We start from the raw sequence: 67,846 nt of genomic DNA, 5'->3' as shown, positions 1-67,846 counted from the left end.
AGGGGCCGTAATGGTTGCACAGAGAACCAAATCTCCCATAAAATACCAAACCTATCCGATGCCTCCACTCACATATCAGCCTATACCAAATTACCAAGCACCCTCACCCTCTTACCAAACTCAATCACCCATTTATCAATCACCTCCGCCTCCCACATATCAACCTACTTCACCCAGATATTCCCACCCCGCACCTGTTTACCAAGCCTACAATTCTCAACCATCCCACTATCAATCACCCCTTATACGCCAAAACTTCCCTAGACCTCGACCAAATTTCGATCATAGATCTCCTTAACAATACACAACCATTGCTGAACCTATTGACTAGTTATATGAAATACTCAAAGTTGCTGGTTACGTCACCCATATCCCTGCTGCAACCCCTGAGAACCCTTCTCAGTGGGTTAATCCAAACAAATCTTATGCATACCATTCCGGCATGAAGGGACACACCATCGACGAATGTCGTTCTTTGAAAGACAAGATCAAGGATCTGATTGACAACAAAATTATTGTGGCAAAGAAACCTGCTCCAAATGTCCACAATAACCCTCTGCCAGACCATAAGGGTGAAGGTGTTCACATGATCGAAATAGAGGATAATTGGGATCCCGAGGGGTCGATTGGGTTGATCACAGAAGGTGATGATCCAAAGAAACCAATAGTTACTCTTAATCCAATCATAGTCCAGATTCAGCCACCTGGGGACGCTAAGGTAAATATGTCTGTGCCACTTGAGTTCGAAGCAACTACAAAGACACCAACACCAATTGAGGTCGAATTCGTGACTCCAGCAAATGCACCTCCATCATTTGAAGTTGCAGTTTTACCTCCCAAAGCACATGTTCTGTTCGGAGTGAAGATGTCCACGCCGATCCCAGTGGCGATGTCCACCATGACGCCATTCCATACCAAGGCTATACCATGGGACTATATAGCCGAGGCAAGAAGAAAAGGCAAGGGTAGGACCGAGGAAACTGTTGCCGCACAGGGTATGACAAGAACTGGTAGAGTTTATACCCCTGAACATCTAGTCGAGTCAAGCAAGCAGGCCTCCAATCGGTCGCCCATCATTGAAACGGGTCCAGATGATCTTTGGAGAAAGATACAGGCCAAGGAATACTCGATCATCGACCAGTTGAACAAAACACCGGCGCAAATCTCCATACTTGCTTTGCTACAAAATTCTGAGGCACACAAGAATGCTCTATTGAAGGTGCTGAGCGAAGCATATGTGCCAATTAACATTACTAGCGGGGAAATGGCCAACATGGTCGAACAGGTATTGGAAAGTCACAAAATTACTTTTCATGAGGATGAGCTACCGTCGGAAGGGTTAGGTCACAACAAAGTGTTGCACATCACTGTGCAATGCGAAGACTACTTTATCACCAGGATCTTGATTGATGGGGGTTCCAGCCTCAACATTTGTCCACTAGTAACACTCAAGAAATTGGGCAAAGGATTGCACGAGATAAAGGACAGAGCTATCAATGTGAAAGCCTTCGACGGCTCCCAAAGATCCACCATTGGGGAGATTAGTCTGTGTTTGCAAATGGGGCCAACTTGGTTCGATGTTGACTTCCAAGTTATAGACGTACCAGCATCTTACAATCTGCTGCTGGGACGACCATGGATTTATGTTGCTGGGGCTGTGGCATCGACACTACATCATGCGGTGAAATTCGAATGGAACCATCAAGAGGTAATCATTCACGGCGACAGAAGCAATCCTATATACAGTCGCCAGACCATCCCGTCTATCGAAGGAAGAAGGAAGCTAGGAGGAGAAACTTACCATCACATCAAAAGGTGAATGCTGTTGACAAGGACAAATGGTGGGATAACAAAATCGAGAGTATACTGAATTGGTGTGGGTACGAACCTGGCAAAGGGCTCGGTAAAAACCTCCAAAGAATTGCTAAGCCCATAAAACTCAAAAAACATGGCACCACCTTCAGTCTAGGATATGAGGATAGCTGGGAGGAATTCAACAGCTGGTCGCCACCATGGCGCGGTCTTTATTATCCGTTGGAGCAGCGAACACCGCATTTGTAGCAGACTTTCCAATCAGCCGATGTTATCTACGGATCAGAAGAAGATGAAGCATTGGCAGCTGTAAGGTACTTGTTCTTAGAGGACAATGACATAGATTGTTGTGTTGTTGTCGAGGAGGAGAGGGAGGAAGGCCTTCCATACATGCCGTAAGTAGAGGGCCCCGCCTCAATAAGTGGACCATCAGGACAACTAGAGCCCGACGAGCCTCGGGGTAGCAAGGCTAAAACAAGCACTATTTTAATTTACGGAAAGATTTTATTTTTCCCATGTTTTCAATTCCTGCAATAAGATCTCCAATGTTTAAAACAATTATGCAATTTATCAAAGCATTTTTCTTATGAATCAACACTTATTACTATTGTTTTCTCTCATTACTTTACTTATACAGCATTACTATTACTTATCTTGATGAACCGATGACTGTGACATGCAACGAGACAACGCAACAAACAGACATAGATTCAGAGGAAGATGATATACCAGAAGATATTGTTAAAGAAATCGAAAATTTTGAGAACAAACCTAAGTCCAACTTGGACGAGACTGAGATCGTTAACTTTGGAGATGCAGAGAATGTCAAAGAAACACGAATCAGCGTCCATTTGTCACCGTCAGAAAAGGAAGAGTACACAGAATTTATAAGGGAATATGAGGACATATTCTCCTGGTCATATGATGACATGGCTGGTCTGAGTACATCTATTGTGGCTCACAAACTGTCAACCGATCCAACATGTCCACCAGTAAAGTAATAGCTCAGAAAGTTCAAGCCTGATATGAGTCTGAAAACCAAGGAAGAAGTCACTAAGCAGGTTAAAACTAAAGTTCTCAGGGTAGTAGAATATCCAACATGGTTAGCCAACATCGTGCTAGTACCATAGAGGGACGAGAAGATCAGAGTCTATGTCGACTACCAGGATCTCAATTGGGCTAGTCCGAAAGACAACTTCCCTTTGCCGAATATACACATCCTGATCGACAATTGCACCAAGCATGAGCTGCAGTCATTTGTAGATTGTTTTGTTGGGTATCATCAAATCTGGATGGATAAAGAAGATGCTGAGAAAACGGTTTTCATTACACCATGGGGATGTATTGTTACAAGATGATACCGTTTGGATTAAAGAATGTTGGGGCCACCTACATGAGGGCCATGACTACCATTTTCCATGATATGATACACAAGTAGATAGAGGTATACGTAGACGATGTTATCATCAAGTCCAAAAAATCCACTGATCACATGGAAGATTTGAGGAAGTTCTTCAATAGATTGAGAAGGTAAAACCTGAAACTAAATCCCGCAAAGTGTGCATTCGGGTTCCTACCGGGAAACTACTTGGGTTCATTGTGAGTCACCGAGGAATAGAACTGGATCCATCAAAGGTCAAAGCTATTCAAGAATTTCCACCGCCAAAGAACAAGAAGGACATGATGAGTTTCTTGGGGAGACTTAACTACATCAACCGGTTCATAGCACAATCTACAGTTATTTGTGAGCCAATCTTTAAGATGTTGAAGAAGGACGCCGCTACCAAATGGACTGATGACTGCCAAAAAGCTTTCAACAGAATCAAGGAGTACCTGTCAACACCACCTGTTTTGGTCCCGCCAGAGCCAGGTAGACCTCTATTACTCTACCTTGCAGTATTGGATGGAGCTTTCAGTTGCGTTCTGGGGTAGCATGACGAAACAGGGAGGAAAGAGTAGGTCATCTATTACCTCAGTAAGAAGTTCACCCCATATAAGGCCAGGTATTCTCTGTTAGAGCGCACTTGTTGTGCTTTGACTTGGGTAGCTCAAAAGCTGAGGCACTACTTCTGTGCCTATACTACGTATCTCATATCAAGGATGGATCTTTTAAAGTACATCTTCCAGAAGCCCATGCCCACTAGCAAGCTAGCCAAGTGGAAAATCCTGTTGAGCAAATTTGACATTGTTTACGTCACTCAGAAGGTAATCAAAGGACAGGCACTAGCAGATCACCTTGCTGAAAACCCCGTGGATGGAGAATACGAACTCTTAAAAACATATTTTCCTGATGAAGAGGTGTCGTTCATAGGAGAAGACATTGCAGAATCCTATGATATATGGTTGGAGAATGTTTTTCGATAGAGCAACAAATTTCAAGGGAGTTGGCATAAGAGCAGTCCTAGTATCAGAAATCGGTCAGCATTATCCGATGTCTGCCAAACTCAGGTTCCCGTGTACCAACAACATGGCCGAGTACGAAGCCTGCATCTTAGGGCTCAAGATGGCTATTGACATAAACATTCAAGAGTTGCTGTGATTGGAGATTCAGACTTGCTTATACATCAGGTCCGAGAAGAATGGGCAACCAAGAACTCTAAGATACTTCCATATCTGCATTATGTATAGGAATTGAGAAAGAGGTTCGTAAAGACAAAATTCCAACATGTTCCCAGGGTCCAGAATGAGTATGCCGATGCATTGGCTACCCTATCATCCATGATACAACATCCAAATAAGAACTTCATTGATCCCATTCCATTAAAGATCCATGATAAACCTACTTATTGTGCTCATCTTGAAGAAGAGGCAGATGGAAAACCTTGGTCTCATGATATCAAGGAATACTTGGCGAAAGGAGAAAACCAAGAACTTGCAAATCCTACTCAGAAACGTACACTTCGAAGGTTGTCCAACAATTTCTTTCACAACGGAGGAATCCTGTATAGGAGGACTCCTGATTTGGGACTACTAAGGTGTGTCGACGCGAAAGAAATATCTAGGCTATTAGAGGAGATTCATACAGGGACATGCGGTCCACATATCAATAGTTTCGTCTTAGCAAAAAAGATACTCCACGCTGGTTACTTTTGGATGACTATGGAAACGAACTGCATCCAGTATGTCCGAAAATGCCACCACTTTTAGATACATGCAGACATGATAAAGGTACCTCCAAATGAGCTCAATGCAACAAGCTCACTATGACCGTTCGTCGCCTGAGGAATGGATGTTATTGGACTAATCGAACCTGCCGCATCAAACGGGCACAGGTTTATCTTGGTAGAAATTGACTATTTTACCAAATGGATTGAAGCAGCATCTTACAGAGCAGTAACCAAGAAGGTCGTGGTAGACTTTGTCCGCGACCGCATTGTTTGTCGATTCGGGATTCCAGAGTCAATCATTACCGACAATGGCTCCAACCTCAATAGTGACTTGATTAAAGCTATGTGTGACACTTTCAGAATCAGACATAAGAATTCTACAGCCTACAAACCCCAGATGAATGGAGCAGTAGAAGCCGCCAATAAGAATATCAAGAAGATATTGAGGAAAATGATAGAGAAGCATAAACAGTGGCACGAGAAGTTATCATTTGCTCTTTTGGGGTACCGCACCACAGTTCGCACATCAACTGGGGCAACCCCCTATATGTTGGTTTATAGTACAGAAGCAGTCATTCCCGCCGAGGTAGAAATTCCCTCCCTAAGGATCATACAGGAAATTGAGCTCGACGACGCAAAATGGGTGAAAAAATCGTTATGAGCAGCTAGCCCTCATAGACGGAAAGAGGATGAATGCTGTTTTTCATGGTCAACTTTATCCGAACAGAATGTCCAAAGCCTTCAACAAAAGAGTCAAGTTGAGACAGATCACCCTGGGGCAGCTTGTGTTAAAGAAAAATTTTCCGCATCAAGATGAAGCCAAGGGGAAATTCTCTCCCAACTGGCAAGGTCCGTACATGGTTCACCGGGTTCTAACGGGAGGAGCCCTCATACTTGTAGAAATGGACGGAGAAGTCTGGCCGAAGCCGATCAATTCAGATGCAATCCAGCATTACTATGTGTAATCTTTATGCTTTCCTATATGATGTAATTTGAACTACGCCTGACCTGATTCCCGTTTAAGAGGGGATACGTAGGCAGCCCTATGGGTTCGGTCACAATGCAATAAAAATTTCATTTCCCCCCGCAATTGGAAACTTGGGTAGAATTTTGAGGAGGACCCTCAAAATTCCGAAGTAATTTCAGCCAATCATCGCAAACAATAGTCAAAAGCATCAACCCAGTAAATTGGGATAGAATTTTGAGGAGGACCCAATAAGTATGTATTTATTGTTACATTTTCTTCACTAAATCATGCATGTTTATTTCTGAAATTGCTCTATTTAGCAACGCTACCCCCAACGATACATACAACGTCACTAGATCAAAGCCGAGCAGGTCAAGTAGAGCCAGCGGGGATACCAACTAACCTCCCCCTTTTACAAAACTCATGATTTTTCTTTGGATGCAGGCACTTGAGTTGCAAAATCATCAAATGTACTATACACTCATGAGACTCACGTTGCTCAAAAATACAACTCTCAGAACTGTTACACTTACTCACAGCTGCTATCCGCACGTAGTGTCCCTAGCGGACACAGTATCCCCAGTGGACACAGTATCCCCAGCAGTCGCAATATCGCAATCCGCTATCAACTAAGAAAATTCTATTATCATTTTGCCCTTTTACTTCTTGCATAAGGCTACCATTTTGTCTTCTGAGACTAAGCTCTGTCTCCTTCTATATTCTTGCATTGCATAAGGCTACCATTCTGCCTTCCGAGGTTAAGCTTTACCTCTATCTGCATTTTTCTGCATTGCATAAGGCTACTATTCTGCCTTCCGAGACTAAGCTCTGTCTCTATATGCATTCTTGCATTGCATAAGGTTATAATTCTGCCTTCCGAGACTAAGCTCTGTCTCCATCTGCATTCTTGCATTGCATAAGGCTACCTTTCTGCCTTCCGAGGTTAAGCTTTACCTCCATCTGCATTCTTGCATTGCATAAGGCTACCATTCTGCCTTCCAAGACTAAGCTCTATCTCCATCTGCATTTTTCTGCATTGCATAAGGCTATTATTCTGCCTTCCGAGGTTAAACTCTACCTCCATCTGCATTTTTCTGCATTGCATAATGCTACTATTCTGCCTTCCGAGGGTTGCTCTACCTCCATCTGCATTTTTCTGCATTGCATAAGGTTACTATTTTGCCTTCTGAGATTAAACTCTACCTCCATCTGCATTTTTCTACATTGCATAAAGTTACTACCTTCCGAGGTTAAGCTCTACCTCCACTTGCATGGCTGAAAGATCGCCACCTCATTTACACTTGCATGGCCGAAATATCGCCGCTTTATTGACACTGGCATGGCTTAAAGATCGCCGGTTTATTTCCACTTGCATGGCTGAAAGATCGCCGCTTTATTGACACTTGCATGGCTGAAAGATCACCGCTTTATTTCCACTTGTATGGCTGAAAGACCACCGCTTTATTTACATTTGCATGGTTGAAAGATCGCCACCTTATTTACATTAGCACGGCTGAAAGATCGCCACCTCCTGCATTTGAATAGGTTGAAAGATCGCCAAACACTGCATCTCATGGGCTGAAAGATCGCAAAATTATCCAAAGGCGTCATTGTTCGAAGGCACCATCTTCATAGCCCGAGAACGCCATGTCATGGCCTGAGGACCCCTTTTATCTTTTGCATATCATTATTCAAAGGCATCATAGTTAGGAGGCATCATTCTCATAGCCCGAGAGCATCATTTCATGGCCTGCGAATCCTTTATTATGCGCTTTATGGCCCAGGACGTCATGGTCAATGGACGTCATCCTAACCGTCCAAAGACAGCATTCATGGTCCGACGGAAACTTGCATCATGTTTAATTTTTACGCAGAATATATGCCTGTATTGCTTATTTGCAGGTAGACCAGCGAGCAACGACCATCTCAACAGGAGCGATCCCGCTCCAGTTCCCGCAGCCCTATCAGATTTCAACCATCCATCCCAACCTGAAAATTGCGTCCGTTCTTCAGAAATCTCCATCGACATATTCCGTCGACGGATCCCGAACTACATACAGCCTAATTCCTATAGAACCAGAGATATGTAGGCAGATCAGAAGCCATTTTACAGCCTAAGTCTCCTCGAACCATTTCGTTCGGTCGAAATTGGCCATCATATCTTTACCCGACAACTCTTTCATCATTCCCGGGTAAAGAGGGGTAGCTGTTGATACCCAATTTTTTCCTGTATATTTTTTATATGCAAAATACTTTCAAAATAGCATGTATATGCATATGTAAGTATGTCCCAAGATTTTAATATTTTTCTCTTATTTTTTTAAGGATTTTTAAATCAATTTATTGCCCTATTTTAGCAATAAAACCCAATTATTATTCTTAAAATTATTATTTTTGTGATTCATTTATTGGATTCTCATATTTATACTACAATACAGCTAACATAATTTTTTTTCATATGTTTACAAATTTATTTGGCATTTTTAAAGCTAAATTGCATATAATTGCAATATTGGCCTCTTTTAAGATTTAATTGTATTTATATTTATAAAATTAACTTCAGTATTTTTAATTTGATAATTATGTATTACTTATCATTTTAGTGCTTTCAATTTATTTCTGGAAATCATTTTACTATTTTTTATAAAATAAATAAGGGAAAATGGCTATTTAAATGATAGCCCATTTGTATTTCAATTTTGGCAAGATTTGAACCCCTAATTAAACCCTATCTCAAACCCAATTACCCATCCCAAATCCTAAATCTACCCAACCCACAACCCGTTTGAATAACCCGCCCGGATCCCCATTCAATTCAGGCCGTTGATCAAAATGATCAACTACCACCATTTAACCTTTCCTAAATTAATCCCGACCTACCCCCCAAACCCTAGTCATTTGCACATGTAGCCGCCTTCAATCTCCCTCCTCTCTTAGTTCTCTCTCAACTCCCCTCTCAAACCCTAGCCGCCTCCCTACACTTCCACCCTAAAATCACTGGAATCCATGGCTTCCAAGGCCATTGGAGCCCTATACCGGCCTTCTATAACTCCTACACTCCTAGTCACTATAGTTTCAAGGCCTGACCATGAAGAAGCTTGGTCCAGACCTCGAATGTTTTTCAGTGCTATGGCTATCTCCGGCCATTTTCGACCTTGTTTCGGCCAGCTATGGTTATTCGAGCTTGATCTCGACCTCTCCTGCTTATGATTTCCAAGCCTTTCTCACCCTCTAGGTTTCTTCTGAAACCCTAACCTTTGAGGTTTTTCTGATTTTTTTAGATCCGTTGTAGATCTGTGCTTACCCTAAGCTTTCAAACATTTTCTCAAAGTTTCTTTCAAAACTCTGCTTTTAAAACTTTTATCTTTTCCGATCTAGGGTTTTGTTGAGTTATTTAAAAAGTTTCTCTGATCTTTAGCATGTTCTACTGTGTTTCTTATGTTGGTTTTTCCACTGTGTTTCTTATGTTCTTCTGTGTTTCTTATACTGTGTTTCTTATGTTGATTCTTCTACTATGTTTCTTATGTTGCTTCTCTACTGTGTTTCTTATGTTCTTCTACTGGAATACGCATACTAAGAGTCTTAGTTCCCTTTTTGGGATTTCTGAACTTATTTCATTAGTATTGCTGCCTGATTTACTCGTCCTTTCATCTCTATGCTCGATTGTGGTAAAACCCTACAATTTAGGGATTCATTCGAGTTTTGAGACCATTTGCTGTATGATTTGCTTGTTCTTCATCTCTGAACTTGTTCGATTTCAAAACCCTAAATTCTTTGGACCTAGTCGAGTTTCTAAAGTTGTTTCATCTACTGCTCGATTGAGCTTCAAAATCTTTGTTTCGACCTTTGTTTCTTTATATGATTCTGGTTCCCTGCTAAACTCTTCTAAGGTCTTTCTACTGGACCCTCTGCATGTTATTTGATACTTTCTCTCTTGCTGAGTTACTATGTGACTGCCATGCTCCTATAGTTCACTAATTTTGCAATTGCATGACACCTTTGTTTGTCCTAAATCCAGCCTCACATGCCTAATATTTGTGTACTCTTTATATGTGTTGAACTTCCCTCTAAAATTACTTTCAATTTTTTGATTGATTTCAGACTTCCTTTTGTGTAAGTTTGATTGATTTCTTTCCTTGTTTTGCTAATTTCCCTGTTACTTGGTTTGAGTCGAAAACTTTCCTTAGCCTTTCTAACTTGGTTTATTCATGAACCAGTAATTTCAAATCTCTCACTCCTTGATTTACTTCTACTGATTGATTCTTACCTTATCTGTGTAACCGTGTATTTCAAAATTTCTTCCCTTAATTGAACTCTTATGTATTTACCTTTAATTGCCTACTTTACACAAGATGCTTACTTGACTTCTTTCCTTAAATAATTTTTTGCTCATTACCCTTTAAGTTTGAACTCCTTAATTAAAGGAAGTCTTCTACTGATTGATCTTAATTGGTACATGATTATTTTCTTACCTCATTTTATGACCGTTTTCATACTATAAATATCTGCTCTTTCATTGCCCCAAAGACACGGACACTCATAGTCTTTCTGAACCTATACCCATACTCAAAAATATTTTCTCTTGTTACTTGTATTGTGGCATGTTTTCTTTCAAGTCCTGCTGCCTGCTTTTATTCTATCCGCTTCTTTGAAACTGGTATGTCCTATTTAAGGTTTTCAGCACCACAACAATGTGTTTATTTACTACATTTGTATGCATGTCTGCCTACTACTTATGTATAGTTCAACACTTACTCTAGCATGCTGAAATTTCTTTCTGCATGTTCTATTAGAATCCCAAACCCCTACCCTTATGTGTTCATGCTATGGTTGGTTTGAGGCATGAAAATACTATAAATTATTGTCCATAACGCAAACTTGATCCCCCTGGGATCCTAGCCTCTAATAGTGTGTGTTTCTGGCAAGCTTATAGGTATGCCAGCATCCTCCATTGCTGGTCATGCCTAAAGCTTGCCCTTGCCTAAGCAATAGGCTCTTTACAATTTCCCTATTCCCTTGAACCTCTTTTGTGCACCTGTTTGTAGCTGTTTCTCTCTCCTTTATTCCCCAGAACTCTACTCTTCGCTTGAACTCTCTCTTAGACTTTAAGTTCCGCCCCCTCTTGTGATCCTCGCCTTGGGACCCATTGAGTTCCTTCTAAACTTGGACACTTGAGGGCTTGTACTTCCACACTACACTTGCCCCTATCTTGATAATGCAATTTGGGTGTAATTATTGCCCGGAGTCCCATTAAGGCTCTTAGGGAACCTTGACACACTCAAATTGGAGAAAGGCTTTGGATCGATGGTCCTGAAGTTGGGTTTATCATGTAACTCAGAGAGAAAGTCAGAATCAGGCTTCCTCTAATTGTATTTTTGCTTTTTCTAATCGATGGTCCCGACCTTTATGGTATTTATCTACTCTCAGAGGCTTGTAGACATATGTCATGTACGTAAAGTATTGTATGACCTTGTCAGCCTATGTTCAGTATACGAGTGGTCATTTGGTCTTTTAGGCCTGTATGTCTTATGTATAAGTTAGTATTACATATTTTATTTTAGTTATCCTATGACAGCCTTTCCGTCTCATTTACCTATGATAGCATGATACGAAAAGATACGTTATGTTGGTACTCAGTTAAGTAAGGTACCGGGTGCCCATCGCGGCCCATCGGGTTGGGTCGTGACAATATCCGTATTATCATCCATATTTCTGCAACACTCATGATATGAATAATGGACTTTAGCAGCCCAATATTCATTATTATATAACATAGCAAATTTTTTAACTATTCTATAAAGCTTACCTTACACTTTGGTAGACATCCTTTTATCATATATATCCCAGTAGTACTTTTCCGTTTCAACTATGTAATTTTAATCATATGAGTAACATCTTCATCTATTATTATATTCTCTTGAAACGGTGAGCCTATATATCTAAATTGTTTGCATTTTGGCACCATAAACTCATTTAGTTTCACATCAACTTTGTTCTTCTCATGCTGACTAAACTTGTAATGCATGTACTCAGTTTTACTTCTACTTCATAAAACCCTTTAGGTCATTTGGTTGGTAGGACAAGGGATAATAGTCCCGGGATAAGATGCGAAATTATTATATCATGTGTTTGATTGAATTTGTAATCTAAAATTAGCAATATCAGAATTAATTTATTCCATAGTTATGAATTATTTAATTTCACATTGATGGTGGGATAATAGTTTAAAGATTATTTAATTCGGGATAAAATACTACAATGACAAATATGCCCTTTTCAAACGCACTCCCCCCAAATTCCTTTAAAAAAATCAAGTTTAAAATTAGAAATAAAATTTTATCCCAACTTATCTAATATACACCAAACATATATTTTATATTATACTTTATCGAATATTTAGTCCAACGAACCAAACATCCCCAATAAAAAATATATCCACTAAATAATCTCGTTACTATTTAATTTCTATATTATAATCACGTCATTAAAATCCGAAACAACTTATTCCTCAATCAAACGACCCTTATTCTCTAATGTGCTTTTCCATAGGTCAAACTTTTGGATGACACTCTCGGTAGTTTAATCAATTAGCACAATATTATGGCCTAATAACATACAAATTATCAATACATAGATTAAAATAATTATTATAAAAAATAAAAAAAATAAATTTAAGCATAGTATCGTTTAATGTTGTACCTTGGGCCGGGCCCGGGCCTAAATGGGCCAAACGAGCTGGGCTTAACGGGCCTGGGTCTAGTGGTCCCGGTCTCTGGCGGTCTCGGGCCTCACGGTCCCGGGCTTCGTAGGCTCAACGGGTGGAACCAGCCCGTGACGGGCCTAAGCCCATATGGTCCTAGGCTAAACGGGTCGGGCTCGTGGGCTTAGCGGGCCCAACGGGCTTTTTAATTTTCGTTTTTTTAAAAGGCAATTTCTTGTAAACCATATCATGGCTATATAAATAATATATATGTAGAAATCAAATTATTAAAGTGCTTCAATACATAGAAATCAAATCATTTTTGTAAATTGAAAAAAATGGCTATTTGTGCAATATGGCCGTTGGTGGTCATTGGAGGTGGGGCCCTCATTTTGAATTTTGAAAAATCTTGTTTTGAAGACTTCTATAGTATACTAGTATAGTATATATATATATATATATATATATATATATATATATATATATATATATATATAGATTTTCTTGTAGTATATATTGTATGTTATGTATATATATTACCTTATATATTTTCTTGTAGTATATATTGTATGTTATGTGTATATATTACCTTATATATTTTCTTGTAGTATATATAGTATGTTATGTATATATATATAGATTTTCTTGTAGTATATATTGTATGTTATGTGTATATACTACCTTATATATTTTCTTGTAGTATATATTGTATGTTATGTGTATATATTATAGCTTATAAATAATTGCAAGTTAAAGACCAAAAAAATATTGCAAAAAGATATTCAAGGTTATGTCTTATAACTTTTATTACCAAAAATGGCATATCTTTCTTAGTCTTCCCCCCCCCCAATGGAATGAGCACAACAAGGTACTAATACCACCATTAAAAGGGAAAAAAACTAAAAGAAGATATGTCAAAGTACAAGGTACACCATAATCTACATTGTATCTCTAACAAATTTCATAAATCCTTCAAGGTTCAGAGGAGGTTGCGTTGGTGGTGGTGGAAAAGAAGCTTGTTCATCACCACTTCCGGGCGAAGCAACATCCTCCGCAATTTCCGCCATCATTTCTTCATAAGCTTCATCTATCGCCGGTTGTGATTCCGCAATTCCAAAGTTCCTTATTTCCGAGCGGATCCAATCTCTAAACAGTACAGATTTTTCCAAGCTCTCCCTCATTGACGCTCTATGATCACCTATTTGAAGTCTTGCTTGACTGAAAGCGCTCTCTAATGCAACAGTTGAAGCTTGAATAGATAAAATATCCTGAGCCATCCTTGCAAGAACCGGGAAATGTTTTTCCTTGCCTTCCACCATTCCAAAAGATCAAAAGTGCCGTCTGAATTTTCCTTTTCAAGTCCCTGCGACAAATAAACTTGAAGCTCATTTAGATGTGAAGTTTCATCATAATTATCACCTTGAGAACCCCTGAACTCCGTCCAAGATTTAAGTACTTTTAAGCCCGCAACTCTTTTAGACGATTGTGAACTAGACGAAGTAGGGGTTGGAACATTTGGCCTAGCATGTTCTAAGGCAAGTTGATAATCATTATAAATTGTTTCAGCATTAATTTTAATTGATGCTTTTGCATCTGCAAGTGTAGCAAATTCCTCATTTGAAAGATCTAAAGCCTTATAAATATTTGAGTACCAAAAATGAGGACCTCCTAATTTCATTGTAGGATTTAACATTGCAGCAACACCATAAATAGGAGGGATAGGGAAAAAATATTTTTTAAACTTTTCTTTCATTGCATTTATAGCAAGTTGATAAATTTCCCCACCCTCCGAAAATTCAACAAACAAATCACATAGTGCTGCAATATAAACTAAACAGTTTGAAATAGTAGGATAATATTGCCCAGAAAATGCATTTGTAGCAATTTGAAAATGTTCTAAAAAATCTATAAGAATTTTAACATTCGTCCAATCTTGAGTAGTAAGCATTTCATCATCATCCTCACCACCTACCCGAGCATTAAACGTTGCATTAATTGGGTTTCTATATTCATATGCAACTACTAAACTTTCGTACATATAATTCCATCTAGTCGGTCAAGGTTTAGGAACCTTTCTTTCTCTAAGGCCATATTCATCACATTTTTTAAAATATTCTCTTAGTCTACTTCTACGGTTTGAATAAAAAAGCCAATTAAGAGTCATTTTAACCTTTTCAATTTCTAAATTTAAAATTCGCATACCATCACCGACAATTAAATGATAAATATGACAAATACATCTAACATGGAATATATTTCTAAATGCGGGATTTAGTGTTGTTGTAAGTATGCCTATAGCACTAGTGTTACTAGAAGCATTATCCATAGAAGTTGATATTATTTTATCTCTAAAGCAAAAATATCTACAAATATCTGCAAAAGTGTTAGCTATAAACTTACCTGTGTGACATGAATTAATTATTCAATACGCAATAATGCGTTTTTGCATTGTCCACTCCTCATCTATCCAATGACTTGTAACAGTTACATAATCACAATCATTACCACTTCTACCAATATCAGTAGTAATAGAAATCTGATTACTTATATGAGTAAATAAATACCGCAAATATTGTTCATATTCATGTTTATATTTATAAATATCACTCTTAACTGTTGCGCGAGGCCAACCTTTATAAGTAGGATTAAAAACTCTTCTAATATAATGAATCCAATTAAGATTAGAAGCAAAAGTATAAGGTAAGCACATAACGGTAATCATCTTTGCTAACTCTTCACGGTCTCTATTAGGATCGTAATATAAAATACCTCCGGTCACAGTGTTAATTCCGGGTTGAACTAGATTTGAACCTGTACTAGGGTTAACCGTAGAATCTACACTTGTCCCCTCTAGCTGCGCTTTCATTTGTAAAAATCTAGCTTTATCTCTAGGGTGTGTTTTTATGTGCCTAGTCAAATTACCCGTGCCGCTACGGTCTCCAGTATATTTATGCGCCATTAATTTCCCACAAGTTTTACACTTAGCCTTATTTTGTTCTCTTACTTGAGTAAAAAAATTCCAAACTAATGATGTTTCTAGGCGTTTAGCAGGTTCTCTATTAAAAGTAGGAGTTTCTACAGGTGGGTCGGCCGGTGCATCAGTTGGGTTATTAACAGGACTAGTAGGTGTATCATCTAAATCTGGTGCTTGGTTTCATCATCATCCTCATTTTCCTCATTATTTTATGAGATAGTTTCATTAGGATAAAGAGCATTCATAATTTCATCATCTAATCTTTCACTTGGTGCAACATTATGGCAAAATTCACTATCGGTAAATTGAAAACAAGGGTGATCACTATCAAGAATTACGGGAGGAGGAAGACGTCTAGGTTGGCGACTACTTTCAACTTGCTTATCTTTTGTAGGTCGGGGAGCCGGGGGAAGGGTAGTTGGTTGACCACTACTTTCACCGGTTTTATCTTTTCCCTTACCAAATATTTTTTTCAAAGAAAATGCCATATTAATTACAATTATGCAAACTAAAACACACAAAAATATATTCTTAAAACTTAAGAGTTGAAACGAGTTTACCGGATTGCCGAACAACTTCTTGAAAATTGAAAATCGTTGAAGACTTGATGACTTCAATTCATTAACTTCACAATTTTTCACGAAGTTTCAACAATAAAATAAGCAATTCTAGTAGAGAGATTGATGAATTGGTGAGTAAAAATGAAAGAATTAGGGGGTATTGATAGTTGAAAAATGGAAAAAAGTGTAATTATATAAAGTTTGGGGGCCAAATGACTATTTTATAAACTACCAAACAATCAGAAAAAAGCCCCAAACGGCTGCTTTTTAAATATGGACGTAGGGCTGTTTTTTTTATTTTTATTTTTTTTAAATTATAGTCGTTAGGCCCGCTGGTCCCGGACCAGGCCCGCCAGCCGGTCCGGGGCTAACCAGTCCCGGGCTCGTGGGCTTAACATGGAAGACCAGCCCGCCTCGGGCTTTAAGGCACCGTTAGGACCGGCCCACCAGGCCCACCAGGCCCGCAGGCCCGGTCCGATCCGGTTCAGGACCGGCCCACAGTGCAGCATTAGTATCGTTTAATAAATAACAAATATGATAGTGTTACGAAGCCAAATTTGAAGGAAGGTCTTTGAAATTAGAGTATCATTTATGTTATTTATCATTAATCAAGTTAGGCCCACACCGATTGAATTTTGGCGGTTCCCTCCATTTGTTTTCCACCAGTCTTCGTTACAAATTTGAAAGCACCACTCACACAACACCTACTGCCTCTTTCTCCAGAAGCTTCTCCTTCCTCACATCAATGGCCGGTGCTTCCAACCCCAAAACCCTAAACAAAACCCTTCTTCTTTCACAATCCCAATCCTTACACTCAGCTCTCGTGGACGATGACGATTTTCAAGATCCATCTCCTTCTCAGCTCCGATTGCCAAAACCCACCTCAACAATTCACTCCCGTAAGCCTCTTGCACCTTATAATAAGAATAATAATAATACTGCCAGTGCTCGCCCTTCCAAGAAGCCAAAACAGCATCCACTACACGGCGGCAAGGAGAACTTAATTGTTGTTGGAAAGTGTGCTGAGGATTCGGATTCGGGTCATAGATTGGATAATTCTCGTCCTACCAAGAAGCCAAAACAACAACCACTAATTTCCGAGAAATCGGAGTCCGAGTTTGAGGATTTGGATCTGTGTCATGGATTGGATAGCATAGAATCGACTATAGATTGTTGTTCTAGGGCCCAAAGAACGGAGAATGAGAAAGAATTAAAGAAGGGTTACTTGTTTAAGTCGATAGAGGCGAGGTTGCTCAATTCAGATGGCGGATTTGAAGAGAGAAAGGAGGAATCGGAGGAGTGCTCTGAGCTTGATTTGCTGCTCAAATTATGCGGCGAGGAGGAGGATGAAGGAGATGGTGTAGAGTCTTTTGGCTTAGAGGATGAATATGGTCTCCTTTGTTGCCCCCTTTGTGGAGCTGATATTTCAGATTTGAGTGGTGACATGCGAGAGGTTCACACTAATGAGTGCCTTGACAATGAGGAGACTCCAGCTCATGTAAGATGCTCTTTGTCTAATCCTCATTTACCACTGTATGATCTTTGTTACTTAAAGGTATAAAATTTTCATAAAATTTGGGCCTAATTCAACACCTAAAAATATAAATGTATTTCCACATCGTTGTTTCAGTTGCATTTCCCATTTTTTTGTCTCTAGTTCAAGTGTCACTGCTGCCGTTATAGTTCATCAGTGACGTTACCAGTGTTTCCTGATTTTTAATGAAGATATGGGAAGTTAAACTTAGTTTACCTAAGTTGGAATTTGTTGATCATCTTGCAGGTGGTTACTGCCAATAATGATGTATCTTTTCAGTGTCCTGGGCAAGTGCTTAATGATTCCCCATGTCAATCTCCTAAAGAGGTTATCCGTGTATCACCTGTTGTGGAATGGTTACGAAATCTTGGACTTGCTAAATATGAAGAAATCTTTGTTCGGGAGGAGATTGATTGGGACGCTTTAAAATCCCTGACAGAAGAGGTTTACTTATTGTTCTTCATTTTTAATATACTTGTGCTCACTATAAAATGAACGATATCTCTAAAGTCACGGCAACACAAAAGGAAGTATAAGTTTTATGTTTTTGTTGGCTGTTACTGGCGGAGTTCTTTGCTTTGGAAAGTGCGCTTGTGCCGTGAGGGTGGTTGCGTCCAGCTTTTTGTACCAAAAAAGAAAAAAAAGATTACGTCCAGCTTTTATGCACAAATGCACCTGTAATCTTTACGTGGCTATTATTCATGGTTATCTTTAAAGACTCTGTTGTAAGCATAAAATTTTAAACACGGATTGGGCTGATTAAAATGCTTTAGAGCATACTAAAGTTTGAAACAATTTGATGTGTTTATGTCCCTAGGTAATATGTGAAGGGCAATTATTTCTCTAATTGGCTATATGGCACCAAAGGTGGGATATTCAAGGGCAGGGTGAGGGCATGGCTTCAAGGATTCTCCTTCATATGTTTTCCCTTCTAGAAAATGGTGCAGCCTTTGCCTCCTTTAAATGCACCCCCCAGACACATGAAAGAAAAATGTATATGACAACCATCGATCTCATTGTCTGTTTCTCATTACCAGTTTTGAACTACAAATTCTTATTTGGAGTTGGCCGTTGGAGGTTCAGAACAAGGCTGGAACAGTGAGAACTGAAACCAAAAGTAGTCTTGAAGAATCATTTACAAGATAACTGAAGTGACAACTCCCTGGTTATTATTGTTTGAGTACTGCCGGAGCTTCTCTTTAAATTCTTGTGCCCAAAAGAATTTGTTTTAGGTTCAAGCCAAAAAAGATAATGGTAAAAGTAAGACTTGAATTTTCTTCCCTAGAGGGAAAATACCTGGCAAATTCACATACCTTATAAATCAAGACTTGTTTCTCTGCCATGTATTCATGGAACATACTTCTCATGGTGATTTATGTGCAAAAGCAATTAGTACATTTTACTTTCCTTCAAACTAAAACCATTCCAAATTGGACTTGTAAAGGGAGGTTTGCTGAGTTGCGCTTGCTATTTCCACTGTTATCTTATTTATGTGATTTGGTGACCAAAATATTCAAGCTGTTTATTTCAGTTGGTGCTCAAACTACTTCCCGTTGGTTGTATTTTTGCCCATCTAATACCACTATTTCAAGTTATGTTGCAGGATTTATTTGGCATTGGTGTCACTGCTCTTGGTCCGAGGAAAAAGATTATTAACTCTATTTTGGAGCTAAGAAAGGAAACTGCCGTGGAAAAAGTAGCTCGGCGAGATGCGACAAAAGTTGTACATGATGATGCCTGTACTAAACCAAGCAAGTTGATAACAGATTATTTTATTGGTTCTGTTTCGGAAAGAAAGAGAGTTTGTGCTACTGGTAGGGCACAAATGGAGGTTGGAAGAACGTGTTCAGATGCTTCCCATAAGAGAATTCAGAAGAAAAATCCAGCCAAGAGTGCAAAATCTAAAGATATTCCCGTGTGGTGTTCTGTACCAGGAACACCATTCCGTGTGGTAAATACCCTAAATAAATAACCTACTTGCATGGACTTTTGTATCATCTCAGTTCTTGGAAAAATTGCATAATTTACTATTCAACAGCTTCTGTTTTGCCAATTTTAAGTTGGATGCTGAAAATGCACATATGTTACTGGAAGCTCTCCATAGTATACACACATTTATTTGGATCTCATATAGTGGAGAGTACAGTTCTGATTCAAAGCAATGCCAATGCATATTTTATACTGTATTAGTGGCTAAACTAGTTGTATGATTTCCTGCATCTTAATGCTTGTGAATTTGGTTATTGCTAATGAAAATTGTTGCAGTATGTCAATAGAGGACCGGGCTTTTATTCAACTGCTAGGATGTAAACTTGTTATTCTTTACCTCAACTTTGATATAAATTGCGAAAAGTGTCTTGTTTACATCATTGCAGGATGCTTTCAAGTACTTGAGAAGAGATTGTTCTCATTGGTTCCTCAGCCACTTCCATTTAGATCGTAAGACCTCTTCTGTTAACCATTTTTTCGAATGTTTATAGCTGAACCAGTACAAATAGAAACAACGAAAATAGCATCAACTTGCAGGCCAGTCTCCTTTAACTCTGCTTGTAGGGACATTTCCAAAAGTGTGTTCACTTTCCTTTAAAGGATCAAAAAAGGTTGCTGAACCTTCTTTTGATTCTCTATGATATAACATCTCTGCAGTCCAAATGCACAAAGGTCCATTTTTCTCTTCCTGCAACAAATGCTAAATAATTAACATTTTCGGCTCTTCTCTTAATAACAGTGTTAAGTTCTACAATAAAAATAAGATGGAGGCAATAATTGGTTTGACTTTGACCCTCTAATGAGATTTTAGAGCTTTCACGTATTTGCTTGCAGAAGTCTTAAAGTACACTGTCAGTTGATTGAGTAATTACATGTTTAACAATTAGAGAGAAGCACATTTACTTTTGAAGGTGTTGGTTTATGTTTAGTCAACAATGGCATGTCAATTGGAAGAGTTGGTGGAAAGAGTTGGTGTGGATGCTAGGAGGAAGCTTCCTCCTTTGATGTCACCCATGACATCAAGAGGAGGTAGTTTGATGTCACCAATGACATCAAGAGGAGGTCTTTACCTCTATAAATAGATGCACTCCTTCATTTGTAGAAACCATCCCAAAAATAATACAACACATTGTAGTGAGTAGAGAGTTAAGAGAGAAATTCTCTTAAGTGTAATTGGGAACTCTCCCCTTCCTTTGTTAATATTAAAAAGGCAACTGTTCTCTGGTGGACGTAGGATTATTTTGATCCGAACCACGTTAAATCTTGTGTTCTTTCTTTTACGTTTCCGCTAACAATTGGTATCAGAGCAACAAGATTCTTTAACGATCCAAGGAGGAAGAACAAGCAAAGATGAGTTCCATGAAGTTTGAAATTGATAGATTCAGTGGACGCAACAACTTCAATATCTGGAAGATCCAGATGATGGCGTTACTGCGGAGGGAAGGTTCAATCCATGCTATTGACGGAAAGTATCCTAAGGATATATCAACTCCCGACAAGGAGAAGATTGAAGGGGATGCATTGAGTGCAATCCAACTATCCCTTGCACCTAACGTGCTTTGTGAAGTGAGTACGGGTACCGAAGAGACGGCCAAACAGTTATGGGAAAAGCTAGAAGGGCTATACCAAGACCGATCAGTGACAACAAGGATGTTGTTACAACGGCGTCTTCACACATTTAAGATGGGGTCAGGTACTTCGTTACAAGATCATTTAGATGCGTTCAATAAACTTGTCATGGACTTACAGATTGCAGGAATTAAAAAGGGAGGAGGAGACGCTTGCATGTGCTTTGCTATTTTCATTGACTTCAGGATATCGTGATATTGAGAATTCAATGATGTATAGCAAGGAGCCTATCAAGCTTGAGCAAGTGCGGCAGGCACTTAACTCTAGTGATGTGCGGAGGCACATTGAAGGAGATAGAGATGACCAGGCAAGTGGGCTCTTTGTGAGAGGCCGGACTAGCCAACAGGGAAAGAGCAAATCAAAGCACAGATCAAAGTCTCGTGTGAACAAGAAGAATACAGAGTGTTGGGGTTGTGGCAAGAAGGGGCACTTTGAACGAGACTGCCCAATGTCAAAGTCCAAGGAAAAGGCGAGTGCATCCACAGTTGAACAGGTACATGATTTTGATAATGATTATGTACTAACAACATCGTGTAATAATAATAGTAGTTATGGAAACAAATGGGTGTTAGACTCTGCTTGCACTCTGCATATGACGTTCCGAAAAGACTGGTTTAGCAGCTATGAGAAAAGTGGAGGAACCGTAGTAATGGGCAATAATGCAACTTGTGCAATAGTTGGCATTGGCTCAGTTCGGGTTCGCTGCCATGATGGAGTCGTGAGGACTATTACACAAGTCCGTCATGTTCCTGATCTGAAGAAGAATTTGATCTCCTTGAGTACTCTGGATGAACAAGGCTACAGGTACATGAGCGAAGCAAGAACTATAAAGGTGACTAAAGGTTCTTTAGTCATGCTGAAAGGCAAGCTGGAGAACGGCCTTTACACATTGGCCGGAAGCACCATTGTTGGCTCTACAAATGCATCTATCGTGCAGTTATCTAATGATGACAAGGCAAAACTATGGCACATGAGATTGGGTCATATGAGTGCACGTGGACCGGAGATGTTGAGCAATCGTAACCTTTTGGAAGGTGAGAAGATCAGCACACTTGACTTCTGTGAGCACTGCGTTCTAGGGAAGCAAAAGAAGGTCAGCTTCAGCACTGGCAAACACAAGACAAGAGGAGTGCTAGATTACATCCATTCAGATTTATGGGGTCCCTCTAAACTTCCATCGAAGGGCAAAAAGAGGTATCTTCTCACTTTTATTGATGATTTCTCACGAAAGGTTTGGGTGCATTTTTTGAAGGCAAAAAGTGATGCTTTTGAAGCATTTAAAGAGTGGAAGATTTTGGTTGAAAATCAAATGGAGCGGAAAATCAAGTATCTTCGCACAGACAATGGCTTGGAGTTTTGCAATGAAGAGTTTAATGAATTCTGCAAGGTTCATGGGATCTCAAGACATAGGACTGTCAGGCATACCCCACAGCAGAATGGAGTTGCCGAGAGAATGAACAGAACTCTTCTTGAAAAGGCTCGTTGTATGCTCCTACAAGCCAAAATGTCCAAAGTATTTTGGGCTGAAGCAGTTCACACTGCTGCTCATATTGTCAATCGATCTCCAGCATCGGCAATTGACTTTAAGACTCCGAATGAGGTATGGTCAGGTGAACCCTCTAACTATTCATACTTACGAGTATTTGGGTGTCCAGCTTATTATCACGTTAATGAAGGAAAGCTTGAACCAAGGGCTAAGAAGGCCATATTCGTAGGGTATGTGGATGGAGTAAAAGGGTACAAACTTTGGTGTTTGTCTTTACTCAAATTTATAGTTAGTAGAGATGTCACCTTTGATGAATCCTCTATACTTGATCCCCGTAAAGTTTCCGTGGAGTTTTCAGGAAACAAGAACGACGAGCAGGTGGAGCTTCCGGTGGAGCTTGCCAAGGAAAAGGATCAAGAGACTCAGGTTAAAGATGAGTCAGAAGATGTAGACCTTGAAGAACTTGCTGTCAATGAACCATACACAATTGCAAAGGGGAGGGAGAAGAGGCAGACACGAGAACCGGAACGCCTTATAGATCAAGCAAACTTGATTGCATATGCGTTCGTAGCTGCACAAGAAGAGATTAAGGATCTGGAGCCCTCCTCGTATATTGAAGCAACTTCTTGCAAGGATGCTGTACAATGGCGGTTAGCCATGACTGAAGAGATGGAGTCTCTTCACAAGAATCAGACATGGGTCTTAGTGAAAAGACAAAAGGGGAAGAGGACAGTTGGATGCAAGTGGGTCTACCGAAAGAAAGAGGGAATTCCTGAAGTGGAAGATGCTAGGTTCAAGGCGAGATTGGTTGCAAAAGGATTCAGTCAGAAGGAGGGAATTGACTACAATGAGATTTTCTCTCCAGTCGTGAAGCATAGCTCAATTCGCGTGCTACTAGCATTGGTTGCCCAATTTGACTTGGAGCTTCAACAAGCTTGATGTCAAAACTGCTTTCTTACACGGTGATCTAGAAGAGACAATCTATATGGATCAGCCTGAAGGTTTCCTAGCTGAGGGAAAAGAAGATCACGTATGCCAACTAAAGAAGTCTTTGTATGGTTTGAAGCAATCCCCTAGACAGTGGTACAAGAGGTTTGATGCATTCATGACTACACATGAATTCTCAAGGAGTGCATTTGATAGCTGTGTGTATCACAAGAAGATGTCTGGTAACTCAATGATTTATTTACTGTTGTATGTTGATGATATGCTTATTGCTGCTAACAACATTACAGAGATAAATGCTTTGAAGAAACTGTTGAGTAAGGAATTTGACATGAAGGATTTAGGAGCTGCAAAGAAAATCCTTGGTATGGAGATTTCAAGAGAAGACGGTGTTGTACATCTTTCTCAGAAGAGGTATATTGAAAGGGTTCTCAAGAGATTCAATATGCATACGTGCAAGCCTGTAAGTACACCATTAGCTCCTCATTTTAAACTTTCAGAGTTACAAATGCCTCAGTCCGAGGATGAGGTGGAGCATATGTCAAAGATTCCTTATGCCAGTGCAGTTGGTAGCATTATGTATGCTATGGTATGCACACGTCCAGATATTGCTCAATCTGTAAGTGTGGTAAGTAGATACATGTCCAGCCCAGGAAAGAGGCATTGGGAAGCTGTCAAGTGGATATTGAGATATCTCAAAGGAGCTTCTGGTGTTGGTCTGACCTTTCGAAAAAGTGGTGGAGGTATTTCAATTCTCGGTTATGTAGATTCTGACTATGCAGGAGATCTTGACAGAAGAAGGTCCACAACTGGATACATCTTTACCCTCGTTGGCAGTGCCGTTAGTTGGAAGTCGACTCTGCAGTCGATTGCCGCTTTGTCTACGACAGAAGCAGAATACATGGCAGCAGCGGAGGCGGTGAAGGAAGCTATCTGGTTGAAAGGTTTAGTAGCGGAATTGAGTTTGGTTCAGCTGGAATCAACTCTTAGATGTGATAGTCAGAGTGCTATTCATCTAATGAAAAATCAGAGATTTCATGAGCGCACTAAACACATTGATGTCAGATTTCATTTTATTCGAGATGTTGTTGAAGAGGGAACTATCAAGGTCGTGAAGGTTATCACAGACGATAATGCTGCAGATATGTTGACCAAGATAGTCCCACTCGCTAAGTTTGCACACTGCAAGGACTTGGCGGGGGTGTGCATCAACTGATGCAACTCCGAAGAGAACAGTTGTTAGGTGGAGGTGGTATGTTCAACAATGGTTTGATTCTTCTTGTTTCTTACAACGGGGTTGCCCAGTAAGCTTAGAAGTTTTGGCCAGAGTTGTTCACACGCACGCTCGAAACGCAAACCAAGGTGGAGATTGAAGGTGTTGGTTTATGTTTAGTCAACAATGGCATGCCAATTGGAAGAGTTGGTGGAAAGAGTTGGTGTGGATGCTAGGAGGAAGCTTCCTCCTTTGATGTCACCCATGACATCAAGAGGAGGTAGTTTGATGTCACCAATGACATCAAGAGGAGGTCTTTACCTCTATAAATAGATGCACTCCTTCATTTGTAGAAACCATCCCAAAAATAATACAACACATTGTAGTGAGTAGAGAGTTAAGAGAGAAATTCTCTTAAGTGTAATTGGGAACTCTCCCCTTCCTTTGTTAATATTAAAAAGGCAACTGTTCTCTGGTGGACGTAGGATTATTTTGATCCGAACCACGTTAAATCTTGTGTTCTTTCTTTTACGTTTCCGCTAACAATTTTCATGTGCTTGTCAATAAAATGAAGTTGTCAAGGTTGCGTTATCTTCATTTTCGTGTATGCTTATTCTCCATGTTCATGTTAAGGGCATGCTGTACTAAATTATTTGCCGGTTTTCCCAATGGTTACCGCATATAAATCTATATTTCTTTACAAAATTGGATTACCTTTTTAATTCTTCTTGTAGAATTTCCTCTTCTATCATGAAAGTCAATTGATAACTTTTTGTATCTTAGTTATAAGAGTTATTTCAGGATGTTACATTTGTAATGAGGATATCATCATGTAGATATTAATCTGCATTAAGTCCTGTCTTGATTGATTGCTGGAATGGCATTAATTGAGAACTGTTAGAATGCATCCTTATATGTGTATATGATAGTCTAGTTTGACGCTTCTGTTATCAGCAATTGGTTATCAGTCTAGATTTGAATTTTGTTGTCCTATACCTCTGTAGATTATCAAGGCCTTACTAAGTCCTTCTGTCATGGAAAAATTTATTGTTCCTCAATTACGGCAAAGCTTGTTAATCTGAAGATTGGAATCCCATGGGACAAGATACAAGTTTTACCCATCAACCAGAAGATCAACATCGCAGGGATTGATGTCATATGCTTTGATGCAAACCATTGCCCGGGTTCCCTAATAATCCTTTTTGAGCCACCCAATGGTAAGGTGTGGTACAAATTGGTTTGCCCTATGCTTTTCCTGAGTTCTAGATTGATTGTTCTTGTGAGGATATCTTGTTTGTTTCATGCAATAGGCTGTCCTACACACGGGGGATTTTCGATTTTGTGAAGAAATGACAAGGAATTCAATCTTACAGACTTGTGGTGTCCACACTCTGATCCTAGATACAACATACTGTGACCCTCAGGTATTTTAGATTGATAGTTCATTCATTGTTAATTTGTTATGAAGTCAAATAACCTACCAATAATTATGTGCTTGCTTATGTGGTGACACTTCCTATTTTGTAATGGTACAGAATGTTCCTCCCCTACAAATAGTAATATCGCATTAAACTTTCACATATTTCTAAAATTTGTATTCATTATAAATTCTTCTTCTCGAGCCGAGAGTCTTTTGGAAACAACCTCTCTACCTCCCCAGGGTAGGGGTAAGGTCTGCGTACATATTACCCTCCCCAGACCTCACTTGTGGGATTCCACTGGTTGGTTGTTGTTGTAATATTCTTTATAAATTCAATTCTAGCAGGAATGTGATATTTTAACTTTTTCTTATGTTCATATGAATATAATACACAGGTCAAACCAAATTTGAACTTAAGCCTAGTCGATCTTGGTTGCTTAAAATGGGACAAAAGGGAGTAGCAATTATTAGTATTATCATGCTAACTATGACATAGTTAAAATGGACATATATTAGTTATAGGAAGTTAAATGGATATATGTTAGTTATAGGAAGTTACTATTAACTTGTAGAATATCAAGTATTTGAATGCCAAATATATTGATTCATGGTATTTTAATAGTTAATAGGTCTAACACATGCTGCTTTTTTGGGTGTGTTCTGGCTATCAGTTAAGGTACAACTATTTAAGTGTACATGGTACAAGCTCTATTTTCTCTGGACCAATTACAGAAAGCAGTCATATTAACAAAAATCCCCTTGAATATTGGGTACTCTTTCTTTATGGCTTGAGAAGCAGATACTGCCAAACTCTTGTTTATACAGTTAGATACATTTCAGTGTTTTAACAGCATGTTTCCTTAAATACTTCAAATGCTCTAAGAGTTTTCTTACCTTGCAGTATGACTTTCCAAAACAGGAGGCTGTTATTCAATTTGTTATAGAATCAATACAAGCTGAAACTTTCAACTCAAAGACCTTGTTTCTCATTGGTAGCTATACTATAGGTAGACTTCATATCTGAGTTCTTGCATTACTTGGTAATATTATGACCACAAGCTCAAAACCTACCTAGTATCGTATGTCAAGTGCTTTCATCTGAAGGCTTTTCTCATGGTTTCTGCACTAATTGGTTCAGGAAAAGAGAGGTTGTTTGTTGAGGTTGCTCGTGCTCTTCAGAAGAAAGTCTATATCACTGCATCGAAGTTACGCATTTTGGAGTGTTTGGGTTTTCCTCAAGAAGATATGCAGTTTTTCACATTAAATGAGCAGGAAAGCCAAATTCATGTTGTGCCTATGTGGACACTGGCTAGCTTCAAAAGGTTGAAGTATGTCTCTAATCAGTATGCGGTAAGTTTTTTGATGTCCAAGTGTTTTGTGATGATTCCAAATTCTGATGCAGCCCCAATCTGATGCTTTAAGTATATTGGAGATGGGAAAAAAGTTGGTTTTGATCTTTTCAAATAGTAATAGTGCTTATATTTAGGAGGAGTGAGTATATGATATTAATAAAAATATATAATTGACTTTCTATCCTCACAAGGTAGGGGTAAGGTCTGCGTACACACTACCCTCCCTAGACCCCACGTTGTGGGATAATACTGGGTATGTTGTTGTTGTATATAAATGACTTTGTATGATTATTATGCCTGCAGGCTGTGTGTTTCCATCTTTGATCAGTTCAATAGATTGGCTAAATTTATTTGGATAATACTTAACTTTTGCAATCCCAATAGTGCCAGTCGAGCTACAATTGTTGGAGGGATAAAAAATAGTAGTACATAAAATCTCAATAAAAAGAATTTGTATTCAATTGAATAATTCTCTGCAAACAATCAAACATACAATTTAAATGGTATAACACCTGCTACCCCCCCCCACAAAAAAAAAAAAAGGAAAGAAAAACAATAAATGAATAATTACAAATTTTGATATGGTGCCTTTAACTCACAGAATGAAATCCCTCAGAATTATGTTTTGTGCTGAAGAAGGACCTTCTGGAAACATGTTGAACATGAAAGATGAAGACTTAATAGTATGGAGGAGGTGGTGATGAGGAAGGAATTGAGGATGATTGATAATAGTAAGAAGGTGATGGTGAAGGAGGAGGGGGCGAATTATAGTAGTAAGATGGTGGAGGAGGAGATGATGATTTCGTGTAATAGTCATTCTTTGGCAAAGATGGCACCTTGTATTCCTGTCTAGGCATTAAGGGAACCTTATAGTAGTTATCTTTTGGAATAGATGGCACCTTCTTGTAGTTATCCTTTGGAATTGATGGTTTCTTGTAGTAGTCATTCTTTGGCAAAAATGGCGCCTTGTATTCCTGTTTAGGCATTGAGGGTACCTTGTAGTAGTTATCTTTTGGAAGAGATGAAACCTTCTTGTAGTTATATTTTGGAGTTGATGGTTGCTTGTAATAATCATTCTTTGGCAAAGATGGTCCCTTGTATTCATGTTTAGGCATTGAGGGTACCTTGTAGTAATCTTTTGGAAGAGATGGCAACTTCTTGTAGTTATTTTTTGGAACGGATGATTTCTTGTAGTAGTCATTCTTTGGAAAAGATGGCACATTGTATTCTTGTTTAGGCATTGAGGGTGTCTTGTAGTAGTTATCATTTGGAAGAGATGGCACCTTCTTGTAGTTATCTTTTGTTGCTGATGTTTTCTTGTAATAGTCATTCTTTGGTAAAGATGGTGCCTTGTATTCCTGTTTAGGCATTGAGGGTACCTTGTAGTAATTTTTTGGAAGAGATGGCACCTTGTAGTTATTTTTTGGAACGGATGGTTTCTTGTAGTACTCATTCTTTGGAAAAGATGGCACATTGTATTCTTGTTTAGGTTTTGAGGGTGTCTTATAGTAGTTATCATTTGTAAGATATGGCACCTTCTTGTAGTTATCTTTTGGAACTGATGGTTTGTTGTAGTAGCCATTATTTGGCAAAGATGGTACTTTGTATTCCTGCTTAGGCATTGAGCGTACGTTGTAGTGGTTCTTGGACACTTGTGGCACTTCATAATTGTCTTGTGATAGTGGCTGGATATGATAGTTGTCACTTTTGGTTACTGTGCTTAGTACTTTGTTGTATGTTGAAACTGGTGATTTATAAGAATCGGATGAATATGCCATAGTGCAAGTTGCAATCAAGAAAAGTGCCAAAGCAGAAGCAAATTGAGGCCATTGCTTCTTTATTTGGCTCCCCATTGAGAATATTTGGATTCTAAGGCTGACTGGATAGATTTATTTTTCTGTGTATTTGAGAATGGAGTAACTAGGAGGTTATATAGCCTAAACTAAGAAGGTGACTTGATGATTTGGATGCTTAAAATAATCCAAATTCATATGAGATTTTGCCATGTTTTGGTTAATGCCGTTCCACTAAGGTCTTGAGATAATGGGGAGCCATGATCAAATCGCAACTTTGCTTGATTCACTTACATTAAAAAAATTAAAAAATCCAGACCATGTAATTTTTACTTGGTTAATCCAAATTCGGACGAACCCGGTAATTTTTACTTAGACCATGTATTTTTATAAGGAAATTCATTAAATATGTATAAATATGCAATTGCGAACCCAATAATTAAGACGAGCTATGAGTTCGATGACAAGTTCAAAATACTTAAACTTTAAATCCTGGCTTCGTCTCTGCTCATAAGTTGTCTTCTTCACTTCAACTTGCTCTCTGTTCTAGACTACAAATATGTCAGGTTCGTTGACATCATTTTGGTGCTTTCTCGGTGTTGTTGGGTTCTCTCTGCAAGACCCAGGAGAGTTATCTAGCCAAATGTTTGCACAAAATTCTAGAGCTAAATTCTTTCACTGGTACACCTCTGTTAGTCTTGATTGCGCTCATTCAAACCCTTTAGCCATTCTTTAAGTTTTTTCAGTATTTATGTTTAACTTCGTCTCCTCATTCCTATACGCCGTAATCCCATGCACTTAATAAAGGGTAGCTCGGTGCACGAAGCATCCTGCATTCACGCAGGGTCCGGGGAGGGCCGCGTAGGTAGCCTACCCTAAGAAGCATCCCATGCACCCTAGAATATTATATTTTTCTCTTTATAGTTGCTTACTTTGTTTTAATTAATATGATTTTCCATTTTGGGCCGTTTCAAAATGTTTGACACCATTCTATTAAATTATACACACTAAAACTTTGATGTGCTGTTTGCTCTCTTTTCAACCACTATGTTAATATTCTCTTTCCTCATCATTAACAAATTATGTAAGTTGATTAAAATAGCAGACACTGACATAAAATAAATCGGAGGAAGTATAAGTTATTGCTTTAGCATTTCTCTTGGATGACTTTCGTCTTTCTTTTACTTAGAACGCTAATCAACAGTAAGATGGACTACTTCTTGGTAAACTTTTTGTGTACTTGTGTCATTTTTCTACCAAAACTGAAATTTTCCTGGCTGCTTCTTAAATCTACACTAGCTTTGTCATTGACCTCAGGAAATAAAGTGTTGACTACTAAAGCCTTTGGTACTTACAATGTGCCTTATCCATTACATTTTACGGGGAACTCTCCAACCAATAAGTTTCTGCATCACCATATACAGAAACTATGGCTCAATGATTTTAACTTGTTAAGTGTTTGATTTATGTATTGATCCAAATTTGAGTGGTGATGTAACAGTTTGTTACTTCTCCAGGGACGGTATAGTCTTATTGTTGCTTTCTCTCCCACTGGTTGGTCATTTGGTAAAGGAAAGAAGAAGTCAACTGGAAGCAGGTGGCAGCAGGGTACTATCATCAGGTTATTGTCTACTTAACTTTGTTTATGAGTCAAAGTAGCTACATATGTAATTATAATTGAGTCAATGTACTAGATCAATGGATGACATTTAACTACTGAACCAACATGTGTTTGTTCCGATTAGCATGGGTTAAACACAACTGATTGATGAAAACATCATTTGTTTTGCTCTCAGGTATGAAGTACCGTACAGCGAACACAGCAGCTTTTCAGAACTCAAAGAGTTCGTTAAGTTTGTATCTCCTGTTAACATCATCCCTAGTGTAAATAATCATGGACCTGAATCCAGCAACGCAATGGTCTCGTGCCTCTTGGACTGATCTATTCAGCACGAAATGGCAGTAATTTTCTGCATTTTTCCTGTTGTAGCAATTTGAGATTGCATTTGGTACTGTGCAATATAGTTTTCCAAGATGTTATACCATTTTCTGGCCAGTCCATTGTAGCTTGGACAATGTAACTGCTGATGTTTTGTTCCAAAGCATGTATATTCTTTACATGATGCAATACTAATTAGTATATTCAGTTCAAGGGTGTACGGAAATGCAAAAGAACACGAGAAGATAAATCAAGAGCAATTACCTCCAACTCCACTTTCAGGCCCTCAAGCTGAAATTTTTGCATACACATAAACCTCATATCAAGCACCTGTCTCTGGGAGTTATACCTTGAAGAGCACCTCAAAGTTACACATCAGAGCAGGCATGCAGCAATCCCTTACCTTATGTTGGAAATTCCTTAAGTAGGAGAACATGTAACCAAACCCTAACATAATTTTTGATTTTGTCTCATTGTTAATTTATCTCATTCTTCCTATCCTTTATTCTTGTTCCATCATCTTCATGTGTGTTTTTGTAAGTTGTCCGGGTTTCCTTTAAGTTACTTGAATCTCATGATTTATGTTCTATCACAAACTGTAGCCGCTGTTTGTGTCCCACTTATAATGGTGTATTTATAGATAATTAGTTGTGTTTAGGGGCGAATGAGCATCCTTTATGTTAGACTACCCAATGTTTTTTTCCAACAATATTTAAAACTGCACATCGTGATTAGAGTATTAAGATCATCCATCTCAGAACATAATAAATACTACAGTACTATACAACGGCTCATATTATTGTATCTATTTTGGGTAACTCTTCCAACCATATTCATTAAGTGAAGTCAGATGGCAGGTCAACGGTAGGGTGGTCGTCGCAACTTGCATTACATACGTCTCTTTTCTCAACCATATGACTATTGCTGATATATCCTTTTGGATTTTCAACTGCAGTCTGTTCTTTTGCTGTGAAATTACGATTTGCTAAAATTCAAAGTCAAAGGGCTTATGTTATGTATTCATCAACTAGTTTATTTATTTATTCATTTTATCCATCAACTGCTCCGGCATGCATTTATATTTCGAACAGAAAAACAAAAAAGAGGGGCCGGCATTCTAACCCCACATCTAATTTAAACTATATTAATATTAGGAAGTTAGGCATGATAAAGGTTGAAAAGACAGCAATATTTATTATCAGCTACAACCTAAATGCCCATATTTGTTCTTTTTCTTGCTTTGAGCTGCTAAAGCTAAAGGAGGCAACGGAAGTTTATACAACTCAGAGAAGATAGGCAATGGATAAGCTTCACTTTTCACAACTTATTTTATAACCAAATGATGAAAAAAAACAAAACAGAAGTTTAAACAAGATAGGAAGAGATGCACCAGCTAGTGTAAGAATGCATAAGCTTTGCTTTTTAACTAGGAGTAGCTTGAATCGGATGATAAACTAATAGTTTGTTTGGCCAATCTGCAAAAATCAGCTTATTTTGAGTAGTGTTTTTTCTTTCTCAAGTGTTTTTTTCAAAAGTATTTTTGGTGAATTTGTGTTTGGCAAACTTATTTGAAAAACACTTTTAGCAACAATTAGTGTTTTGCCAAGCTTTTAAAAACTGCTTTTAAAAGAGTATTTTTAGAGACAAGCTATTTTTTCCTGCTTCTCCAAAACTGTTTTTGCTTCTACTCAAAAATACTTTTATTTTCTCTAAAAGCTTGGCCAAACATTTCAAAAAAAAAAAAAATACTTTTTTTTTGCTTGGAAAAGCTTGGCCAAACAGGGCTATAAGTTAGCTTAGGATACGACTTAGGAAAGTTGTAAGGAAGCTTGTAAATAAAAGTAATAAGAAATGCTTAAAAGAACTAAATTGGAATGAAGATAATTTGTTTTGATTTGTTCTTCTGATTGATTGGATAATGTCTATATCTTTTATAAAACAAGGTCATGTTAATCATGTCCCAATTTTATCTTTATAATCTATTCACGATTCAACGGACACTGAATTAGTAAATAGCTTGTTTGACTACCACACTTCATCTCGAGTCAACGTTCGAACATCTAACATAGGACTGATCAAATGACATATTTATGTTTTTATTTTCATTAGGAGTCTTCTAGAATATCAACTGATGGAACAATTATCCTCGAGACAAGATGACAAACCAAGTCAATGAAATAAAAGTTTACGATAAAAAAGGAAAAAATAACAAGAAAGGAAATTAATTAGGTGGCCCTTGTTCCTGACATAGTGTAAATCTATAGAATGAGGGAAGATATATCATTAAATAAAATCTAAAAATTCAAAACGCGTAGACGATGAATATTGACTTAGTTTAAACAAACTGTGTTCATTTCGGGTAGTTGGGCTGCTATTAGCTACATAGTGAAGAATTAAATATCATTCTGAATACTCAAGCGAGAAAAATTAGTGAATGTAGCTTCGTATTGTTTGTTACAAGAAATAGTAACACTCGTGGGAAAATCTTCTAAAATGGCTATGCTCCAACGAGGCAGGATCTGCACGGAGGAGGTTCAAAAAAATATTTTTTTAGCTAGTGAGAATTGAACCCATAACCTTAGGTAAATTTTGAACCCCCTTGACCATTAAACTACACTTTTGGATTGTGTTAAGGGTGTTCACAATTTAAAATATAGAAATAGAAAACAGATTTTGCCTTATATATACAGTGTAATTTTTCGGCGAAGGGTGAACACCCTTGCGCCCCTAAATCCGCCCCTGGCTCCAACACACAGAGGCTTAAGTAGGCATCAATTTTTATTTTCCTATTTCTCTGAAAATTAAAATAACCACTGTAATCGAAAGTGGAGTTGGATAATTGAGGAAGTTATTCATACGGTCGAAGATGTTGTTAAATCTTAGTTAATGTGTCGTTAATCTAGGTAAGAAAAGGTGTAAGCAAAAGAGAGAACAAAAAAAAAACAGAAGAATTTATTTTGTGAAAAGAAAAAAGATGATGTGCTTGTAATTTAACAAAATTCTCAAAGCCCCCCCAATTGCTGATGAATGTCGGAAGAGAAACAACCCATATGTGAGTTATGGTATGTTAGTTGGTTTATATGTTAAAAAGTAGAGTAAATATCTCCTTACCCTTTTATTTAGGTTTGGGAACTCTAATATTATTTTTCTTCTTCTAATTGTATTAACAAAATTCTACGTGTACCCTTGACAGACGATTCTATAAGTATTGCAATGTCTACTTTATTAGGTATTTAATTTTCCCTGATCTTTTTATCATATTTGGTTTCTCTTTCTCTTAGAAGGAAAAAAATATTTATCATAATTGATTTTTTATTTTTAATTTTTTTTTATAAATCTCTCATATTTGGCTAGTCTTTTTCTTGGAGGAAAATATTGTGAATTTTCATAAATTGAGAATCCTTTATTCTCTTTTAGTAGCATTCGCAATATAATGGAGAGAGTCTAATTTAGGGGGAAAGTTACAAGTGCTCTCGATATTTGAGAGTTTTATTTATTGAGAGTCTTGTCTGTACCTCTTCGTTTGTTTGTACTCTTTTTTGTATAGTGGATTTAGGTCAATTGATCGAATTATATTAAATATTTGTGTATCTCTCGAAATATTTCTCTTTTTTCTATATAATTTATTCTCGTTGAAGGTATCTTCTGTTAGCTTTCGCATGATACTTGATTATTTCGATCATAACAAGTGGAATCTGAGCGATGTTGAAGACATGTTTAAGGCGAGTTCAGTCTAGCCACAACCTATTTGATGATAATGAAGATTTTAGTGTGAGAAATTTGACAATTTGGAGACAAAGACTTTGTGGTACAGATTTGGAGATGCAACCTTTTGAATGTTATGTGAAAAATGTGAATCAAGTTTATTTTGTTCGAAATTTCAAGCAAAGGGAGAGAATTATTAGGTGTTTGCCCTATTTTTTTTTTACTACATTTGATTTTTATTTTTCTTAAAGGAAGGACAACATATTTACCATAAATAATTTTTTCTGTACTTAAAGAAAATTATAAATTTCTTATATTTGGCTAGTGTTTTTTTCTTGAAGGAAAAAGTTTTGGACTTCTATAAATTGAAAATCCTTCTTTTTCATTTAGTAACCTATGCAATGTAGTCATAATGTGTTTGGGGTCTTCTTTTGGGGAAATTTTTTTGAGACAAGTGTTATTATGTTCCTTGTATGTGCCTTTTTATGAGGTTGTTTTCTCAATATTTTATACTCTTTTTTATATAGTGAATTTCTCATCTCTGCCTATAGATATAGGTCAACTGATCGAACCACGTTAATATTTGTGTTACATTTCGTATTTTTGTACGTTAAAAGTTTCATCTTCGGTCAACTGACGTAGAATCGGGGATGAGATCATCTTGACGTTAACATACTTACGCTATTTATAGCAAACGATAAATAAGTGTTATGAAGGATAAATGGGTACACAGATTAAAGAAAAAGAGTTTCGCTGAAAGTGACCAATTTGGAAAATACGGGTCACGCGATAATACCCGATAATTATAAACTAGTACCATGCAAGGTACCATATGACCACGGTAGTATAATATATAACGTATATATGAAGTATTTTGAAAATAAATAGAATTTTAAGTAATTTGTGGTAATTTTTAAATTATGTGAGTAATTGATTAATTACCGGATAACATAACATTACCCGATTAACTAATAAGTGGATAAAAAAATTAATAAATTATCCCACCCCCACCCCACGTGGCAAGAAGCCACAAGATTTGAAATGACTAAGAATTCATTTTGCTAGATGGCTTGTCATAACATAAGTCTTATCCATAGCATTTAGTGGAAATGCCTTGAAAAGGCTTCAAAAACAATAATCTGCCCTTGGTATTAATGCCAAGGACGTTGGAAAGCAGAAACACAATCTCAAACAACTAAAGCTTCATTTCAAGCCATTTTGTGCAAATAAAATTCAACCCCTTAGGAAATTTTGATTGAAATTTCAAAAGCAACAACAATTTACATTGTATTATGTATTGAGACAAAAATGTAAAAACAAACAATAGCAAGAACATTTTCTTGCTTGGTTCATACATTGTAATGCCAAGAGCAGAAGCTTAATTCCGTCCAAATTTTGCGGTTCCAAAAGAGTACGGTGCAATCCTCGCCAAGAATATTATACGACTTTTTTCCTACTCCAGGTATGTTAAGGCTAAGCTCTTCTTTCATTTGGCATGATCTCGTCATTATATTCATATCCCAGAATTTACGCATATTTTGCTAGTCTTGCAAATTGCGTATATTTTCCTAGTATTGTAAGTTATAATATTCTCCTTATCGGGACTTCATATTCATTTGAGTATTTCATTCTTCCAGTCAAGAGAGCGGAGAGTTAAATATATAGTATTAAAAGTATTTTCATTACCATCGAGCTATAATCGATGGGCAGGCCTCTATTGGGTAACCTCTGATCAGATGGTAAGGTATATGACGATCCTACTGTGGCCGAGCGCATATGAGCGAGCCCAGCTGGTCGAGATACAGAGCCTAGTATGACCGAGCGGTTATGAGCGAGCCTACTACGGCAAGGCAGATATATATGTATACCGAGCCTTATAGGTACGGACAGCTATTTTACTTACTATATTGAGAGAGTTGAGTCAGTATCAGTTGGTAAGCATATCTTCAGATTATCTTTGACTTCCAGCTACTTGCAGTTATTATATTATGAGTTCATATTTTAGACGCATGCTTAGGGGTGTTTGACAGGTAAGACTCAGGCGCCCGTTGCGGCCCATCGGTTTGGGTCGTGACAAAAGTGGTATCAGAGCAGTTCTGTCCTAGGGTTGTCTACAGACCATGTCTAGTAAAGTCTTGTTTATGGGTGTGTCGTGCACCACACTTATAAACAGGAGGCTACAGGACATATAGGATGTTATTCTCTCTTTTTATCTCAAGATCGTGCAATACAAGAATTCTTGTTCCTAACGATACGTTATATTTTCACTAATGCCTCCAAAGAGTACGACCGCCCAGAAGGGAAAGTCCATGGCTGGTGAGACTACTAGTAGAGCACTACGAGTTACCAGGGCTCGGGGAAAATCTCATGGTGAGGTTCCATCTCAGACTTCACATACCCCGCCTTTTCCAAAAGAGTTTCGAAGGGCACCAGCTCCAGCACCCGCCCCTATACATTCAGCACCTCAGCAGGATACGCCGGGTCAGGAGAGGAGATGCTGTTCAACTATTGACCCGATTAGTAGCCGCACAGGCTCGGCGTCAGGAAGCGGGTATTGGTCATGCAGATAGGTCCGTGAGCGCGAGGGTTCGTGACTTTATTAATTTAAACCCTCCAGTATTCACTGGAGCAGACCCGAATGAGGACCCTCAGGTATTTATTGATAGAGTACAGAGGACGTTACGGGTAATGAAGGCCACTGAGACTGAGTCAGTTGAGCTAGCTTCTTATAGACTCCGAGATGTTGCAGTTAATTGGTACGAGTCTTGGGAATTGTACAGAGGTGAGAATGCCCCTCCAGCAGTATGGCAGGAGTTTACAGAGGTTTTTGTCATTATCTGCCACCAGAGCTTAGGCGAGCCAGAGTTGATAGGTTCTTGACCCTTCGACAGGGAAACATGAGTGTTCGGGAGTACTTCCTTCAGTTTGATTCGTTGTCTAGGTATGCTCCCACTATTGTATCTAAGATGGAGGATCGGATTCACCGGTTCGTGATGAGATTAGAGCCTTACTTGCTTAACGATTGTATGTCGGTTTCACTTCATCCAGACATGGCTATTTCTTGTATTCAGGCGTACGCTCAGGGTGTAGAGGAGCGTAAATAGAAATGGAGGGCCGATCGTGAGCATGATAGGGCCCAGAATAAAAGAGCGAGGTCTTCGGGTCTTTCTGGTGAATTTCGAGATGGTCAGAGGCAGCAGTACTTGAGATATCCATCCCAGCCCTCGGCTAGCGCGCCCCTCAGTTTGGAGGAAAGAGATTTGATCGTTCTACATATTCAAGGCCTGGTTAGAATTTTAGGGCATCAGGTTCTCAGTATAGGGGTGAGTCAAATCAGATGAAGCCACCCTTGCCACGATGTACTCAATGTGGTAAGCAGCATACCGGGCAGTGCCGTATGGGACTAGATGTTTGTTATACTTGTGGTTATCCGGGCCACATTATGAGGGATTGTCCAATGAGAGATGAAGCCAGCATAGCTCAGCCAGCAGGATCTGTGGCTGGATCGTCATCATCAGTACGCCCCCTAGGCAAAGTCCCCAAGCACCAATGAGTCGTGGTAGAGGCAGAGACGGAGCATCTAGCTCAAGCAGCCCTCAGAACCGCATTTATGCATTGGTAGGACGACAAGACCAAGAGTCATCGCCTGATGTTGTTATAGGTATATTATCAGTCTCCTCCTACGATATATATGCACTAATTGATCCAGGTTCGACCTTATCATACGTTACTCCATTGATTGCTAGTAAGTTTGAAATAAAACCTGAATTTGTTAAACCTTTTTAGGTGTCTACACATGTTGGGGACTCGGTGATAGCTAAGCAGGTATATAGAGGTTGTATAATAATAGTTCATGGTCGACCTACCATAGCAGACTTAATCGAGTTAGATATGGTAGAATTTGATGCTATAATGGGTATGGATTGGTTGGCTTCTTGTCATGCCAATGTTGATTATAGATCGAATATAGTCCGATTTCAATTTCCGGGGGAGCCTATTTTGGAGTGGAAAGGTAACACGGCATCGCCGAGAGGTAGATTTATTTCCTATCTCAAGGCAAGGAAGATGATCAGAAAGGGCTGTATTTATCACTTAGTTCGGGTTCATGATATGGAAGTAGAGTCACCAACCATTCAGTCCATCCCTGTGGTAAATGAGTTTCCAGATACCTTCTCTGATGAACTTTCGGGTCTCCCGCCAGAGCAAGAAATTGAGTTTTCTATTGACCTACTACCAGATACTCACCCAATATCTATTCCTCCCTATAGAATGGCCCCCGCAGAGCTAAAAGAGTTGAAAGAACAACTAAAGGACTTACTTGAAAAAGGTTTTATCATACCTAGTACGTCACCGTGGGGAGCACCTGTATTGTTTGTAAGGAAGAAAGATGGTTCCTTAAGAATGTGTATTGATTATAGGCAACTGAATAAGGTGACGATCAAGAATAAGTACCCACTCCCGAGGATTGATGACTTATTTGATCAGTTGCAAGGTGCCAAGTGGTTTTCAAAGATAGACTTGAGGTCCGGGTACCATCAAGTAAAGGTTAAGGATGAAGATATTCCGAAGACATCATTCAGGACTAGATATGGGCATTTTGAGTTTCGGGTTATGTCGTTCGGTCTGACCAATGCCCCAACAGTATTCATGGATTTGATGAACCGTGTGTTCAGGCCTTTCTTAGATCTGTTTGTAATTGTATTTATTGACGATATATTGGTATATTCTCGTTCAGAGGATGAGCATGCTGGTCATCTGCGTACGGTGCTCAGAGTTCTACAAGAAAGGAAATTGTATGCAAAATTTTCTAAGTGTGAATTCTGGTTGAACTCTGTAACTTTCCTTGGGCATATCATTTCGGGTGAAGGCATATTGGTGGATACACAAAAGATTGAGGCAGTAAAGACTTGGCCTAGGCCCACAACACCAACAGAGGTTCGTAGTTTTCTTGGGTTGGCAGGATATTACAGGAGATTTGTGGAAGGATTTTCTTCCCTTTCAGCACCTTTAACAAAGTTGACTTAGAAGGGAGCAAAGTTTCAATGGACTGATGCTTGTGAACGGAGTTTCCAGGCATTAAAGGACAGGTTAACTTCAACACCGGCTCTAACGCTTCCAAAAGGGACGGATAGTTATGTCATCTATTGCGATGCTTCAGGCATTGGATTGGGTTGTGTGCTAATGCAGCATGGTAAGGTTTTGGCATATGCTTCTAGACAACTAAGAAAGCACGAGAAGAACTACCCGACCCACGATTTAGAGTTAGCTGCAGTGATTCATGCACTAAAGATGTGGAGGCACTACTTGTATGGCATTCATGTTCATATCTATACGGATCATAAGAGCCTTCAGTACATCTTCAAGCAAAGGGAACTAAATCTTCGTCAAAGGAGATGGTTGGAGCTACTTAAAGACTATGACGTTAATATTTTATACCATCCGGGGAAGGCAAACGTAGTTGCCGATGCTCTCAGCCGTAGATCTATGGGTAGCTTGTCGTATTTGCATCCAGGAAAGAGGGGAATAGCCCATGAGATTCATCAGCTATCTAGTCTTGGAGTTCAGTTACTGGACTCAGGTGACATTGGAATTACTCTTCAGGATACGACAACATCATCTTTAGTAACTGAAGTGAAGGAACGCCAGTACGAGGATCCTGTGCTAATTCATTATAGAGATACCACTCTTCAGAAGGAGAAGACACCGTTTGTAATTACCGAAGATGGGGTCCTCAGATATCAAGGGCGATTATGTGTGCCTAATGTTGCAGGGTTGCATCGGCAGGTTATGGGAGAAACTCACTATTCCCGTTATTCTATCCATCCAGGAATGACAAAGATGTATCATGAAATCAGGGAAATATATTGGTGGGACGGAATGAAAAAGGATATAGCAGAATTTATTGCTCAGTTCCCTAACTGTTAGTAGGTTAAGATTGAGCATCAAAAACCCGGTGGATTATTGCAGGTTATGGAGATTCCGACTTGGAAATGGGAAACAATCTATATGGACTTCATCATAGGCTTACCTCGTACCCAGTGTAAGTTCGATTCAATATGGGTGATCGTTGATAGGCTCACAAAGTCATCCCATTTTCTGCCCGTTAGAACTACGTATTCCTCAGAAGATTATGCGAGGCTTTATATTAAGGAGATAGTACGACTGTATGGTGTACCTGTATCTATTATCTCAGATAGAGGAGCTCAATTTACAGCTAACTTTTGGATGTCCTTCTAAAAGGGATTGGGGACTCAAGTAAGTCTTAGTACAACATTTCATCCCTAGACAGACGGACAGACTGAGCGTACTATTCAAACACTGGAGGATATGTTGCGAGCTTGTGTAATAGACTTCAAAGGTAGCTGGGATTGTCATCTACTGCTTATTGAGTTCGCATATAATAATAGCTACCATTCCAGTATTCAGATGGCTCCATACGAAGGTCTTTACGGACGAAAGTGTAGGTCACCTATAGGGTGGTTCGACGTTGGAGAATCTGGATTACACGGGTCAGACCTGGTTCAGCAAGCCATAGAAAAAGTAAAGCTTATCTGAGATCAACTATTGACAGCTCAGAGTCGTCAGAAGTCATATTCAGATGTGCGACGTCAAGATTTAGAGTTCGGGGCTGATGACTGGGTATTCTTGAGGTGTCGCCTATGAAGGGTGTGATGAGATTTGGCAAAAAGGGTAAACTTAGCCCACGGTATATTGGGCCTTATAGGATTATTCAGAGAGTGGGCTGAGTAGCTTATGAGTTAGAATTTCCCTTGGAATTGGAGTCTGTCCATCCAGTGTTTCACGTATCTATGTTACAAAAGTGCATTGGCAATCCTACCCGAGTAGTTCCCACGAATGATGTACAGATTACAGAGGACTTGTCATACGAGGAAATTCCGGTTGCCATTCTAGACCGACAAATCCTCAAGCTGCAGAATATGGAGGTAGCCTCCGTGAAAGTGCTTTGGAGGAACAACAATGTAGAAGAAATGATTTGGGAGGCTGAGGATGACATGAAGCCTAGATATCCCTACCTATTTCCTCTTCCAGAGAAGGGTCTAACTGAGACGTCATAACCTCAAGGTGTGTGTATAAATTCTTCTATTGATTATTTGTGTGTCGTTGAATTATTAAGCTTCTACGGGGACAGTTGGTAGTAGTATTGTAACAAAAGGCGAACTTGCCAAAGTTATATGGATCACGGAGAGTGGAACATTCGAGGACGAATGTTTCTAAGGGGGGAAGGATGTTACATCTCGCATTTTCGTACGTTAAAAGTTTCGTCTTCGGTCAACTGACGTAGAATCGGGGATGAGATCATCTTGACGTTAACATACTTACGCTATTTATAGAAAACGATAAATAAGTGTTATGAAGGATAAAGGGGTACACGGATTAAAGAAAACGAGTTTCGTTGAAAGTGGCCAATTTGGAAAATACGGGTCACGCGATAATACCCGATAATTATAAACTAGTACCATGCAAGGTACCATATAACCACAGTAGTATAATATATAAAGTATATATGAAGTATTTTGAAAATAAATAGAATTTTAAGTAATTTGTGGTAATTTTTAAATTATTTGAGTAATTGATTAATTACCGGGTAACATAATATTACCCGATTAACTAATAAGTGGATAAAAAAATTAATAAATTATCCCACCCCCACCCCACGTGGCAAGAAGCCACAAGATTTGAAATGACTAAGAATTCATTTTGCTAGATGGCTTGTCATAACATAAGTCTTATCCATAGCATTTAGTGGAAATGCCTTGAAAAGGCTTCAAAAACAATAATCTACCCTTGGTATTAATGCCAAGGACGTTGGAAAGCAGAAACACAATCTCAAACAACTAAAGCTTCATTTCAAGCCATTTTGTGCAAATAAAATTCAATCCCTTCGGAAATTTTGATTGAAATTTCAAAAGCAACAACAATTTACATTGTATTATGTATTGAGACAAAAACGTGAAAACAAACAATAGCAAGAACATTTTCTTGATTGGTTCATACATTGTAATGCCAAGAGCAGAAGCTTAATTCCGTCCAAATTTTGCGGTTCCAAAAGAGTACGGTGCAATCCTCGCCAAGAATATTATACGACTTTTTTCCTACTCCAAGTATGTTAAGGCTAAGCTCTTCTTTCATTTGGCATGATCTCGTCATTATATTCATATCCCAGAATTTACGCATATTTTGCTAGTCTCGCAAATTGCGTATATTTTCCTAGTATTGTAAGTTATAATATTCTCCTTATCGGGACTTCATATTCATTTGAGTATTTCATTCTTCCAGTCAAGAGAGCGGAGAGTTAAATATATAGTATTAAAAGTATTTTCATTACCATCGAGCTATAATCGATGGGCAGGCCTCTATTGGGTAACCTCTGATCAGATGGTAAGGTATATGACGATCCTACTGTGGCCGAGCGCATATGAGCGAGCCCAGCTGGTCGAGATACAGAGCCTAGTATGGCCGAGTGCTTATGAGCGAGCCTACTACTGCATGGCATATATATATGTATACCGAGCCTTATAGGGCCGGACAATTATTTTACTTACTATATTGAGAGAGTTGAGTCAGTATCAGCAAGTAAGCATATCTTCAGATTATTTTTCACTTCCAGCTACTTGCAGTTATTATATTATGAGTTCATAGTTTAGATGCATGCTTAGAGGTGTTTGACAGGTAAGACTCAGGCACCCGTCGCGGCCCATCGGTTTGGGTCGTGACAATTTATTTCTCTTTCGGTATATTTTTCTTTTGTTATCTGATTTATCGTCGTTGAATATATGCATTATTAGCTTCCACATAACACCTATTATTTCGATACTAACATATCTTGCAACCATCAACCTACTGTGATGACCCCAATTTCCTTCCGTAGGATGTCGTGACGACACCTAGTCTCTAAGACTAGTTAAGCCTAACACTTACTAAATTAATAGAAGAATTCAACCATCAAATGATAAATATGAAATAGAAATCTTTATACATAACTTACAACCCCAAAACCGCTAGTACAAGTCATAAGCTCTATTGTGTTTGCTAGAAAATCCCTAAATACAACTATTCGGAATCGAATTAAACAGTACAAGTACAATATCAGAAGGTGACTCCGAGGCCGGTGAATGTGATGACAGATTTACCTTGAGTCTCCACAATAATACTCGACCGACTAGCTAATAATCAATAACAACCGTGACACCTGGATCTGCACAAAAATGTGCAGAAGCGTAGTATGAATACACCACAGTGGTACCTAGTAAGTATCAAAACTAACCTCGGTGGAGTAGTGACGGGGGACATTCAAGACACCTACACAACAACAACAACAACAACAACAACCCAGTATAATCCCACTTAGTGGGTTCTGGGGAGGATAGTGTGTACACAGACCTTACCCTTACCCTGAGGTAGAGAGGCTGTTTCCAAATAGGCCCCCGACATCCTTCCCTCCAAGAACTTCCCACCTTGCTCGTGGGGAGACTCGAGCTCACAACCTCTTGGTTGGAAGTGGAGGTTGCTTACCATCAGAGCAACCCCATCAGAACTCACATTCAAGACACCTACTAGACTAATTAACCTGAACAAGTGTGAAGGTGAACTAATAGAGAAACAATGTTACTAATATAAAGCTAAGCAAGATAAGGAATACGAAACAACACTTGCAATACACTAGTAACAACAATTTTTAACAAGAAGTAGTCAGAAAAAAATGCCATAGAGTAAATTGAACACAGTCAAGTCCGGTGAAACCAAATAAAGAAAAAACTAACAACAACTCAATAAGGACAACCGTTATTACACCGGATCTTTCAAACATTTCAACGAGGTATTAAACCTCATAATCACAGCTCGCGGGTTCCAATTCATGAACCCTAATTACTTGGAATCTTGTGCCCATATTGAAATTTATAGCCACAAGGACGACTCACGTGCCAAGAGAACAACTTTCACACAGAAGACAAGTGGAGAAGAGTACATGTAATGGTCAATAACGTCATGATTCATCTTCTTAAATCGATATGGGTGATTTATCTACGTGTATGTTTGTGCAAGTGTTACCACAATTCAAGTCAACAAATAAGAGTTAAGACAATAAATGGCACATAAAAACGATCACCACGAAATGTACAGTGTAAATAAGACAACAATGAAGTGGAATCAATAACAAACACAACAAGATTGGCTACATATAACTAAGCAAATATTGCAACACGGAGGAAGACAATTAATAGTATGCCAAGAAAAACAACAATCAAAGACAAGTACAAAAGAATAGAGAATGACAACAATAGCCCAACCGAGGTACCGCCTCATAATCTCAAATCATAAAATGAATCACAAACTTTCCTTATATCCCCACGGGAACCTTTATATTTAGTTTTTTAAAATCATTTTTTCCAAAATATCATCCCGCATTTTAATCCACCTTATCACACCATATGACTTCTAGTAGTTCCCCTACTAGCGATGCGTTTCAAGCCCACCTTATCTCACCGCTTGCGTTTCAACACCTAGACCTCATACCACTGCATGCGTATTAATAAATTCAACAGCACGGCAGAAACCTCATGCAAACACAATAACAATGCATAAACCTCGTACAAACACAATAACAAATCCTCTCAACAATAGCACACATGCCAAAACATGACAACTCAATAAAATGATTTTCACAATATGTGCTCATATACCACAATATTTCCTTAAATAATTCAATATCACAAACCACGCATAGACCTCGGCTCAACAACACTGAATACAACAATAACAACGACAATAACACGAGGATACGACAAGTAAATCAACTCAGGAACTTCAGAACATAAAGAAATGGTAGAAAAATCTCACAAAGAAAGACACAACAAGGAAGAATGGTCTCAACAAGAATAACTCAACAAAGGAATAGATAATGTGTAGCAATAACTCCACAAAAGTACAATTGGACGATAAGAGAGATAACATGAATCAATGATACCAAATAAGGATAAGTCAACAATGATAATGGATAACAAAACTTTATTTAGGGTCGAGCAACTACAGAAGATATACAACAAATTCAATGAAGGATAAGCAATGATAGAAAAGATAATAATAACTTGTAACGACCTGACCGGTCGTTTTGAGATTTTGCATTTCGCTCGCCAGTTCTCAGGCATGACTAGTCCTGTGTGCTATATTATGACTTATGTAAATCTTCAGTTTTGGTTTTCAGGATAATCAGAATAGATTTGGAAGAACAATTCTCAGTTTGAAGCTTTAAATTTGAAAGGTTTGACCAAGTTTTGACTTTTTAGTATTTGATCTCGAATTTGGATTTTTATGATTTGATTAGCTCCTTTAGGTGATTTTGGACTTGGTAGCGCATCCGGAATATATTTTAGAGGTCCGTGGTAGATTTAGGCTTGAATTGGCGAAATTGGAATTTTGACGTTTTTCGGTTGGTAGTGGAAATTTTGATATCGGGGTTAGAATAGACTTTCGAAAATTGGAGTAGGTCCGTCGTGTAATTTGTGACGTGTGTGTAAAATTTCAGGTTATTCGGACGAGGTTTGATAGACTTTTTGATCAATTCGGAATTCGGAGGATTTGAAATTCTTAGGCTTGAATCCGAGAGTGATTCGATGTTTTGATGTTGTTTTGAGCATTCGGAAGGTTGGAACAAGTTGGAATGATGTTATGGGATGTGTTGGCATATTTTGTTGAGGTCTCGAGGGCCTCGGGTGAGTTTGGGGTGATTAACGGACCAATTCTTGGTTTTTGAGAGTTGCAAATTTTGCTGGTTTTCTGTTGCGGAGATTTTTATTCATCGTGTTCGCGGAGGGTGTATCGCGTTCGCGAAGGGTGTCTTCTATGGTGGTAATTTTTTTCTACGCATTCACGAAGGAGAGAACGCGAACGCGAAGGTTAAGGTAGCATGTGCATCGCGGACGCGTGATTGGGGTCGCGTTCGCGAAGAGGAGTGAGGCCGTTGGGGACCCCAAGTCCTTGGTCTATGCGTTCACAAGGTTAGGGTCACATTCGCGAAAGCCTAGGCTGGAGAAGCATCACATTCGCATGGTAGTGTTTGCATTCACAAAGTGTAAAGTGGAGAGGCAATATAATTTGGTCCACGCGAATACGAGAGGGCGGTCGCATTCGCGAAGAAGGAAATTTTACGTGGGGCAGAATGTTTAAATAGTGCCTTCGCGATTTTTAGCCCATTTTCTTCCATTGTTGAGCGGTTTTGGAGCTTTTTGAGAAGGATTGAAGAGGGAATCAAAGGGAAACACTTGGAGGTAAGGTTTTTGGACTCAATACTCGATTCTGTGGTGATTTCTAACTAATTAGATATGGAATTAGTGGATTTAAATCCTCAAATTGGGGAATTAGGGCTTGGAATTGGAGAGTGTAAATTGGGGATTTGAGGGTCCATTTGAGGTCCGATTTTAACGTTCTTGGTATGTATGGACTTGTGGGAGTATAAGGATTCTATTGATGTAATTTTTATCGGATTTCGAGACGTGGACCCGGGGGTCAGGTTTGGCCAATTTCGAGATTTTTGAGTTAATTCGATTATTTTCGCTTGGGCTTTGTTGCTTTAGTGTGTATTAATGACGTGGAACCGATTTTGGTTAGATTCGGAGCATTTGGAGACCGATTCGAGAGGCAAAAGTATCGCGGGCTAGAATTTAGACCGGATTAAGGTAAGTAATGATTGTAAATGTTGTCCTGAGGGTATGAAACCCCGAATTTCACATCGTTGTGCTTTTTTGAGGTGACGCACATGCTAGATGATGAGCGTGGGGTCATGCACCATTGGAGATTGTGACATGGTCCATCCCGTACGATTGTTGAGTCGCGTATTTGATTGAAAACTATTAGATATCATTGTGTTTTGGAAAGTATTACTATGTTTTGGGCTGAATGCCATATTTGGGTCGCGTGCCAAATGTTTTTGATCCTTAGGGGATATTTACTACTATTCCTCGCTGTTTTGACTTAATATCTATACTCAGTCATGCTTTACTTTATTATTTTCTTAACTCAGCCGTATTTATTCCGTTTTGATATTTTAAATGATATTTTGAGCTGAGCATCATGTTTTACTGTTGCCCGAGTGGCTTGAGAGATTTCTGACTGAGTGAGGCTGAGGGCCTGTGTTGTGAGGATATAATGGGATCGGGCTGCGCGCCGCAACATGTTCTTGTTGATTCACGATTATGAGACCGAGGGCCTGATTGTTATGCCATGAGGTGGCTTGTTATGAGGCCGAGGGACAATTTGATTATACCACAAGATGGGTTGTTATAGCGCTTGGGCTGTAGGAGCCCCTCCGGAGTCTGAACACCCCTAGTGAGCACGGGTACCCAGTGTGAGTGTTATGATGTAGCCCGAGGGGCTGTTGTTGTTTTATATTATTGCCCGAGGGGCTATTTTTGATCCACGTTTTGCCCGAGGGGCGGTTCTTGATTCATGTTATGTCCGAGGGGCTGATTACGAGTGATTGTGAGGTAGCCCGAGGGGCTGGTTCTGTTGATATTATGCCAGAGGGGCGGTTTATGGTACATGATTTTGCCCGAGGGGCTGTTTACGTTTCTGTCATTTTTACTCACTGTTTTATCACTCGTTTGAAACTATTGGAAGATGTTTTCAAAAGGAAAGGGTTTTTACTGAAACTGAGTTTGATTTACGAAATAAATGATTTATGTACTATTTTGGAAACGTACTGTATTTGCTGTAGCGTTATGACGTGGTTTACGTATTTTCTTACTGCTCAGCTTTCATTTGCTTTTATTACTTACTGAGTTGGAGTACTCACATTATTCCCTATACCTTGTGTGCAGATTTAGGTATTTCTGAACCCGGTAGGGGGTGTTGATTGCTCAGTGGTAGAGTCATCGGAGTTAGGAAGGTAGCTGCCTGACGTTCGCATCTCTGCTCTTCTCCCTCTTGTCTTCCTTAGATTGTTTTTAGTATATTTTTAGACCCTTCGTTGTATTCAAACCTTAGTAGATGCTCGTGACTTGTGACACTCCGATGTCAGGCTTGTGTTATGTTTCCGCTCTGATTATTTAAACCTTTATTATGGAAATTTCTTGTTAAATTAATGGCTTAAAATGAATTTTATAGAAAAAAGGTTGATTTGGGAATTGTGTCGGCTGACCTAGTTTCACGATAGACGCCATCACGACAGAGTCGGTTTTAGGGTCGTGACAAGTTGGTATGGGAATCGAAGGGAAACACTTGGAGGTAAGATTTTTGAACTCAATACTCGATTCTATGGTGATTTCTAACTAATTAGATATGAAATTAGTGGGATTTAAAGCTCAAAATTGGGGAATTAGGGCTTGAAATTGGAGAGTGTAAATTGGGGATTTGAGGGGCCATTTGAGGTCCGATTTTGATGTTCTTGGTATGTATGACTCGTGGGAGGATAAGAATTCTATTGATGTGATTTTTATCAGATTTCGAGATGTGGGCCCCGGGGTCAGATTTGGCCAATTTCGAATTTTTGAGTTAATTCGATTATTTTTGCTTGGGCTTTGTTCCTTTAGCGTGTATTAATGATGTGGAACTGATTTTGGTTAGATTTGGAGCATTTGGAGACGGATTCGAGAGTCAAAGCATCGCGGGCTGGAGTTTGGACTAGATTGAGGTAAGTAATGATTGTAAATGTTGTTCTGAGGGTATGAAACCCCGGATTTCACATCGTTGTGCTGTTTTGAGGTGACGCACACGCTAGATGACGAGCGTAGGGTCGTGCACCGTTGGGGATTATGACTTGGTCCATCCCGGACGATTGTTGAGTCACATATTTGATTGAAAAATGTTTGATATCATTGTGTTTTGGAAAGTATTACTATGTTTTAGGCTGAATGCCATATTTGGGCCGCGTGCCAACTGTTTTTGACCCTTAGGGGATTTTTACTACTATTACTCACTGTTTTGACTTAATATTTGTACTTAGTCATACTGTACTTTACTGTTTTTATAACTCAGCCGTATTTACTCTGTTTTGATATTTTAAATGATATTTTGAGTTGAACATCATGTTTTACTGTTGCTCAAGTGGCTTGAGAGATTTCTGACTGAGTGAGGTTGATGGCCTGTGTTGTGAGGATATTATGGGATTGGGCTGCGCGCCACAACATATTGTTACTGATTCACGATTATGAGGCCGAAGGCCTAATTGTTATGCCACGAGGTAGCTTGTTATGAGGCCGAGGGCCAGTTTGATTATGCCACGAGATGGCTTGTTACAACGCTTGGGCTGTAGGAGCCCCTCCGGAGTCTGAACACCTCTAGTGAGCACGGGTACCCAGTGTGAGTGATATGATGTAGCCCGAGAGGCTGTTGTTTCATATTGTTGCCCGAGGGGCTGTTCTTGATCCATGTTTTGCCCGAGGGGCGGTTCTTGATTCATGTTATGCCCAAGGGGCTGATTACGAGTGATTGTGAGGTAGCCTGAGGGGATGGTTTTGTTGATATTATGCACGATGGGCGGTTTATGGTACATGGTTTTGCCCGAGGGGCTATTTACATTTCTGTCATTTTACTCACTGTTTTATCACTCGTTTGAAACTATTGGAAGATGTTTTCATAAGGAAAGGGTTTTTACTGAAACTGAGTTTGATTTACAAAATAAATGATTTTTGTACTATTTTGGAAACTTATTGTATTTGCTGTAGCGTTATGACATGATTTACGTGTTTTCTTACTGCTCAGCTTTCATTTACTTTTATTACTTACTGAGTTGACGTACTCACATTACTCCCTATACCTTGTGTGCAGATTCAGGTATTTCTGAACTCCATAGTGGGTGTTGATTGCTTAGTGACAAAGTCATCTGAGTTAGCAAGGTAGCTACCCGACATTCGTAGCCCTTCTCTTCTCCCTCTTGTCTTCCTTAGACTGTTTTTAGTATATTTTTAGACCCTTCATTGTATTCAGACCTTAGTAGATGCTCGTGACTTGTGACACCCCGATGTCGGGCTTGTGTTATGTTTCTGTACTGATTATTTAGACCTTTATTATGGAAATTTCTTGTTAAATTAGTGGCTTAAAATGTCTTTTATTGAAAAATGGTTGATTTGGGAATTGTGTCGACTGGCCTAGTTTCACGATAGGCGCCATCACGTCCAGGTCAGTTTTAGGGTCGTGACAAGTTGGTATTAGAGCCTAGGTTACATAGGTTTCACGAGTCATGAGCAGGTTTAGTAGAGTCTCATAGATCGGTACGGAGACGTCTGTACTTATCCCCGGGAGGCGACAGAACCTTTAGGAAATCCCGCATTCTTGAATTCTTATCGTGCATCCTTGATTCAGCTTGAAATGTAACTCTTGATATTCCTTCTACATGTTCGTATGCGCGCATGAGTGCTCGGTATTGGCTGTGCATCGATGGCTTGTGATTACCTGATCGAGGGGCGAGATGTGATTTCTGTGTGTTGATGTTGGGATAGTATGAAGGACTTGAGGTCGGGCCTTGCCTGTATCTTGATCCCTGAGCTGTTGATTGTGTGAGCACGTGTTTTTGGATTTATATGTTCGATAGTGTCCCTATTAAGGGAAGTGATGGCTGGATAACTACGTGATGAGTATGAGGTGACTGCGAGATGTGTTCATATGATTTGAATGAGACAAGAAGGGTCTGCTTGGGAGTAGTAAGAACTACCCGGTGCTTGATTTCTATCGTGATTTGATGTATAACCCGATTTGTGGGCGTGTTGAAGGATCTTTTCATGTTGTCTAGTTGGGAAGTGAAGTAGATTTCATATTGTGATATGAGTTCAGACTTAGGAAGATTAAGTAATGGTGTAATAGTTATGATTATGGAAGAGTATAGAGAGATACCAATTTGAGGCTAAGCAGGTGGATTATCTCATGCGGGGTGTTTCGAGGTTTGTGTGATCCTTATGTAGTTGGTGGGGAGTCCTCTTTTACTAGTGAAATATATGTGTTGCAATTTGAGTTTGGATCGCTTATGAGAGTGGGCTTGTCTGTTACGAGGGGTGAACGCAATATTTACAGATGATTTGAAATACTAGATGACTTGTGTTGCACAAGCTTATGAAGGATTGAGTTTAATCTCACAGTGGTATTATGGCGGTATTAGAGTATAATCATTGTGAGTTATTGTGTGTTTTGATCTGTGGCTTTGAGCCAAATGGAGGAGTCTACTATTGATCAGCTGATTGCGCTGTTATGTGCTGTATTTGCCCTAGTTTGAGGCTTACCAGTGAATTAGTTATGGCTTACAAAGGTTGAGATCGAGGATGGCTCGAATAAAGGAAATTTCAATAAAGGTTATGTTATGCTATATGGGTTTATGAGAATCACAGAATGACTTGAGTTGTTATAGGTAAAGGATGTACGGTGCATAGAACATGAAGTTGTTTGATTGCATTAAGGTGGGGTTACTTCCATAGGTGTTGCTGTTCTAATGGGGCACAGGTCGTTCGGTCCATTTGGTCAGTCTAATTGAGGTTTGAGCAGAGTGGATGACTCTCGATAATGGTTCTAACGGTTCAAGAATTTACATGTAATAATTGGGATTTCAGGTGTGTATTTGACTAGAAACTGAGATTTATATGGTAGGATGTCAAGACTTGTGGCATTTCTATGTCATTATGGATTCTACATATTGGTATCATGAAGGCAAAGGTAATGGCTTTAGATTCGCAGAAGGTCTCTTCAGAGCGAGTATCTCGGTTGTGGTACTTTTGGGGCTGCTTCAGAAGAATACAACGGTTTATGAGCCTTAGAGCGGTGTGGTTTTATGCTAAAGTTCGTGGGGAAAGTTTTAGTTAAGGATAGTGGTGTACTAGCAAGGAAACATATCAATTTGAAGGTAATTCGAAAGGAACTCAGAGAATTAGTACAGCTTGGTAGTAGGCTGGATCGGCATGTAATGGATATGATATGTTCTTGGGTGCTTATGATGCGGTGGGTTTCTACAGGTGTTTCGTGGCAATGCTCTTAGGTTTTGATGGCTTGCGTAGCTTGGTTGAGTTAGAAGGAGTCAGTCCTGACGATTTGGTTTTGTGCAAGGGGAATTCGGAGAGTTCTTGATAACCTCTACCATGGTTTGGAGGTGTATATTTTCTACTGGCATAAGGAGCATGAGATGTATAGTGATTTTCTCCTAGATGAGATCAAATGGAAAAGTCCTTGGCTGGTGGAGTACGTAATTGCTTGTAGCTCGGAGTGGATTATGAAGTTCTCATATTTATCATATGATGGTATGGTATATGCGGTAAGTTGTGTAGAGTTGAGATTTACATGTGTAAGGTCATGATTCAGTTCTGAGAGGAAGGTCATAAATTATTAGGTAGCACGGGCAGTTTTAGATGACTAGGTAAATGATATTACTGACTGGTATGGCTTGATGAGAGTATGCATTTTCAGAAAAGGGCAAGTGTTTGAGTTGAGGATTCTTTATTAGTATTGTGGCACTCTCTTATTGGATCGTCTACTAATATTCAAATTTGCTTGGTAGCACAGAAGATTTATAGGAATATCCCTCGTGGAATGATAGTGTTAGATGTTCGGGCAGTGGAGCTGGGATCGGATATGGTGATTCGTGTGCCTCATGGATTTGGAGACCGGGAGTTCTCATAGACAGGTTATGTTGTGGTTGTGGGTCGCATGTATCGGCCTTGTGTGGTGACTATTAGGGGTTTGGAGACCCGAGTAGATCCTTTGTTGCTTAGTATGTTAAATTTGGATGTGATATTAGGTATGGACTGGTTGTCTCTGTGTCGTGTTATTCTGGATTGTTACGCTAAGACGACGACGTTGGCTATGTCAGGGATGCCACAGATTGAGTGGCGAGGTTCGACAGATTATGTTCCCAGTAGGGTGATTTCATTTTTGAAGACCCAACAGATAGTTGGGAAGGGTTGTCTTTCTTATTTTGCCTTCGTGATGGATGTCAGTGCAGAGACACATACCATTGATTCAGTTCACGTGGTGAGGGATTTTCTGGATGTGTTACCTGCTACCGAACATGTCGTTGGACAGGGTTGTTTATTTTGGTATTGATTTGGTATCGGGAACCGTATCGTATGGCACCGACGGAGTTAAAGGAGTTGAAGGAGGAGCTTCAGGAACTCCTTGATAAAGGGGTTCATTGGTAGGCCAATATGGATGTATGTATGTTCTACATCAAGTCGGCTTCGTTGACTCTGAGTTGTATTGTTGAGGGATGAGTTGATTCGATTGTTATTGAGCTTATTAGTGATCTGGGGAGATTTATGAGTTACCTTTCCATGTTGTGAGGCATTCAGATTTGTTGGTTATAGGCACATATGGTGCATTTTTATTAGGGTCTCTTAGTGGAATTCGAGCGGGAAGAGTATTGGGTATTGCTCAACGGATGGCGTATCGGTTGTGTCCTTTCGGGTTTGTGTGATATTATGTCAATTGCTTCGCTGTGGTTTTGATGATTTGCTTTTGTTCTAGACATCAAATTGTGCGTGGTTGTCGATTTTGAGCATAGTGACTTTAGGTGTTTCATGTGGACCAGTGTTTGGATGAGGTCGCGCATTGGAGCAACGTTATGTGGAGGTATGATCCTTCGGGTTAGATTCGTGTGTTCTGGTTCTACGACGTGTGATGGATTCTCAGCATTGTGTTGTGGTTGTACTGGTGAGCTTGCGGTACAACTCTCTCATTTGAGTCATTTTTTCATGATTTGGGTACGTTCAGATTGTTGCTTATTCGTGTGCAGATTGCACGAGTTGTGGCTTTAGATTGTATTGATGTGTCATGTCACCAAAGTAGTTGTGTTGTATTAGATGAGATCGTTGGGATCTAGAATGAATACAAATGGATTCGGTTTCAGCGTGTTAGAAAGATAATATTGATGTTCGGCTCAGAAATTTGCTATGGTCCTTGCCAAAGGAGAAGTGGCTTCACGAATGGTTGATCTGAGGAATGTTTATGACTTTCTACGTGTTTCATTTATATTGGCAGTATACGGAAGTGTTGGAATGAGGCTCTATTTGATAAGAGGTTTATTATCAATATTCGGTTGTTCTGAGCAACTATTGTGATTAGAAGTTATCGCTACGAGAGTTGAGCTATGTGGTATATCATGTAATTGCATCTGAGGCTGCAGGTATGGTTTGTTACAACTTGTTCGGGCTTATTCAGAGTATAGATGTGAGATTATGATCCTGTAGATGATTTCAGAAGTGGAAATGTGGTTCTAAGGTTTAAGGGCTAGGTTGGATTGTGAAATTTCAGTTACACTTTGTTATCGGACCTATATGAGATAGGTTGACGTGGGATCACCCCCGGGTATGTGCATGGTAAGGTTACACATCGATTTGATGGTTTTCAGAACAACTCCGGGCACGTTCGAGGACGAACGTATGTTTAAGTGGGGGAGGATGTAACGACCCGACCGGTCGTTTTGAGCTTTTGCATTTCGCTCGCCCGTTATCAGGCATGACTAGCCCCATGTTCTGTATTATGACTTATATAAATTGTCGGTTTTGATTTTCAGGATAATCGGAATAGATTTGGAAGAACAATTCTCAGTTTGAAGCTTTAAATTTGAAAGGTTTGACCAAGTTTTGACTTTTTAGTATTCGATCTCGGATTTGAATTTTATGATTTGGTTAGCTCCATTAGGTCATTTTGGACTTGGGAGCGCGTCCGGAATGTATTTTGGAGGTGTATGGTAGATTTAGGCTTGAATTGGCGAAATTGGAATTTTGGTATTTTCCGGTTGGTAGTGGAAATTTTGATATCAGGGTCGGAATGGAATTACGGAAATTGGATTAGGTTCGTTGTGTCATTTTTGACGTGTGTGCAAAATTTCAAGTCATTCAGATGAGGTTTGATAGACTTTTTTATCGAATTCGAAATTCGGAGGTTTTAGAATTCTTAGGCTTGAATCCGAGAGTGATTCGATGTTTTGATGTTGTTTTGTGCATTCCGAAGGTTGAAACAAGTTGGAATGATGTTATGGGATGTGTTGGCAAGTTTGGTTGAAGTCCCGAGGGCCTCGGGTGAGTTTGGGGTGGTTAACGGACTAATCTTTGGTTTTGGTTTTGAGGATAATCAGAATAGATTTGGAAGAACAATTCTCAGTTTGAAAGGTTTGACCAAGTTTTGACTTTTTAGTATTTGATCTCGAATTTGGATTTTTATGATTTGCTTAGCTCCGTTAGGTGATTTTGGACTTGGTAGCGCATCCGGAATATATTTTAGAGGTCCGTGGTAGATTTAGGCTTGAATTGGCGAAATTGGAATTTTGAGATTTTTCGGTTGGTAGTGGAAATTTTGATATCGGGGTTAGAATAGACTTTCTGAAATTGGAGTAGGTCCGTCGTGTAATTTGTGACATGTGTGTAAAATTTCAGGTCATTCGGACGAGGTTTGATAGACTTTTTGATCAAATTCGGAATTCGGAGGATTTGAAATTCTTAGGCTTGAATCCGAGGGTGATTCGATATTTTGATGTTGTTTTGAGCATTTCGAAGGTTGGAACAAGTTGGAATGATGTTATGGGATGTGTTGGCATATTTTGTTGAGGTCTCGAGGGTCTCGAGTGAGTTTGGGGTGATTAACGGACCAATTCTTGGTTTTTGAGAGTTGCAAATTTTGTTGGTTTTCTGTTGCGGAGATTTTTATTCATCGTGTTCGCGGAGGGTGTATCACATTCGCGAAGGGTGTCTTCTGTGGTGGTGATTTTATTCTACACGTTCGCGAAGGAGAGTGGTGGTCTACTGTGGGCAAAATCATCAACGTATACCAGCTGATCAGGTATATATACGCGTATATAACGCCATCTGGTCATGGGTCAATGCATATGTATAAATGCATGAAATGCATAAGAAATACGTTAATAAGATTTTTTTTCGGAATTCCATAAAAAAATCAATATGCCTTTTGGATAAACTTTATCGAATATGTATTTTTTTGAGACTCATGAACAGAAGATATAATAATAATTCACATGGGGAACCAAGAATATAGACACCCCTAGTATTTCTATGAATAGAGCCATTTATGAAAGTTGCGTATTTTGCTCGTTTCATTTATATTGTATGGATTATGCCAAAAAGAAAGAAGGTATAGCCTTAACATACCTGGAGTAGGGAAAAATCCGTATGATATTCTTGGAAAAGGTTGCACCGTACTCCTTTAGAACCGAAAATTTTTACCTTGCTATAATTTTCATAATGCCCGCTGGATTCTTTTTGGTTGCAAAAATTGATACGTTGGATTCCTTTTGCTATGTTCTGGTTTGATGTGTTTGAAGATGAGAATTGAAAAGTGATAAGAATTGAATGTGTAGCTTTGATATAGAAAAGGTTGGAAAGTGACGTGAATGTGTAATTAACACATTAAGCTTCTGGTTTGATGTGTTTGAAGATGAGAATTGTAAAGTGATAAGAATTGAATGTGAAACTTTGATAGAGAAAACGTTGGAAAGTGACGTGAATGTGTAATTAACACATTAAGCCACTTAAAGAGAAATGACTAAGAGTCATTTCTTTAGGGTGTGGCACGCCGCCACATGGGGATGGGGTTGAGAAGGTTTAATCTTTATCCACTTATTAGGTAATTAGGTAGTGTTTCGTTACCCGGTAATTAACCAATTACCCGCATAATTAAAAATTATCTTAAATTACTTAAAATTTTACTTATTTTTAATACACTTTATACATCCTACTATCATGGTCATATGGTACGTTGTATGGTACTATTCCATAAATATCGAGGTATTAACGCTCGACCCGAATTTTATCCCAATATGCCAAACTTGGACGAAAATTTATTTTCTTTGACTTGCTTCCCCTCTCACCTTCACGAATTTACTCATATTGTTTGAAATAGTATAATCCTTATAATCTCCAAATAATCTTTTTCTTGGACTGATGTCAATTATCTTACAACAAATTCAACATATAATACTATAGGGTGCAACATCCTCGTAATTTAATACTGCAAAGTGTAATGTCGATGTAATATTGCGGGGCGTAACATCATTCCCCCTTTTGGAACATTAGTCCTCAAATGTTGACTGATGCTCTTATCATTTCATAACTTATAGCTCTTGTGAATACTTTTATACCCTCCTTGCCATTTAGGTAGTTGTTCTGTGAATAATTCCAAAGGCCAGGGCATTCCCCCCTTTAGGCCTCTTCCCCACGCCATGACTTGTGATCGAATTCCTTTCAATCTCGTAACTGTTGCTACCTTCTATCATACAGCCTCTACGATGCTGATCTTGTAAGTGTGCCTATGCGACTCTCCTCTCCTTTTTCCTCTAGATTTTAGCCAATCTCTAGGTCTTACTTTGTAAACCTATACAAGGCTTAATAGGATGCCTCTCTGGGCATCTATAAGTGTACTGAAGTTCTTCCCTTGATACTTTGTAGAACTTACGAATATTGCTATATCTTATTTCATAGACCTGGTTATCCATTCGTATGACTTTACTGCATCTATGTAGGTCATACTATACCATAAGTCTTACTTCAATTTATCGTTACTAAGGTCTGCAACCAACTCTAGGTTACTCTCGTTGCTTATCCTTAAGACTGATGGTCTAATCTCATCTCATACTGTTGAACTTTAATCCATCTATGGTTGATTCACCTTAATGTTGATCCATCATCTACCACTGATAAATTGATCTCTTATGTACACTGCCGCTAGGGCTCGCATCTCATCGGAGACATCTGGAGTAATTAGATTGATACACCTAGGGGTGATACAATACTTCCATAACCGTACTTTATAGCATCCCAATATGACTCACCTTATGTCGCGCCCCCTTTTTTCCCTCCGCGGAGAAGAGTCTGGGTTTCGATGTTCATGGGGGTAATAACTCACTTTCTTTTGGGATTTGGGTATTTGAAGAGTCGCCACCTAACGGATTATGGTGCGTTAGGGCACCTAGAGCGATTAACTCTTAGACTAGTTTGCATTACCAGAGATTTAGGGTAAGGGCGCGAAATAACCTTGAGGGGAAGGTATTAGGCACCCCTCTTGGTTCACAACAGTGGGTCCCGACCGAACTTATACTTATATGAATTGGTCCTTTTAACAAATAGTTTAAATACATACTTGCAAATAAAGGCATGTTTTGGCATTTTTAAGCACATGTATGATTCAAGTAATGAAACAAAAGGAAAAGACTTGAACAAGTGGCACATATATAAAGGAAAGTAAAAAATTTAAACATCGGAAATTGGGAAAGAGGGGTCCTAGTTTGGTTAGCCTACAGGATCACCCTACACAATACCCGGTAATCACTCCTCAATGAAGGGCTACACGTGACATTAGCGCGTAGTTATCATATCCTTACTACCCAATTTCCTCCTCTTGGTCATAGCCCAAAGCGTTCTATCAACCTTGAAAAGTATCCTATGCGTGCACTACCTGTCCCTTCCTTGTGTCCCTGGAGGTATTTGGAACCTCTAATTTTAAGTAGTTCTAGACCATCCTAAGGTATTTAAAAGGAGAAAAATCTAGGCGTTAATCAAAACAATTAGGACTGCACATAAAGAGGGAACAATTAAAGGCTCATATTTACCTTCACAAAACATAACAAGTAAGTACACGTCTCAATCAGCAGTTTCAGGTATTTAAGTGAAAAATCCTAGAACATGATATCTAGGCGAGCAGGAAGTATACAACATTGAATTTGGACCAAGCATCAAAGACCTATTTAGCTTACCTACAGATTTTAGACCTGTGAATATGAGCAGTCTTAAATAACAAAGCGCAGTTTTATAGTTGCAGGACTTTAATCGCCCTATAGGCTTGCCTAAGTGCATAATAGTGATGTCCTAAGAACATGACATCTATATTGATTAAGAATACAGTGGAACCGTGAACAATTTTTAAACGGATAACTAGAGATCCTATAAATATGCTTTCTAGCGATATTAATAGAGGCAGAGTTTGAAAACTTATTAAAGAAACGGATATATTAATTAATTAAGCCGATTCAGAATATATAAACATGATTTTGAATTGATTTATTTAACTGAACTATTTTACGTCCTACAGACATGATTTCTAGTTAAGCAAGGTAAAAAACGAACAACATTCATTTAAACAAAGTGAAACCCCTATAGGCATGGTATCTATAGAGCTGATTTTAACCCTATAGGCATGATCCCTATTATTAAAGCCATTTTTAGGTCCTATAGGCATGATTTCTAATATTGTGGAAGTAAAGCAAATATAGCAAACATATTTGAATCAACACGACCCTATATGCATGGTATCTACCCAATTTACCCAACATATATATAACTACCCATCCTTTTTCACTAATCACCCCAATGTTTGTTTACAAAAATTATTATAGACCAATGAATTAAATAAAAAACACATAAATAAATAGGAGTTAATTTATAGGGAGCTTGCAGTAGGCCCAAATGACTTCCCAGTCTCCAATAGCCTCAAATCCCCAAAGTTGCATAGCCAATTTCATGTCTAGGTGTGTCAGAATTCCCGAAGGACCTCAAGGATCCCAGGCAATGGTCACACCTAGACCTTTTCTCAAATAATAACTGACTTAGGTGCAGTGTGGAAAGACCAGCTCTGACATGCCAGAGTTCATAGAGATCTCAAGGATCTCAAGGCAGTACACATATCAGAGGGGCATGACCTAATATTCTAAGAGTAAAGTGAGAGTGCTTGACATAGTTTTGAAAAGGTTTTGAAAATAGTACAGAGATGACTTTAGGAGTAAAAAGGTTTTCAGAAACAGGAAATAGTTTGATAGTAAAAGACAGTTTGTGAAGAGTACCAAAACAACAGACAATCAATTGGTCATAAAACATCCAGATTTAGAAAAATACTTAACAAACAGATCCCACATGGGGATAAAAGGATAAGGGCACATAAGAGTCACATTGGGGGTACATGGATAGGGTATAGGGGAAACATATAGTCAACAAGTGTATAAAACACTTAGGGTCTTAGAGATTTAGAAGGCTAAACACGGACAATAAGTAGTTAAGACATAGATCATAGTTGTAATACAGGAAGCCTGACATGTCTTGAACTGGATTAAACATACAGTTTAGACATGCTAGGCAAAGAAATAAGCAGGAAAGAATTCAGAATATAAATCATACATTGAACAGGGCAGAGTTTAGACATGCTAAGCAAAGAAGTTAGAAGGAATACAAGTTGAACTCATAACTGATGAACTAGTGCAGGAATGAAATATATACGGTTTGGATTTCAAAATTTAACTAGAGACATACCAGTTGAAGAGTGAAAAATATAAAGCAGATGTATTTCCAATATCTAGCCTTGACTTTTAGCCGGCTAGACCAGTGAATATCACAAGTAGTAGAGGAGAAAAGAAAGCTTTAGAGTGTAAGTGTGCTTTTGTGAGATAATGTTCTTTTTTGAAGTGAGAATAGGAGAGTTCTTATATAGCAGTTCGAGGGTAGAGTCAATAAGGTAATAGAATCAAAAATCAACAATTAAGGGCAATCAGGACCCAATCATGTAAGGAGTTCAGAATAGACTCCTTTAATTAGGGACAATTAGCCAAACGGTAATAACAGGGGTTTAATTAAGGCAAAAAAGACCAAACCATACCAAATAAAGAATCAGTAAGAATCCCAAAGTTATACAGGCAAGCAATTAAGGTAGAAATGACCAATTAAAGTTATAAACAAGGAAACAAATAAAGTCTATGCATACCAATCTTTAACGGAGTAATCAATCAGCTAGAATCTCACAGTAACACTGAGTTCTAGAAAGAATATATCAATTCCCATAAATAGAAAATAAACTAAGTAAATTTTTACAGAAACGTAGAACTTAGTCGGAAAAAATTAGGTTAGATCCCTAATAGGGCTCAGTTGAGGGACAATCACAAAAATGTCAACAAGTTTAGTAGATAAGGTAAGAAATGAATAGTTAGGATGAACACAAACATATACAATCAGTGAAAAGTTTAATTAAGAATCTCAATAGAGGCATATTAGGGTAAGAAAACAATAAGTCATTCAAATGGCTAAAGAGAAATCGCAAGAACCAAAGCAAGAACACAGTCGATATACCAGTACTCAGAAACTAAACGAAGAACGTCAAAAGATATAGGGCTTTTAGTACAAGCGAGTTAAGGTTGTAGCAAACTTACAAAATCAGTCAAAACACATGAGAAGCAGAAGATCAAACACTCAAAAAATCAAACATTTTGTAAAAGAAATTTTCGGAAACCCTAGTTTAGAGAAAGATGAAAATCACTTGAAAATCATATGATTCTTGTAAAGAATCTCAAGGTTGTCGTAAAACTCATATTAAACAAGTCCAAATCGTCTCAGATCTGTACAAATCTAAGAGGTTTAGAAGAAAGAGATTAGGGTTTCGAGGAGAACAACACAAAGGTGAAGAAACATGCTTAGAAACCCATAGATCATAGTCAATATAGGACGACCTTACTCGGAATCACACTAGAATGGCCTGAAACAGGGGAGAAAGGGACCATAGATGCAATCCAACTGACCTTGGTCCCTTGAGGACCTTGAAGATAGCAATACCAACGTGAGGGAGGCCATTAGAGGCATGGGGGATGGTGAGAAATCATCATAGATAGCCATAGGTGAGTGTCAGTGAGGTTTGATTAGGGTTAGGTTGAGAGCGTTTGAGAGATGAGAGGGATTTTAGGGTGGCGGATGGTGGAAATGAAAGGGTTTGGGGGGGGGGGGTCATTTGGTTTATTTTAGGTAAGGGTTTTTTATGGCCATTGTCACACCTCCTTTTTACACACCCGAGGGGGTATAAGAGAGTTTTTCCAATTTAAGTGACATTATTCGAAATGAGATTAATTATTCATTTTTATTCAGAGTCTCCACTCGGGATAGTTTATTTGGTGTCCCAAGTCACCGGTTTATTTTGAATTCCAAATCGAGGAAAATTCGACTTTCCTTGTGAAGTCTGCGAACCAGAAATTCTAGATAAGGAATTCTGTTAACCCGGGGGAAGGTGTTAGGCACCCCCGGATTCCGTGGTTCTAGCACGGTCGCTTAAACTATTATAATTAGTCTATTATCTGATTTATTACATGTTTTAGCCTATGGTACATTTTTAACTTATTAGCCGCTTTTGATTATTTTAAAGAAGATTTAACGTCGTTTAAAATAGGTGTGGGCATAAAATCCGAAAAATCGAATTCCGAACCGAACCGAAATAATTCGGTATTTCGGTTTCAGGTTTTTTTGGTATTTCTATCTAATTCGGTACTGCAATTTTGGTATTTCGGTACGGTCCTTGGTATTAAAATTCTGAAATTTCGGTATTTCGATATACCGAAATACCGATTTTTAAAAGACATTTTCTTAATAACCCAGCCCACTGCCCATCGCCCCAGCCCCAATGCCCAAGCCCAAACCTTTCTTTATTTAATTCCCAACCCAGCCCATCTACCTAGCCCACTCTAATTTCTAATTTTTTAATAACCCAGCCCCAGCCCATCGACCCTTTGGCCTATAATTCTAATTCCCAGCCCCAGCCCCACCCCCCAGAAATTTTCAGTTTGCACATTGCAGTGCACTGGAGTTATTTGGTGTTTTAGCCTATACTTTGATTAATAACTCAATTCTCTATTCTTTATAGTTCGGAGCAGTTTCTTTCACAATTCACAGTGAAAGTTTCAGTTGTGCATGTGCACTGTTAGCATTGATTATTCAGCGATTATTAAACTGAAACCATACCGAACCAAATTAAGAAATACCGAACCGTACCGAAATATTTTGGTATGGTATTTGGTATATACAATTAATAAACCGAATACCGAAATACCGAACCGAAATTCTTAAATACCGAACCGAAATACCGAATGCCCACCCCTAGTTTAAAACATGTCTTTGGATTGCGCCACATGAAATGCACCTGCAATCCGAAACACATCTTATTCAACGTTGTTGAGATTTGGATTTGGATCACATGAAATACGCACCCGAGTTCAGGAAGGTAGTGTTATTAAAATAACGCGCCTAAAGTAACTACGTGTCTTAAACTTTGCGAGAGCCATAGAAAATTTGCTAAATGGCGCGCCTCGAGTTCTAAAAATTTTAAAAGAAAAAAAAAATCAAACGAGGGCCACACATTTAAGATTTTATTTAGCGCGATGCACCTCAATTCCATTTACAGGGGTACTCAAACTAAAGTCCGGAGGGCCATAGACTATTTGTATTATCTAATATGGCTCACCTCCAGTCTAATTAAAAAGAGCCTAATTAATTAATTAAGGAAAAATGGAAGAACTTCTACTTATTTTAACTAAACATTCTGGCCTGCTGACTAATTAACGATCATTGAATTAAAGGGCATTGGACTCGTAAATCAAATTCACAGCTGATTCTGAGCTTGGGCCCAATGAATCCAACAACTGAAATGGACTGCAAACGCCACTGAAACCACTAACGGCCTAAAAGGAAACCCAAAGGAGAGTCTCATTTGGATATAAAACTGATGCTGGGACTCAAGATCGAGTCCCTACAGGGGCATGAAAACACACTAATTTCCAATTGAACTTCTGATTTAACTACTCTAAACAAGGATGATCATATAAGCATTGTAAACTAAGATCTTACACTAAACCAATCATGGTAAATTAAACTTCCAACAATAATACTATCCGGACTAACAATTAAATTCTCCCTTTACATGAACCCCACAAATCGCATCAACACTTTTCAATACAGCTCAACATTATACCCTTGGTCAAAACAAATGCAGAAGAGTACTAAAGGTGCATTGCTAGTCATAACTAGTTCAAGATCATGATTCAACACACTTGGACAAAATCAAGTGGTTCAAGCTAACTTTTTTGGGACATTTTCGAAAGACCAAAATTATACCAAATTTCCATTTTTGTTACTCAATTATTCTCAAAGAAAGAGGTCTCAGAATGTCTCACAAGAAAAGGACCTAAATCAAGTTTCAAGCAATATAGAGGCAAATCTTAAACATGATTACTAGGATACCAATGAAACCAAATCCAACATACTTATGATCTACATCCACATGCTTCTAACTCATGACCATGGAATCAAAAGAAACAGAATAGTTTCAACCATTTGAACACATCAATCTCAGTTCATAGTTAAGTAGAAATGCAACGTACTATTGCAGGTTACTTTCACGTACACCATTTCAGAGAAAAGAACTTATTAACATTTATAATTCAAAGACTAATTACAGAACATGGAAAATAGTAAAGAAACAGGGGAAAATCAGCTTTGGATGTAGTCTTCATTTAACAGAACTTCGACTCTATTACATGTTCAAACATCATTCCTCAGTCATAAGCTAAGAAGGTACCTGAGAAAGCAAAAATAAGAGGAAAGGAAGGGAATCAGCAACAGAGCAGAGTCAGCAGCAGAAATAACCAGTTGAAACAGTGTTTAAACCAAACTTTGAACCAGTTAAGGTAACAAATGAAATGCAGCAACCCAAAGAACAAACCAAACTTTGAACCGAACTTTGAAAACCAACCAAACTCAGATTATTTCAGCTTAAGAAAATCAGAAATCATCTTCAGAGATTGAAAACTTAAGAAATCACAAAAGGAACTCCATGAAACAGTAGATTTTTCAAATTTTTTAGCCGTTTATGATTTTTTCAGAACTTCTATCTCTTTCCCCCCCTCTTTTTTTTCCAGCTCTTGTTAGCAATGCCTTTATAGGCAAGCTACTAGGGCAACAGTAATAGGCTAAGTTTTGCATTTTGAGCCCTTTGTGAATTTTTCTTTTTGCTACTTAGTCCCTAAATTATTGACTTGCTTGCCAAGCAAGTCTGTTTTTCAGCTTCTAAGAAGCTTCCTAAGAAGTTATTGCAAGATTTCCTAAGTGAACTACCCCAATTACCCCTTAGTTACCCTGAATTTACCCCTGAACCTCAAATGGGTTATGAGTCAAGTTGACCCTGTGGTCCAATTGCACAATTGGGCCTGCCCTTGTCTTTTAAATGGGTAAGTGATCCCAACATCCAAACTACCACTAGTCTAATTAAAATATGAAGTACAAGAAACATGCAAACCGGGCAACCATTAAAATCTTAACTAAAACTTTAATAACTAACTAAATTAGTAGACTCAGTTAATTAACAAACTAACGATACTAAACATGCAAGACTAATCCTTCATGAACAAAAACAAGTGCAAAGTTTCTAGAAAACTAAAGAAAAAATGAACAAGAAAACCAGGAGAAGAACAGATGTAGAGAAAAATAAAAGCTAAATTAAACCAAAAGAAATATAAAAAGAAAATACCTACTAAGACTCAAACGAATGAAGGAAGGAGTCCGAATCTTCAATTTCTTCGGATTTTCTGTCCCACTACGATATTAATCGTGTGTTCTTAATAAGAACATACGAACAACATCGAAATGGACCCAAATATTCAAACAAAATCGAACAGGGGACCTTTTGGGAATTAGGGGTTTGCTATGATTCGAGGACCTTTTAATCTGATATTTGAGGAGCTCAGGACGGATTTGAGGGAAAGTGAACGGGAATTCGGAAAGAGGGGGTGAGGAGAACACGTTAATTTCATGGCGATTGGATGTCGGCCGCCGCCATGGGCGATTTTCGATAGGCGGCAGGCGATGGCGTTACATGAGAGACTGAAGGGGCTGTGAGAGATGAGTGAGGGGGTAGGGGGGGGGGGGCATTTTCGGACATTAATCTATTTATGATACCCTAGTTCTCGGCCGTTGGATCTTGGAACCTCGACGGTCTTGATCAACCTTAAACAAACGGGGTCGTTTTGATGGAGGGAGTGCTGGACCGGTTTACAGGAAGGTTTGGGCTTGATTTTACCCGGGTTTAAGGCAAAATTATTTGTGCTTGGGGAATTTAATCTTAAATGGCCCAAAAATGGCTTCTTTATTAAAGGCTCTTCTTCCTTCTCTCTTTTTTCTTTTTCAAATTTATTAATTACAAAATTAAACAAAAATCTGATTTAAATTCTACAGCTAAATTCATAAACTAATTGCTTCCCAAAAATTTAATTAAGTCCTAAATTAGGAGAAAACTAAAAAAAATTCGGAAATTAAAAAGTTTAAAATGCAAAATGAACTATTTTTGTCATTTTATTTCAATTTTTTATAACCTTAATTAACTAATTAGCCTAAAAATATAAAATAGGACCCTAAATGCAGATGCAACATATTCTTGTATTTTTATGCATTAAATAAATTAATCATGCCCACAAAAATACAAACAAACACAAAAATCATGCAATAATTCCTAAAAATCAAATAATTAAAAGAAAAATCCTAATTTTGGGAATTCTGTAGGAGTAATTCATACGAGGCAAAAATCATGTGCTCACAGCTGCCCCTCTTTGCTCGGAGACACGAAGGGTTTTCGGGCAAAGATAAAATGAGCAATTATGAGGGAAATTTTTGCATGCTTGGCACTCCATGAGAAGCAGTTTTTGAAAAGGTCTGACCGAACCTTGCTTCAGAGGTTGCCTATATATCCTTGGCTATAAAGGAATCAAGTTAGTGTAGTTCTGGAAGTTTTGGTAGCTGGGACTACCGAGAGGTTGTGATTTCACTGTTGCTGTTGCTGCTACTGCTTGCTGATCCCCTTATTACACCAAAAAGAAAATCAAAAGCTAAGCAGCTAGGCCTATCAACTACGAGTTACAAGATTCCTATCTATAATTCTCTTGAAGCTTGATCTCGAGTCTTGGCTGGTTCTTACCGTGGACTCCGATCTGAA

General features: G+C 38.7%; 2 protein-coding genes across 3 annotated transcripts; one reads left to right on the top strand and one right to left on the bottom strand.

Annotated features, from left to right (window-relative positions):
* The first annotated feature begins 16,801 nt into the window (after positions 1-16,801).
* Positions 16,802-31,429, top strand: LOC104225207 (uncharacterized). Of its 2 annotated transcripts, XM_070154405.1 has the most exons (10): positions 16,802-17,618; positions 17,901-18,098; positions 19,258-19,605; positions 20,030-20,093; positions 25,921-26,138; positions 26,227-26,340; positions 27,238-27,343; positions 27,475-27,686; positions 30,999-31,102; positions 31,278-31,429. In XM_070154405.1, the coding sequence occupies exons 1-10, from the start codon at positions 16,866-16,868 to the stop codon at positions 31,420-31,422; spliced, it is 2,262 nt and encodes a 753-aa protein (XP_070010506.1). In that variant the 5' UTR covers positions 16,802-16,865; the 3' UTR covers positions 31,423-31,429. The 2 variants fall into 2 exon arrangements, with proteins under 2 accessions (XP_070010506.1, XP_070010507.1); XM_070154406.1 differs by lacking the exons at positions 27,238-27,343; positions 30,999-31,102; positions 31,278-31,429 and having other exon boundaries at positions 27,475-27,681.
* On the bottom strand, positions 28,271-29,412 carry LOC104225199 (protein PELPK1-like). The gene has a single exon (XM_009776968.2). The coding sequence runs from the start codon at positions 29,308-29,310 to the stop codon at positions 28,366-28,368; it is 945 nt and encodes a 314-aa protein (XP_009775270.2). The 5' UTR covers positions 29,311-29,412; the 3' UTR covers positions 28,271-28,365.
* Positions 31,430-67,846: the final 36,417 nt, after the last annotated feature.

Source organism: Nicotiana sylvestris, chromosome 8, assembly GCF_000393655.2.
Source record: "Nicotiana sylvestris chromosome 8, ASM39365v2, whole genome shotgun sequence".
Taxonomy (NCBI): domain Eukaryota; kingdom Viridiplantae; phylum Streptophyta; class Magnoliopsida; order Solanales; family Solanaceae; genus Nicotiana; species Nicotiana sylvestris.
Note: the sequence above shows the minus strand (reverse complement) of the source record. Positions and strands in the feature narration are given on the sequence as shown.

Coding starts and splice junctions, on each gene's coding strand:
- LOC104225207 (XM_070154405.1), top strand. CDS start 16,866: ATGGCCGGTGCTTCCAACCCCAAAACCCTAAACAAAACCCTTCTTCTT. Junction 26,341..27,237: donor CAACATACTGTGACCCTCAG/GTATTTTAGATT, acceptor CTTACCTTGCAG/TATGACTTTCCAAAACAGGA. Junction 31,103..31,277: donor CAGCAGGGTACTATCATCAG/GTTATTGTCTAC, acceptor TTTTGCTCTCAG/GTATGAAGTACCGTACAGCG.
- LOC104225199 (XM_009776968.2), bottom strand. CDS start 29,310: ATGCCTAAGCAGGAATACAAAGTACCATCTTTGCCAAATAATGGCTAC.